At 45.4% G+C, this 71,676-nt stretch overlaps 1 protein-coding gene across 1 annotated transcript; it reads left to right on the top strand.

Annotated features, from left to right (window-relative positions):
- The first annotated feature begins 16,936 nt into the window (after nucleotides 1–16,936).
- On the top strand, nucleotides 16,937–22,924 carry EVX1 (even-skipped homeobox 1). Its single transcript, XM_028119268.2, has 4 exons — nucleotides 16,937–16,997; nucleotides 19,376–19,893; nucleotides 21,498–21,745; nucleotides 22,385–22,924. The coding sequence occupies exons 2-4, from the start codon at nucleotides 19,467–19,469 to the stop codon at nucleotides 22,922–22,924; spliced, it is 1,215 nt and encodes a 404-aa protein (XP_027975069.1). The 5' UTR covers nucleotides 16,937–16,997; nucleotides 19,376–19,466.
- Nucleotides 22,925–71,676: the final 48,752 nt, after the last annotated feature.

Genomic DNA, 71,676 nt, shown 5'->3' on the forward strand with positions numbered 1-71,676 from the left:
TGGCTCAGGTCGTGATCTCAGAATCCTGAGATCCAGCCCAGCTGGGCTCCCTGCTCAGTGGAGAGTTTCTCTCTCCTTCTGCCCCTCCCCCCTGCTCATGTACTCTCCCTCTCTCAAATAAATAAATCTTTGAAATAAATAAATAAAAAGCTTTATATTCTAAAGCTTTATTCTTAGTATTCTGAAGGGCTTAATGTTCTAAAAGCTTTGTATACATCATCTTGTTTAAATTGCCTAACATCTTATAAAATGAGTAGTGTTATTATCTCCATTTCAGAGGGCATGAACTTGAAGCACAGAAGAGTTAAATAACGTAACCAAAATCATAAGCTAGTATATGGCAGTCAGGATTGGAACCCGGGTAGTTTGTTCCAGAACACCTGCATTTTACAATGATATATTAATGCATATGAAAAGGAGGAGAGTGATATCAGGGGTCTGAGCAAAACTGAGTTATGTGTGTGATCCTGGAATATCCTGAGACTTTGCTTAAGGAAATATGATATTGTTTTTTGTGTAAATAAGAACCGTATCAGACATGTTGGTGGGAGTGGACCCACTCTGTTGCTGCTGGGTGCCATTTTTCTATATGAATATTTTAAAATGCCAGACAAGCCCTTCATTTCTGCGTGTTTGAAATGTGGCCATGCTTATTTCCCATAGTATGAATTGAGCTCATGTTTCTGAGACAACATTGAGACTAATTTAAACAATCCCAGAATCACAGCCCATGGTCCAAGTCACATTCCCCTCTTCTACTCTCTTTCACAGTGTCCCTCCTTCAGCCAAGAGTGCCTTTCCCACTCCAACTCCTGTCCCTGGAAATCCTGTTCAACTTTTTGATGGTATTTCCTCCACAGAGTATAACACCTTTCTGCCTTTCTGGATTAGATAGAAACAAAAACCCTGTTTTAAAGATCTCTCATGGCTGGCTGCATTGACAGAGAATATGTGCCACATCCACAAAGAACTTGAGAAGTGATGGATTAAAAACTGCAATGCTTTCAAGGGCCAAAAATAAAATTAAAAAAAAATACTGTACCTAATCTTTCTGTTTGAGTAGTATGAATAGACAAAGTGGAAGTAATATTCTCACTTCTTTCATTCGTTTGGTTTAAAGGATCTAAAAAACTATTTGCACACACGAAACAGGCAATTTGTAAGTTGAAAGGAATGTGAGTTTCTTGGATACTGTACAGGGATGAGAGGAGGTTGAAGGCAAAGTTAACATAGTAATGGGAAGATCAGATAGAAGTGGACAAATGATAACAATCTGGTAGTCTTGGGATGGGAAGGGGTATGATTTTTAAAAATCTTTATTGTTTTTGGTGTGTGGGAAATACAAAATTAATGCATGCTTATTTTTTTTTAAGATTTTATTTATTTATTTGACAGAGAGAGAGACAGCGAGAGAGGGAACACAAGCAGGGGGAGCGGGAAAGGGAGAAGCAGGTTTCCCCTCCAGCAGGGAGCCTGATGCAGGGCTCCATCCTAGGACCCTGGGATCCTGATGCTGAGCCACCCAGACGCCCCATTGCATGCTTATTTTAAAAGGAATCAAACTTTGAAGAAATATATAGTGTGGGAAGTTAATGCTCCACATTTCCTCCTCTCAGGTCACCCCAAAGACAAACAACAGTTAGGTATATATTTCTCCAGATGTATGTACATATAAAATATACATATATTTCTTGTATAATCATCCGTGAAATAAAAAGTCACTAATCATATCCCAGGGAATTGTAGACATTTACTTACAATTTGTTTCGACATTTTAACGAATATAGAATCTTACCATATCTACTGTCTTTTATAACTCACTTTTTTTCATTTAACGTAAGCTTAGATCTGTTTGCCTGTGAACACAAATCTTCTATATACAGTATTTCTTGATATGTGTATCATTATTCATTCAACCATTTTATTTAAATATTGATGAACAGTTGGGTTATTTCCACTTTTTCATTGTCACTAAAATGACATAGTAAATATTTTTGAATGCACTGTGTAGGAAAATTTTCAAAAAAGTGAGATTCTGGGGACAAACGAAATAACAACTGTAAATTCATAAATGTCAAAACTGCCTCCAAGGAGGTTTTATCTGGGTTTTTGATTTGTTTTTTACGTCTCACCAATAGCGTGAGGGTAACAGTGTCCTTGTATGTTGTCATCCGTCTTCAAAGTTCTTTTGGACAAATTGAATTATATAGAAAATGGGTTTCTTTATTTGAACTTGACAGCTCATCACTCCTTTGGGCTTGGCTGGAATAGACGACGGGGCTTTGAAAGGAACACCAACGTCAGGGAGCGCCAGTGTGTGTCAGAGCAGAGGGGCAGGTGGAACAAGCGCTCCCGGGGGTCGGGGGTGTCTGCAGGGCTTCCCCCAAATCACAGGGGCCAGGGTACAGCCGCCCAGAGCCCGAGGCTCTCGCAGCAGATGGAGAATCCATTTTTAAGCTCAGTCAGGAAAGGGCTAGAGGATCGAATTTCCTCCCAACAAATACGTACCGTTCGTTTCAGGACATTCACGGGCTGCAGCTCAAGCTCCCGGCCCCGCCGCCGCTGCCGCGCCCGGGACGCGAGTTGCCTGCCCGCCGCCCGGCGGCCCCGCGCGCTGGACTTTCTCCGCAGCCTTGGCGGTGAGCGCGGCCGGAACTGCCGGGGCCGCCGGGGCCGCCGGGGCCGCCGGGGCCGCACCTGCCCGCAGCGGTGTTTGCAAAGTGCATCCCCGCGCGTCTCGGGTTTGGCCGCACCCAGGAGGCTGGGGACCCCCAGCTGACGCCTGAGCGCCGCGACTGTTCGGTCCCTGCCTGCAACACACTCCTTTTCTGCCTGCGATCGGCAGGCCCACCTTTGCATGGAGAATAGGCCCCACCTGTGGGTAGAGGAAAATAGACCCAGGCTGAAGTAGACCGTTTCGAGTGCGCTGGGGAAACTGAGGCCGGGATAGGAGCGGTACGCTTTGGGGGTCAGACCAGCCAGCCCACCCTTGGCCAGAATTATCTGCGTTCTCCACGTAGGGGATACTGCATCCATCATTCCTCCCTGCCAGGTCCCCACCTAGTGCAACTCTTCCTTGGGTCTGTGGACTGCAGAAGACGGCAATGGGCCGAGTAGGCCATTTCTGGCCTAGAGTCATTGGCCAATACAGACTTTTATAACAATTCAAAACAGTTGTCAACACGTAGAAACATTTGAAAATGAAATACCTGGCAACACAGTCAGCTCTGTAGCTGAGAATGTGCCATCCCGTCTTCTCAATTTCCTAACATGGTCAAGGACATCTTTCTCATTGCTACTACCAGGCTGCTCCTATAGGCATTAGTGCGTATTCGGGCTGGAGTCACAGATTGCCATAATGGGGGCATGCTAGAAAACAAATCCTTTCGGCTTCCTCTGATACTGGATGTTGTGAATTGGCTAAGGTCTCCCAGTGTGTGGCAGAGTTGGGATTGGTACTTTATTCACGGAAAAGCAAAGTGACTTGTCCAAGGTCACCCAGACAGGCAATGGCAAGGGCATAGAGACCACTTTCCTGCCCGCTGGCCAATTTTCTTGGCTGCCTGGGGGCCTCAATACAGCACAGCCATTGGCCAAAGATGTTACACATGACTCTGACCTGGAATCTTGGGCTTTTGACCTAGTAGTTATTGGTCAGACCAGCCAAATTTCCCTTGCCTCCATCTACACCTATTGAATGGAGAGAATCCCTAAGGGCTGGCATGTGTCTTACTTTCAGCTTTTAGGTGCTGGGTTCTTGTGCAAGAAACTTTATAGATCTGTGGGCAGCTGTTCCTTATCCTTATGCACAGCCTGAAAATAGACCTGGCCAGTATTATAGCAATTATACTTGAATGTGCTAGTGTGATCCCATTGGAAACTGGTGCATCCAGCCATCAGGGAATTTCCCCAAACCTTCAAACTTGCCACCTGCAGGGTAGATGGAAACCAGAAAAGTAACGGCCATATCACATGGCCAGCCCTGTCATAATTCTGACTTTTCTCCTCCATTTTTCACTGGGGAGCCAGAAAGAATTGGCTAGACTCGCAGAGGGCCCACAGTGGTGGAGACTCCCTACTGTAAAACCAGTACAGGGAAACACGGTGGATGGAAAATGAGTTGTCAGAGACAATAAGTGGTGTGGAAAAGGAGAACTACTTCTGAAATGGCTTCTTATTTTACTTACGGGCATTTCCCACCCAAGGCTAAAGCATGTAAAACAGGCCAGAGATCCTAATGTTTCTCCATCAAGGAAATAAAAGTTTGAAGCATTTATGTTAAGTTAGCATATGGAATATCTATATATAACAGTATTAGCTCTTCAGACATAGCCTCTTACCTCCCCTAGCAGTAAGTGAACAGCTTACAAAAGCTGCATTTGTGGGGCGCCTGGGTGGCTCAGTCGTTAAGCGTCTGCCTTCGGCTCAGGTGATGATCTCAGGGTCCTGGGATCCAGCCCCGCATCGGGCTCCTTGCTCAGCGGGAAGCCTGCTTCTCCCTCTCCCACTCCCGCTGCTTGTGTTCCCTCTCTCGCTGTGTCTCTCTCTATCAAATAAATAAAATCTTAAAAAAAAAAAAGCTGCATTTGTGAGTGTGTGAGAGAGAGGGGCTCAGTTTGGATTTAAAAACAAGAAGGCTTAACAATACCCGTTCTATATGAAATTACCACCCCATTTTAATAAGGTCCAAGATGTTTAATAGCTCACTTAAAGTCTCACAGCAAATTGAGAACAGAATAGAAACAGAAGAGGTGGCTGTTTTTCTGAATTGGTCTTCTGAGAAAAGCTTGTTCATTTTCATTCTGTCTCTAGAGAAACTTCTCATTTGCCCTCTTCACAACCCTTCAACAATATCTCACCTAGATGTTATCACTGTGCAGGTAGAATAATTTTTTATTTTATTTATTTATTTATTTCACAGAGAGAGACACAGCGAGAGAGGGAACACAAGCAGGGGGAGCGGGAGAGGGAGAAGCAGGCTTCCCACCGAGCAGGGAGCCCGATGCGGGGCTCGATCCCAGGACCCTGGGACCATGACCTGAGCCAAAGGCAGACACTTAATGACTGAGCCACCCAGGTGCCCCTAAAATAATTTTTTTTAAGATTTTTTTATTTTTTTGAGGGAGAGAGAGGGAGAGCACAAGCAGGGGGGAGGGGCAGAGGGAGAGGGGAAGCAGACTCCCTGATAAGCAGGGAGCCCGATGCAGGGCTTGATCCCAGGTCCCCAGACACTTCACCGACTGAGCCACCCAGGTGCACCAAAATAATTTTTTTAAGTGGTATAATGTATACATAAGAATCATTAGTTCGTTGGTTGTGCTTTAGTAACTTTGGCCTGCCTGGAAAAACGTTTAGTAGAGATTGAAGTTCTATGAGGATGTTATAGAATTTGTCAGTGGAAAATACCACCCCCCACACACACACTTTATCACCACCCAGAAAAACTTACAAATTTACATTTCTTACAGGCCTCTCTTTCTTTCCCTCCTCTGTTGATCTTTTTAAAGAGTATTTATTTATTTATTTATTTGAGATAGAGCCAGAGAGAGAGCATGAGTGGGGTGGGGGTAGAGGGGCAGAGGGAGAGGGAGAAGCAGGCTCCCCACTAGGGCTTGATCCCAGGACCCCGGGATCATGATCTGAGCTGAAGGTAGACACTTAACCGACCTAGGCAGGCACCCCTCTTTGTTGATCTTTTTAATTTGGAAAACATGGATCCTACAATTCCCATTCTCTAGTAGGCCTTTGGTCCTTCTCATGTGGTGCTCCATGATGTCAGAGAGCCAGGCTTCTTCCACCTCGTTGCTCTGCCATACGTAGGTCCAGGATGTCAGGATACAAGCCCCAGGCAGCAGGACAGAGGAACAATAAAGAAGACTATGCAATGGGCTTATATATTTCTGGTTTTTTTATGGAAAGTGCCTGGAAGCTGCCATATGACATTTCTGCTGATATTTGGTCTGCTGAATTTAGTCGTAAGGCTACTCCTAGTAGCAAGAGAGGCAGAGGAATGTGGTCTTTCTTTTACTTTTTTAAAAGATTTTTATTTATTTGAGACAGAGACTGTGAGTGAGAGAGGGAGAGAAGGAGCAGGGAGGAGAGGCAGAGGGAGAGGGAGAAGGAGACCCCCCACTGAGCAGGGACCCTAATGTGGGACTCGATCCCAGGACTCCAAGACCATGAGCTAAAGACGGATGCTTAACCGACTCAGCCACCCAGGCGCCCTGAATGTTCTTTAGACGTGAATGCCATGTGGACAGCTGAAGTTCAGATGTTCTTTCATCATGAAAGGGAAGACAGCTGTTTCTGTCACAGTAACTCTGTTACCAAGTGACTAGCACAGTGTAGGGCACACAGTAGGATGGCAGTAAATATTATTTCCATTCAGTCAAACCAAAGTGTCCTTTGGGTGTTTCCGAGACCTTCACCAGGAAGATTAGTAACATCAGAATCTTCTGCTGGGCATAGGGACAAGAAACTGGGAGTAGAAGCTGGTGAGAAGGATTTGGGTAATTTTGCTTTCCAAATTTGCTGTACCTTTAAGCCAGCTCTTTGGAGAAAGGAGAAATCTTTGTAATATATTCCTTCCATCTCCCGAAGTTCCATGAAAAACTGCCCAACATGGCGTCCTCTTCTCATTGCTTATGCTATCCACGTCTCATAGATATGGAAGAAAACTTCCTCTCTTTCCTCAAAATAGAAAAGAGACTGGCAGGAATCATTCTCATTTGGCAATTTACAATATTTGTGGCATGAAGCCAGTGACGTTACTGTAAGGCACTGGGCAGGATGCTCCTCCGTGAAGCATGTGAAGGAGGGGAGAAGTCTTGGAGGTCTTCTCATCTCCTGCTCTCATTTCCTCACTCCTGTCTCCCACCTTCCCCTCACCCATTCCTATGATACTCGTAAAGTGTTGGTATGTCGCTGAGGACTGAGCAGGTGATGGTTTACCATGTGGCTCCTCCCAGAGGGCATACTCCTTAATGAGTAGTAGAAAACCTTTATGAGTTCAAAGATTAAAAGCTAAAATGACAGGCAAATCAGTCTCTATTTGAGGCAATAACTACGCGAAGAAGGTAAGGCAGCTATTATTCATATCCATTGTACACGGGAGTCAACAGGAGCTCCTGAAGGTTAAGTAACTCTTCCAAGCCCACTTGTGGTGGAGCTGACCCTGAAACCCTGAATATAGGTTGCAACCACTGGTATATTTGCTCCAGGCATAGGGTTCTCGCTTCACTCACCTTCCCTTCATTCCACAAACTCACAGAGCTCCCTTAGGCTCACATTTAGGGAAGTAACACACCACAGTAATAATAGCTAACATTTATTGAAGCTTAGTATGTGCTAGATACTCTTTTAAGTGCTTTATATGAACTAACTCATTTTGTTGTCCTATGGCCCCATTTTACAGATGAGGAAACTGAGGCTTACAGAAGTTGAGCAACTTATCCAACATCACACAGCTAGCAGAGTGAGTGGCAGAGCTGTAATTAGAACCCAAGCAATCTAACTTGAGTCCGTGCACTTAACTATTATGCTAAACTACCACTACATTTTTTACTATTGACGGATCATCTGGCTATGCCTTTAAAGTACCACAAAGGGAAAATTCCATTAGCACACTAGGCGTGTCTTGATTTTCTTCTATCTTAGATCCTAGTGGATGGAGTTCCAGAAAGGACACAGGATCCTGGAGGCCACTGCAAAGATGCAAGCCAGATAATTCTTTATTTCATTGTGTACCTATCATCTCCATGTTTGTGGAACTCCAACAAGTGCATGAGTGCTATGTAGTTATTTCTGGGAAATGTTAGTCACCATCTAGGGAGGGGGCACAAACACATTATGGGTTCCCTAGACACCATTCCCCCTCACTTTACATTCACTGCTGATGCTCACTGACCAAGGGTACAATATTGAGAAAGGCGAATAACAGACATAGTGGGTGAAGTAGGGGCATTGCCACTGTGGGCCAAGAGGGAATTTGCATTCATTGACTACTCACCATAGGCCAGGCACTGTGCTAGGCCTTTTCCTTTTTTTTTAAAAAAAGATTTTATTTATTTATTTGACAGAGAGAGAGAGCAAGCAGAGGGAGCGGCAGGCAGAGGGAGAGGGAGAAGCAGGCTCCTCAATAAGCAGGGAGCCCGATGCAGGGCTTGATCCCAGGACCCTGGGATCATGACCTGAGCTGAAGGCAGCCGCTTAATGGACTGAGCCACCCTGGCGCCTCATGTGCTAGGCCTTTTCCATGTCATATCTCATTAAATCTTCAGAACAGCTCCAAGAGGCAGGCAGCTGTATCTTAGATCTGACATCTTGCAGCTTTGGTCTGCGCAAGGTCACTGGCTAGTAAGTGCCAGAGTTGGGGTTCAAGCTCAGGTCTGTCTGGCTTCCAAGCACATGCTCTTACCTTGTCACCAACTGTCTTTGAAGTATAAGAAATCTTGGCTGGGCAAATTTGAGAGCACTCCTCCACCATCAGTTCTGTTCTCGTAGCAGCTGCAGATTATCCTGTGTCTTCCCAAAGGTCCCTGAGATCTGTTTCTCTGCCTCCTGGACTCAAAATCCAGGCCTCACCACTGCAGACCAGCTCCTGGCTGCTCCTTTCTGCTGGATCAGAAGATCCCAGAATCTACATCCATAGGGAAAGTGGGTTTATAGCTATTGGAAGTTAAACTGCATATTTACAAGCCTGGGTTTTCCTTTGGCTCTCGTTCACTGTCTGTGTGACCTCAGTTGCCTAACCTCCTTATGCCTCAGTTTCCTTGCCTATAAAGTGAGGAGCTCCATGCTCCCCTCTGAGGATTGTTGTGAGACATAAGTGAAAGTGTGCCTATCATGTTCTTACCTTAGAGCCCGATCACATGAGCTTTTCCTTTTTCCACTGCCTGTACTGGGAAAAAATGAGGGTTGTGATGAAAAGAAGGAATGGAAAGAAAACTCATCCATTTTTGGAGGTGATCTGGCTCTTCAGGTGCTGATAGGCCATATTTAAGATTAAAATCACGGTCTGACTGCTGCTGCTTGTGAAAATACAGACCCCTTCCTCAGGGTCGAAGACCAAGGCAGAGTTACATCCTGGATCTGGGTTCCTTTGGCCCTTTCCAGGCCTATTTTTAAAACAGTGACCTTTCTTTCCTCTTCTAATTCTTTCCAAGAACAGTAAGGCTGACTCTAGAATAATTAGGAAAACATTCCAAAGTTGACATATTGCCAGTAATGGAAGTTATGAAATGACTGTAAGTCCATTATAATAAAAAGTTGCATTAATAGCACATTATGTTTTGAATACTTATAAATTGTTGGTACTTTTCCCACAACTGTCAGTCTTTCCTTTATCAGTACTGGCAGGCTTTAAGGATGGGACAGGGAGTAAGAATGATTCATTCATTCTGTAGGATTCTCTACAAAAGTCACTCTTGCTCGTGAAAAGTCTGAGACTTTGATCCTTATTGTTGCTCTGTGAACTTGGTCAAGTCTTCTGAAATCTCCAAATGTTGGCTTCCTCAACTGGAAACTGGAAAGAACAACTCTGGCCTCTTCGACCTTATCAGGGACTGTAGGAGGAGCAAACCAATGCTGGACAGAGAAGTCCTTTGGAGCAGCCAAAACTAATGGAGACATGTCAAGGATTAAGATGATGATACATAAATGTGTGTCTGAAGTGAGATGAAAGAAAAAATAAGAAACAAAGACAAAGATGTCAAAAGGGGTAAGTGTTCCTTGCTTTGTCATTTGTTAGCTGAGTGATCTGGGGGAAGGCACTTAACCCCTCTGGGTCCTGGTTTTCTCATCTGTAAAATGGGGATTATATGAATAGCTGCTCTTCCTATTACATGGGACTGTTTTATCAAATGGACAGAGGTTGTGAAAATTTTACCTGCATAGGAAAACACCAACTGTTAATTATTATTAATACTACTGATAGTAATGCCTGATGAAGTTCTTATTAATAGTATTATTCTAGGGCTATGACCAGTTTAGTCACATTGGGAAATCAAGTCAATCCTTTGAGGTTACAGGTCATGACCTGCTAGCTTCCACAGGAGAGGGCTGAATCCAGGGAGTAGGAGCCTGGCCTCTGGCTTCACACTCCTGGGATTCAAATATCACCTCTGCCACTAATAGGCCGTGTGATCTTGAGTAAGCATTTAACCCATCCTTGACTTGGTTTCCCCATCTTACTTCAAGGAGCTATAAGGATTAAGTGATATAATGCATGTAAAGCATTCAGAATAGCACTCCATACACAGAAGATATTTATAGCTTCCTTTATTGGTTACTTTTGGTAGCACCTTGGCCTCATGCTGCCTAATTTATAACATTAGCTATAAATTTAACTTATTAAATAGCATCCCAGAATATATCTGATACTAGGAAAGTCTGACTGAATGCAAAAACATCTATATCTATAGCTACAAATCTCAGGCCTTTTTGGCTGCTTGCTTTTAACCAGCCACCAACAAATGCCTAAATCACGATCTTGAGATATCCGCAAAGAAAAATACTTGTATATCTCAAGTTGGTGCCAGGTCTCTTTCCCTGCCCATAGTCTTTGAGGGAGCCCATAGAAAATCTATTTCTGTGCCTCGATTTCCTCATTCCCAGTTACTCCCAAGGCCCTTCATTCCATTTTATCTGTTCTCTAGCAGGATGCATACCCAAACATGGAGGGCTGCTCTTCTCCACTCTGCAGCCAGCGAACCAATCACATCTCAGGGCCTCTGACTCCCTTTTGTGAGAGAAATATCTGAGTAGGGCAGGTTTTCCACTCTGCTCCAGCTGCTGCAGTCACAAAGCAGTTTCTAATCTGCCACCAAGTGAGGCATGTCCTTAGGCAGTGGATGAATGAGAAGATGAGTGAGGAGCTAAATTAGATAATGACATCATTAGGTAATAAGTTAGTGCACAAAGAGATACATGGAGGCGATAAAATGGAAAGAACAAGAGTGACTAAACAGAGGCATAACGTTCGGTACCAGAGGCAAGCAAACATTCCAGGCCTAGTGGAGAATCATGGGAACTCAGAAACCAGGGTGATGGAATCCATAGGGCAGCAGTGCTTAAACTGGAGTGTACACCAAAATCACTCGGAGGGCTTGTTGAAACAGACTGCTGGTTCCACCTCCAGAGTTTCTAATTCAGTAAGACTGCAGTGGGACCTGAGAATTTACATTTCTAACAAGTTCCCCGGTGGTACAGAGACCACACTTCAAGAAACACTGCCAAAGGGAACGGGGAAAGTTGCTATGTTGTTCATCAATGGGCCTCAGAACTAAGTGAGGCTCCAAAAAGAAGCGTTTGAGGACCGTGGAGACAGGGTTGTCCAAGAGGCTCCCCAATGCCTGGGCTTCGTGCCCACCACAAATAGGGTCGACGCGTGTGTTGGGGGCGTGATTAATCATACTGGCTGACCACGGGAATCTATAAGGCACCCCCACCCACACGACCCGCTTTCTACAAACCTCAACAGGTTGGGGGCGGGATTCCACGCCCCCTCCCAAAGGAGGAAGGATGGTAGCGTATTAAGAGAGCTCTTTGCTACCTCCAACTCTTCACCCCCGCATGGTTGATGACCTGTTCCTAGAGGCCTCGGCCGAACCGCCACCCACCCTTCCTGGGGTCCAGCTCAGAAGGCGGATGCTTAGGGAGAGGTTAGGCTGCCTGGGGGAGGAGGATGGAGGGTTTGGGCTGTTGCCCCTGGCAGAGCCGCGGGATCCGAGCCCGCGAGGATGCTGGGACGCACCGCAACTTCCGCCTCTGGAGGTCGGCAGTGGGGGGCGCACCAAGACAGCAATTCGGGAGCTGCGCTTTGTCACCGTCGCAGCAAGGGGAGGGAGGGGAGGAGGGCGCAGAAAGGGGCCGCGAGGACTGGACTGGGCGGTCGGCCGGCTTCAAGGCCGGAAAGGATTCTCAGGGGGCTCCAGGCCGCGCCTGGCACGGCCTTGTTGGGGAGCGGAAGGGACGGGGATTCGTCCGGAGCCAGCCTGGGCGGGTGACACCCTGTCCTCTGGGCCAACATCCCTCCCGCTCTCCCTTCACTACAACGAGCTCCTAATAGCCGGTACCCCACCCTCCGAAACTCACTCCCGGGGGCGCGTGCGCACCTCACTCAGGACCCTGCTTCTGAGCCGGGAACGCTGTCCCTCCACGCCGCGGCGCCCTCCGGCTCTTCCTGTTTTTAGCCACCTTTCCCCACCTTGTGCCCCGCTCCTCTGAGACTTACGGTAACAGCCCGAGCGGCTCCCGCCGACCCTCAGCTGCTGCTGGGGCCGCTGGCGCGGCCACCCATCAACCTGAGAAGGGTGGCCCCTGTCCGCGTCTTTCAGTCACACCCAAGGCACCTCAGTTGTCTGCGCTGTTAGGGAACGTAGTCCTCGGCCCTGGGCGCGCAGCGCTAACGGCAGAGAGAATCTGGCTTTTGCAGGACGACTTGGGTTAAAATCCTAGCTCGGCCATTCCCCAGCTGTGTGACCCTGGGCAAGTTCCTCGACCTTTCTAAGAGTCAGTTTCGCCGCTGCACAGCGCGAGGAACTGTACCCCATCGGGGCTCTGAGAAGCTCAGTAGGAGGAATGGAACCAGTCGGGTCAGGAGAGGGCTCTATAAAATTCAGTCCCCAGAAATCCTCACACAAGGGTTTTTCCATTTCGCGGGAGGGCGAGGCTTAGCCCGCCCAACCGGTTGGACCTCCTCGCCTGGGGGCGGTTCTCCTACCCCCACACCCGGAGACCGACTCCTCCGTTTGCAGGCCGGCGCCACCGCGTCTCCTGGACCCAGTGGTGAGAGAGGAAGGGGGTGCTGCCTGCTCCTTGGCCCGGGAACCAGGAGAGACAGACAGACGGTCAGTGAGCACACAGAAACACTCACAGAAAGAAGCCTGCACCCGGGAGGGAACATTTAAGGCCATTTAGGGCTAGTAGAGTCGTAGGAGAGAGATCCCATAGGAGAGAGAGGGTAATGACTCCACCCAGATTGGGGTCCCCGGTCTCCCGGTTGGGGTTGGACCACCCTGACCGGACCGCAGTAGACCGGTTCCCTCTTCCTGAGCAGGGGTGAGAGTGGGGAGCACCCTACTGGGGAAGGGGCAGGGTTTTCAGGCTCATCTGGCCTTTGGGCGGTCCAGGGCTTGAAAAGGGTTTGTGCCTGGACAAAATCTATTAAAAAACACAAAACTGAAAACCTGCTCACGCCCTGTCCCTCCCCATGGTGTACAGGACTCCGTGACAATAACTGGCCGACTCCCTGGATCGCCATCTCCCCTTATCCTTAGGCCAAACCAAGCTGTGCCTTTTACAGAAGCCCCAGCCTGGCCATTCTCTCTCCCAGCATGCACCTCCAGGGCCCAGGTTTTGAATGGAGGCAGGTGCAGAATCTGAAGAATATGCTCAGGCCAAGATGCAGGGTGATGAGGCCTGGCCATACCCTCAGGTTTTGTCTCTTGGGCCAATAAATCCTGGAGGACAGTTTGAGGAAGGCAGCTGCCTCCACAGGGAAAACACCCTAGTAAAGCCACACCCCCTATCAAAGGGATCTGGCAATTGTGTCTGGGGTTTAGGGGTTGGGATGGGGCTCTAGCAGGTAGAGGAATCTCTGAAATGGAAGGCTAACTTCAATGCCTCTGTGCATTTTTCTGAGGGAGAGGTTTGCCAGATATGTGAAGGAGCCATGACTCCCAAGAGGTTAAAGCAGGCAAGGATAACTCTGGTGAGTTTTGTCCCTTTCCATATAGATGCTCAGGGCCTCAGTGGATTGTTAGGGTCATAGAGGGACTGGACTTTGTCTCTTAGGGTCTCCAGAATCCCATGCTGTAGTTATCTTCCTGATATTCTGGAACTCACACTTGAGAACTCTTCCCCCGCTGCTCAGGCAGGACAGTTAGGCTCTCCTACCTCAACTCCCTAAGGATGGCGCCAGCCTCCCCGCAGGTCCCTGGATAATCCCCACCCAGCCTCTGATCCCTGTCTTAAAAGAGGGCAAGACCTGGAGGCCTTCTCCAGGATACATTTCCAAATGGTTTTGGACCGTTTTTTTCTTTACTCTTCTTCATGCTCAGAGTGAGTGGTCAGAGGTTAGTTGTAACCCCTAGCCCCACTTCTCCCAATCCTGGTGAATTCATCGGGAGTGAGGAAGAGGAGAAAAGGCCTTGGCAAAAACCAGAAGTGGAGTTTTTGAAAGGAAAGACTCAGAATGCAATGCTTGGCATTTTCTAGTAGCTCCAGTTGTTGTGAGTGTGGAACTGAAGGTGGAGGGATAAGGCTTCAGTCCTGACTCTGTCATTTATATGTGAGCCTTCTCTCTCGGTGCTTCAGAGTACTCAGCTGCAAAATAGGGATGATTTATACTATCTTCTTCAGGCCTGTTGTGAGGATGGAAAGAGCTAATATAGCTGAAATGCTTAGAACAGTGATTACTCTTATCATGTGGGGTGCCCAGATTTCCAGGTTGGGTTTCTCTTTGCCCTCCTGGGAAATCATGGATGAAGCAGGGTGAGAACAGTCCAGGAACGTGGGCCCTGAGCCTTTTGCTTCTGAAGGCAGGTGGGCAACCTCTCTGAGAGGCCCCAGGACCCACCTAGATCCCAAAAGGGGCAGGAGGTTTGTGGAGGATTGCCTTATGGAGAGTTAAGGCACTGTTGGGTGTTGAGGCATCCCTGCAGGCCAGGGAGGGCCAGAGCCTTGGAAGGGGCACTGGTCTAGTGTCTGACAAGACCACTGGTTACCCTATCAGTGTGAGAGAAAAGGCACTGTGGCCTGTTGAGGACTTCTAAAGGAGCGTTGTGTAGATTAAATGAGAAACGGGCTTGTAATGAAAGCAAATTTCAGGATAGTAATGGTGAAGGAAAAACCCATACCATCTCTGCTAGGGGGGGGAGAGGTATGCCTGGGCTTTGGTTGCTTAGATGTTGGGGAATTGCCCCTCCATGGGAAAATGGACCCTTCCAGTTGGTGGCTTGAGGCAGGAGCCAGCCCTGAGCTTGAGGAGGTCCTCAGGCCTCCAGTACTGACTGCCCTGGGTCCTCTAGCTCTGGGATGGGCAAGTGGTGGGTGTAGGAACAGGGGCTGCTCAGGCAGTTGTCTGAAGCTCAGGGTGGGCAAGCCACTGGGCTTGGGCCTATAGGAACTTGGGGTTGACAGGTGTAGATGCAAGAGACACTGCAGGGACTGGCTGGCTCCAAGAACCTAAGGAGCAGGGGTCAGAAAGCATCCAGTTTCCTGTCCCAGGCTCCTGACCCTTGGCTCTGGGAGGCACAGAGAGAAAGGGGCGCTTGTCCAAATCAGAGTTCCGCAAGCTTCAGGTTCTCCCTGCAGGTGAGCGTTCCAGGGACTCCCTCTACGGAGCGAGCGAGGGGTTGGGGGAAAGTGAATGAGACGTGGCACTGGGAAGTCGAACCCCTGGGCATCTGAGATCGAGTGGATCTTGGTCCTGGAGGGTCACACTCCACGGTGCATCTGTGCTTCAGATTCCCAGATGGGCGTTGGCAGCTGCCAGGGACAAGACAGGGACCAACCCCACAAGCGCCCTTACCCCCGTGATCCCCGCCTCGGAGACCCAGCCGCGCGGGAACTTCGATGTCCACGTCCGAGACACGGCTTGGAAGATAAACAAGGGCCCTAGATCAATATCCACAGCAGTTGGGCAACGCTTATTGTTTTAAAGGAAGCTCCCTTTGTTCTTGCGTTTTACCAAAGTGAGAGGCAAAAACAATTTTTTTCCTGATCAAAATTTTGCTAGCACCGAAGCAGCCAAACCAGCTTCTGGAAACCTCTGCCCCTTCCTTTCGGCCGGGACGAGTGCTCGCCGCTTGGAGGCCCCGCATCTGTCTGATATAGATACCCAGGGCCGCAGACCATCGCACCCAAGCGGGGTCCGAAGGCCATTGAGGCATTCCCCACCCCCTGCCGTAGCTCTCCGGAGCAGGGTTTTCTTGGGAAGCGTAGCGGCTCCAGCGGATCAACGCGTCTGGTGACCCAAGTCCGGCTTCCGATTCCATTTAACACAAGCCGCGCATCTTATCTCCGCGTCTCCTCCCCGGGGGTTCCCAGCCACCCCCGGCCCGGCCCAGCCCGGGCGGAAGCGGAGCCTCGAGCTTTTGAAGTACAGAGAATTTCAATCGGAGAGGAGCCGGCTGGACCTAAACCCGTCTTCCCAGCGGGGGAGGGGACAGCAGGCCCGTGGTGGTGGGGGAAGGGGGTCTTCCCTGCCGAGGGAGGTGAGAAGCAGTGCGAGCCCAGGCCGGACCCCACTTAGGCTGCTATCACCCCCTCTCCGCTTTTATGGGGTTTCCCTGGCCTCTGGGGGCCGCGGACTTCACTCCCTCTGCGAATTTACCTTCCTTCTGGAACAGTGTCTTCGGGAATAACCTTCATGATACACTGACAACCAAGCTATTAAAATAGCCCTTCCCCCTATAAAAAAAAAAAGGCTAAACAGAAATAGTGTTCTTATTCTGTACCCCCCCCAGCCCGTTTTCTTCTTCTTGTAAAAAATCCGACCTCTCTTCATCTGATGTTGACGAAAGGATGCTTTTGGAAGAAGTGACATTTGGCTAAAAATTTTTGGTTTTTTTCCCCGCAGGGTCAGAGGGTGCAATAGGCCCCCAGAGACGGGGGGGGGGGGGGGAGAACGGCCGGGGGGTACTGAGGCTGCTTTGAAAGGGCGGAGGCAGAAGCCGGGAGAGGGATGGGGCGGAGGGGGCGTCCCTGAAGCTTCAGAGCCGAAGCCCAGAGGAGGCAGCCCCCCTCCCGGAGAGGCTAAGCCCCCGCTAGAGCCTCCTTCCTCCCTGAGACGTTAGGGGAAGCCCCGCTTGGGTGGGCCGGACCCAGGAAGGAGACACAAGTGGTACCTCTTGATCTCTCAATCCTACTTGGCTTTCATCTGGCAGGGAAAACCCGGAGGAAAAGAGGATCAAACGCGGAGCACTCCCATTGAATGCAGAGCTGGGGGCGGGGCGGGGAGCCGGGAGTCCCTCCGCGAACCTCGCCCCAAAGAGGTGAGCGCAGCGGGGGCGGCTGTGAGAAGGCAGCAGGCTCACGGGGAGGAGGGGGAGGCAGAGGGTGGGCGAAACCCAGGCTCGGTGCCGGAAGGGCCCAACTGAGGCGGCTCGAACGCAGGCGCTGCGGCCTCGACTTTGACAGGAAGGGAAGAGCAAGCCAGGTGCTCCCTCAGGCTCCCGCGTCTGGCTGGGAAGGGCAAGGCGTGACAGAATCGTAGGACAACTCTGCAACGCAGCAAAAGGCTCTAGGATTTGATCCCCTGCACTCCCAGTCGCTCCTGTCACCTTTGTAATAGTCCCTAGGAGTTTTGAGCTAGCTGTGCTCAGCAGATGGTGGCTTTGGGAGTCCCAGGGAGTGGGGATGTTTATGCCCACGTTACCTTCCGGAACCTCCTGTCCCCCCACCCCCACCCCAGGCCAGGTTAATGAACGCCTTCTCATTGACTAGGGGAAGTAGAAAGCAGGAGTGAGAAGAATTTCTGTCTTGCTTGAACTCCTTGCTTCTTCCACCACCTCCACAAGCCCACAGATGGGAAAACTGAGGCAGGGGAAAGAGGGAGAAGAGTAGAGAAAGAGAAAGGAGAACAAAGTAAGAGACAGAAAAAGATAAAAAAAAAAAGATAGTGATACACTTCTCTTTAGAATTTCAGAAATTGGGGCTTTGTCTTGGGACCTGGAGAACAAGGGGTGGGGTGCAGGGGCAGCTCTGGCGGAGGGCAGGGAAAGGAGAGTTTTAGGGATAGCACCGTAGAGAAGGGGCCTGCCTTCTGCCCTTAGCAAAGTGGGGAGAGACCTAGCTGCCCAGCTTGGCCCCAACACACTTGTTCAGAGCTGGAAACGGGTCAGCTTTCTAATGGGTTCTATCATACCTTCCCTGGAAGAAGACCTGAGAAGGAGCTTGTGGCTGCTCCCAAAGACATCAAGCACTACAAACTCCCCAGCCGTGCCTTGGAGGCTCTCCCTCTGTCCTCAGAGATTTATGAACACCCCTAGTCATTTGCTATTTCAGGGCATTTTTGGTGACTTCTCTCTATTCACCCCCAGTGCCACTGAAGCCCGTGGGCAGGATCTGGGGGGAAACCCTGTGAGCCAAAGCTCTGTGAACCCCAATGCCATGTGCTGGGGCACTCTCAATCCCTGCCCCAATTTCTGGGTGAGAACAGCACCTTCTCCCAGCTGGGAGCCTCAGGTGCTGCCACTGTAGGGACCGCATTTCTCAGTGCCTCTTCACTCGCAAAACCTGTTTCCAGAAGAATTCGTTGACTCTGAACGAATACCTTAAAATATGGGCAAGAAAAGAAAAAAGGCCACTTTTAGAACCTCTCCCCACCCTACATACCTGAAGTGCAGGCGAGGCCCAAGCAAATGGGAAAACGATTTCTTCTACGAATAGCTACCTGGAGGTCAAGCCGAGCTGTGGAAAGCATAAGGCCACCTAGATGGGGAATGGAAATAAGGAAAAAAAAAATCAGCAAACATTTGAAGTCAGCAGCCAAGACAGGTCCTTAAAGAAAAAATATTAAGGCATTTATCTCCTGCCCCTTGGGGAAGAAAAATAGCAAAGTTCTCTTGGTTTCCAGGAGGAAGGAGGCATCTGGGTGTAGAGGATAGGAGGAAGAGAGAAGATACCCCAGGCTCAAGCTCTCCAGACAACTGGAGGGTGGGAGGAGGGAATATGTTTTTTGGTAGCTTGTAAAAAGACTTTGGAGCCTCTACGAGGTTAGCTCGCCAGGACAGGCAGTTGTAATAATGACGAGGGAAGCGAGGCTTGTGAGTCGGCCTTCACACTTTTAAAATGCAGTTATGGATTCTCTCATCAGTGTTAGATCAAGGCACCAAGTTAAGAAAACAAAAGCCAAAACAACAATAAAAAAAAAATCAGAAGCTTATTCAATTACCGAGTCCCGCAGCTCCTGCGGAACTCGCCCGCACGGTTAAGCTCTCTCTTTCTTTCTGCGGAATTCCATTTGCATGCCCTCTGCCTGGGTGTCTCCCTGTCTCAGTGTGTGTGTCTCTCTGTCTGTTTTCACACTCTCCTCCCCATTCGAGCGAGGCCCACACCTGGCGCATCACTGCCGAGCCATTAGCTGCGGGTCTCCTTTCATCTTCGCTGTGGCAGACGTTTCTATTTATCCACTTGCGCTCGCCCAGTGGCGTCACCAGAGGTACTGTAATGACGATTGCAGCAGGAGGATGACAGCTTAGAAAGAAGAGGGCAATGGGGCTTCCTCCCAGAGGCGGTGCGGCACAGAGGAGCGCTCGCATCACAAGGTGACCCCAGCTCCCCACCGCCACCACCGCCGTCACCGTCGACATCGCGCTCCGGCCGCTCGGCGCCCGCCCAGTCGCCTGGTCTCTCTTTCTCCCTCCCGCAGCCAAGATCTGTCGGACCGCTGGGTACCCGGGGAGACGGGGGGCTAGGAGTCACTTGGGGCTTCCTCCCTCCCCCCTCCGGCGAGCCCCGGGATGGAGAGCCGAAAGGACATGGTTATGTTTCTGGATGCGGGTCAGCTTGGTACTCTGGTTGGCAAGAGGGTCTCCAATTTGTCCGAAGCCGTGGGCAGCCCGCTGCCTGAGCCGCCCGAGAAGATGGTGCCCCGTGGTTGCCTGAGCCCGCGGGCCGGCCCTCCGGCCGCCCGGGAGCGCGGCGGGGGAGGCCTGGAGGAGGAGCCGGTCGACGGACTAGCAGGCAGCGCTGCGGGGCCGGGCGCCGAGCCGCGGGCAGCCGGGGCTGCGGTTCTCGGCCCCGGACCTCCGGCCCCCTCCGCCGACAGCCTCTCGGGTCAGGGGCAACCTAGCAGCTCGGACACCGAGTCGGATTTCTATGAAGAAATCGAGGTGAGCTGCACCCCGGACTGCGCCACGGGGAACGCCGAGTACCAGCACAGCAAAGGTAGCCACCGGGCCCCTTCTCTCCCCGGGCCTCCCACCGCGCCCACCTTGCACTTCAGCCCTGGAGGGGAGGAAGACACTCCTTTCCCCCAGGGCAGGGTGGCTGGGGGGAACCCACCTGAGCAACTCTCCCCTGATACCTGAGCCCTGGCGGGGGTCTCCTTCTGTGCTCTGGCATTGGCGGGACCCAGGGTGACAGCTGTGCTTTGCGGGAGGAGGGGGACGCAAGCCCTGGGCTTGAGGGGGATTCAAAGTGCACCCTAGCCCCCCAGAGTTTTGTGGCACTGCTTCAACTGCTCCGGGAAGACACCTTCCCCGGCCTGGGCGAGATCAAACGCGGGTCAGGGTAGTTTGTGGCTGGCGGGGTGTAAGGCACATCCAGGCGCGGAAGCCCGGAGTCCATAAAGGACCGTAAAATCCCGGCCGACTCGGGCTGCCTGGGTGCTGGGCCCTCCGACCAGTTTGCACGTCGGTCAGAGGTCCAAATTACCTTGTCACTTCCCGGGCTCGGTGGCGCCAGGTCGGAAATGGTCCCCATGATCTAATTGCCTTTGGTCTCCGGTTGCATTTGAAAAGGCAGAGCTCTGGCCCTCCCCCATTCCCCCTTTCCTTGCTAGTCCCACTTCTCCACCCAAAGGAAAAGGAGCTGCAGGGGGCAGGAGTCCCACCCTTCCTTGGGTTAGATCCAAAAGGAGGGGTGCTGTTACACTGCTTTAACTGGAGAACCCCTCCCTGACCAGGGGCTAGTTTGGGGGTGGGAGGGAGGTGGCCAGGCAGCCAGTCTCCCAGAGAGGGGTGGAAAGCTAGTAGGAGGGAGAGCCTACTGGCAAGACACTCCTCCACAAAGCTGTGGGTGTAGATGGGAAGACCCTGGTATGGAAGAAAAACCACCCCCTCACCTTGGCAGCCAACACCTGGTTGAGCACCCACATCTACTCATTACCATCTTGTCCATTCAACCCAGATTCTCTAATCACAGCATGCCCTCAGAACAAGCCGTACGCCCCTCAAATATACCAAGGTAATATGCTATTCATTCACACATTCCTATGCCATCCCTACAACGCATACAACCTAGTACACATTCTCACACCTACACTGGCAGCCTGGCACACGCAAAAGCAAGGACTCAGTTTGTGTGCAGCATCCTACAATGCGCTAAGACCCAGAGCTCACTACACTCCAGCACAAAGGTGCAGCTCCACTTGCCTGTCAGACATGCACATCCTTGTCCACTCCTGCCAATGGTGGGCAGAAAGCTCAGAGGGGCTGCATCCAGTTTGTGCCTCAGGGCAGGTGGCCGGGGTGGCTGAGGTTTCTGTACCCAGCAGGCCTTAAGACCGAGGTCTCCCAAAAAGCAGCCCCACCAGGCCGAAGGGCTGCTTTGTGCTCATCTGAATGGTGAGCCTCCATCTCTCTCTTCCTGTGTTCTCAAAGTCCCCTGTGCCCCAGCGGAGGCAGAAACTGAGGCTACTGAGAGGAGGGGGTCCCTTTCTGCCCCCTTTCTGCTCCACACATGCTCTGGGCCTACAGCCACGCATCAGCAGTGTTTTGTGTTTCTGTTGTGTGTTCTGTGTGTGCATGTGCTCTGGGCTCCCTATGCAGGGCCCAGCTCAGAGGCACTGGCCAGCAGTCCCAGCAGTGGCAGCGAGGCCCCCAAGAGCAACAGTAACGGCAGCTCACAGGGCACCCTGGCCTGCAGCGCCAGCGACCAGATGCGCCGCTACCGCACCGCCTTCACCCGGGAGCAGATTGCCCGGCTGGAGAAGGAGTTCTACAGGGAGAACTATGTGTCCAGGCCGCGGAGATGTGAGCTGGCCGCCGCCCTAAACCTGCCGGAAACCACCATCAAGGTATGAGCTCTGGCGACAGGGAGAAGAAGGGGTGCGCCCACTGAGCAGGAAGTAAATACCGACTGTCCACTCCCTAAATCCTGAACCAAGAATCAGGGCCTGGGGTCCCCCTGCCCACGTGGCTGCTAGGCTGGGGGTGTCCAGGCCTGGTGCAGGCACCAGGTGTGTGCAGATTTACCTTCCCAACAGTCCCTAGGCAGGAACTGCTGGCGCGCGGTTGACTCTGTCCCTTTTCTAGCCAAATAAACAGTGGGAATGGGGTGCCTTTGCCCCGAGAGAGAGAGGCTGGAAGGGGAGGTGTTTCTGGGGAACCGCTGCCTGCCGCCTTGGGACCAGCAGAGTCCTTAGTCTACCCCACTGCTTGAGCGCCCACCCAGGGGTCTGGCACCCCAGGGGTCCTGGCCGCGTGGCAGACGGAAGGAGGGACGCAGACTGAAGCCCCTCCCTGAACCTCTCCATAAGGGATTCCAGCTCCAGGTGGTGGCGGTGGGATCTGCCCCCCGCCCAGAGGGTCTCTGCCGCGGCTCTTCCCTGCGCTACCGGCATCGTCCGCTGCAGTGGGGCAGGACTTCTGGCCTCTGCGCACCCGGCCGGGTGCAGCCGCCGAACCTGCTCCTCCCCCCCCCCCCCCCCCGCCAGGTGTGGTTCCAGAACCGGCGCATGAAGGACAAACGGCAGCGGCTGGCCATGACGTGGCCGCACCCGGCCGACCCCGCCTTCTACACGTACATGATGAGCCACGCGGCGGCCGCGGGCGGCCTGCCCTACCCCTTCCCGTCGCACCTGCCCCTGCCCTACTACTCGCCGGTGGGCCTGGGCGCCGCGTCCGCCGCGTCCGCCGCCGCCTCGCCCTTCAGCGGCCCGCTGCGCCCGCTCGACACCTTCCGCGTGCTCTCGCAGCCCTACCCGCGGCCCGAACTGCTGTGCGCCTTCCGCCACCCGCCGCTCTACCCCGGCCCCGCTCACGGACTGGGCGCGGCGGCCGGCGGCCCCTGCTCCTGCCTCGCCTGCCACAGCGGCCCGGCCAACGGGCTGGCGCCCCGCGCCGCCGCCGCCTCGGACTTCACCTGTGCCTCCACCTCCCGCTCGGACTCCTTCCTCTCCTTCGCGCCCTCGGTGCTCAGCAAGGCCTCCTCCGTCGCGCTGGACCAGAGGGAGGAGGTGCCCCTCACCAGATAAGGGGCCGCCCGCGGGCTGCCGGCTCCAGGACGCCCGTGGGGGGGCCCCTCCCGCGGGGACTCAGCCAGCGCCCCTCCCCGCCCCCAGGGCACCGAGGGGAAAGAAGAGGGCCGAAAAGGACCGGAGGGACTCGGCCTCACGGATCTGGACGCCCGGGAAGAGGCCATGGCTGGCGCGTTTGGGGATCAGGAGTGGGGATGGGGACGCGGAGGCTGAGAGACCTTCCTCAGGGGCGGCCTCTCTCTGCCGTTTTTCACCGGACCCATTGCCCCTGACCCGGGTCGAGGCCCTGGCTCCAAAGCCAAACAAATTTAGTAGCAACACCAACCGATATCCAGCCCCTCAGTCCCTCCTCCCACCCCCCACCTCACACCCCTGCCTCAATCGGGACCCCCCCCACTCCCATCCCCAAGGCCAAGCCCAAGCACTGAAAGGAAATTGCTGTCTCTCTGAACAAAATGCTGTGTATGCAGAGCAGATAGAGATTAATCTTTGCCAGCTTTTCCAAGGCATGGCAAGGGGCTTGGTGGATGGCAATGCACCAGCCATCTAAGGGGAGAGAGTGAGAGAGGTGATTTACTGTGGCAGAGGACCCTGGCCCTCCCATGGAACCTAGGGGCTCTCTTGCCTTCCTGGAGCCTCAGTTACACATTTTCTGGTTCTGGCATCTACCAGCACCTGATCTCTTTACTCTCTCCTAGCTTCCTGATATCTCTCAACTTGCAACTCCGTCTCTACTATTTCCATCCCACCCCCACTTTTTGTTTAACATTGGCAGAGAGGCTGCAGAAGCCTCAGGGTCTCTTGGCAGCTTCTACCAAGTCTCTCTTCTCCCTGGGCCCAATACACACCCTGATTAACAAGTGATGTGTGTGAAGAGGGTTTCTGAATGTTGAATGTATAATAATGATCACCATGCCGTGGGCCACAGAGCCCAGAGTTGAGCTGTTAACAAGGCGCCCAGGGAAGAGCTTAGGGAGCAGGGACCTCGTCTCCCTCCCTCAGTAACTGCCAGCAAATTAGAGGCTATTTCAAGCCTTTGCCTGTTCACCTTCTCTTCACCAAGAGCCTTCTGGCTTTCCCTTTGCAGTTAGCATTTTACATCCTTCTTCCTCTCATTTTTCTCCCAAGCTACCACTGGGGCTTGGCTTTCAGATACTAGCAGGAGCCTTTGGCCCCTTTTGAGGACCTTGTCTTTCCCCTTCACCGGGGTTTGTTTGGGAGCCACTCCCAAGCTCTCACTCTCACACTCATTCTTGCAGCCAGTTTTTGAGGGATAGGAGAACGTGTACTCCTCCATAACAAGCTTCACCCTGACTGGGAGGGAGTGGTTCTTCCTGTAGGGAATGAATTTGGTTTGGTTTTCCTTTGAAGCCTAAAGAATTTGCTGTTACAGTTTGTTAACCATACTGCAATAAAAGCTGGACATAATTCTCACTTAAACATTTTAATGTTTTGGGAAGCAGGCAGTGCGTTGACTCTTTTTGAATTGCTAGTTCAGTCACCATCCTAAGCTTGGGTAGAGAAGGAACCAAAAGATGGACCCACAGATGGTCTCCCAATCTTGTGTTGGGCATTAGCAGGCTCCAAATGCAAATTGCACAGAAGTGGAGAAGGCAGGCTCTGAGCTGCCCTGAGGTGCGTGTTCTCTTAATTCTGTGCACAATAGAGGCCTTCCTCCACAAACTGGCCCACCTGGGGCTTACCCCTGCAATGGTTTCTTCTCCAGTTGCTCCAACACTTTGAGGAAAGGGGACCATGGATCTCCATGGTCTCCGTGGATCTTGTTTCCACCCAGCCCCAGGTGGAGGTGAATGAGGCAGTAGGGGTGGAGCTCCAGAACCACAGAGAGCTAGGTTTGCAGGTCAAGCAGTCTGCACTGTAGGGTCTAGGGAGAGGAGGGAGGAGGATTCTTGGGTTGGGATGGGGGGTGGTGATGTCTGAATCATCCCCCACCTGAAAGTCATCTCCAAGAATGGAATTCTGGCCCGGTTGGGGCAAGGGGACAGATGGTGCTCAAGCAGCCATCTCGCCCTCATCCTCTGTCCCCAAAGGAGAGCCGCTGTGGCTGCCTCTGAGTCCTGCACAGGCAGGGGAGAGATGGGTGTCATCGGCCGGCTGGGAGCTCAGAACTGCGTGGACTTCAAGGGTCCTCTGTCACTGTGTATCAGTGGGCAGATGGGGAATCCTTAATTAGCTCCCATCCCTTTTGGGGTTCCAGAGAAACTCTCCTGCACACAGTGGCCCCTGCCCTCCCAAGGAAAGCCCGGAGCTTAGGTTTCCAGCATCTTCCCCTCCACTCCTCCATTCCCCGCACCCCCCCCCCCCAGCCTTTCGTAGCTACCTCTGCAGCTGGGAGGCTTCCAGTGCCAAACCCAGGCAAATTTTGCGGTTACTTCGCGGCAGGCTGAGATTGCTTGCGACAGGTAAATGGGCTGCGGGTTGCCGTAATGCCAGGCGTATTTTCAGTTAATAGGGAGGGAAAATGAGGTGTCTGCAGCGATATTGGAAAGTACAAGATCGATGATCCGGCCTCGTGTCCAATCAGCAGCCTTTAATTGACTGTATTTTCTGGGTAATTGAGCCTCTCTTCCTCCAAATTGAAGTGGAAGATACAACAATACATCTTGCCAGGAGGAATTACTCATTACTTCATAATGAAATTTCCCTTTTGCCAAGGTTTGCGGTTTGGCGCTAGGAACCACTTCTCACTTTCCCTTCTCCACCCCTGCACCTAAAAACAGGTTTTGCCCGCCTGCACCCAGCAACTGCACCTGGCCTAATACCTACATTTTGGCGGATGTGGGGGAGGGGGAGAGATGACAGCGAAGAAGGCACTGCCACTCCACAGCCTCAGTCTCCTTATCTGTAAAAGAAGGCTAAACCAAGCAACAGGGCTGACATGGTATTATTATTCTTTCAACATTCTAAGAGGCTCTACTTCACTTTGCCCCATTTTGGTCCCATTTTGCAGGTGGGAAAACAGAGGCTCTGGGTTTCACACAACTATTAGGGTCCCCTGCAGCTCTGAGCTTCAAGTTGCGGCTTCCCTTCCCTTCGCCTAGGCCCCTTTGGGGCCCTGAGTCCAACGGTCACCCCTTGCGAAGTCTGACACCTCACTCCCGACTCACACTTTCCCTGGGCTCCTCAACCCCATTGCGACCCGGCGGGCCCCGGGAGAGCGAACCCGCGCTCAGCCGCGGTCCGCCGGGCCTGGCAAGACCAGCCGCCCCGCAGCCGGAGTGCACGCTCAGCGCCGGCCGTCGCCGGCTTGTTAGCGTGTGATTGATTGCCTTATTAAAGCGTGTTCTTGTAAGTGTGACCAAACTGATTGCATTGCATATGTTTGGGATAATGCTCATTTTAAACAACAGGATAAAGAGGATGAGCTCCGCAGAGCCTCCGAAGACAAAATGATTCCGGCCAGCAGCTCCCTAACTCTGGCATTAAATTGCCCAGTTACATAGCAAATCACTTGGTTCCTCCACCTTTGTCCCCGGTCCCCCCCCCCCGCCCTGGTCTGCAATATGATCGCATCCCCCACTATGGTCTGCCCCACGAATGGTTTGTCTAGTGACAATATTGGCTCTGCCTTCTCAGCCGCTAACCGTGCACCCTCACACCTCAGACGTCGAGTCCTCCTGCGCCCTCTCAGGCAGAGGGAGAAGTGATTCAGAATGCACCCTCTCACCCTAGGCTTCCCAAAGGGCCATGGCTCTGACGGATCTACGCCAATGGGAGCTTAGGTCCCCCGCAGCAAGTCGCGTGTCTCCCCACCCCCACCCAGCCTTTTGGCGAAAGTTTAAAAGATTCTTTTGTTCCCCAGGCTTCTCCCGCTCGGTTGCCTCCATTATTCCCCAATTGAGGAAACACCCGCCGCCATATGTCGATGGAAGGGCGTGGGTGTCGCGGCGGTGGGTTATTGAGGATGGCGTCCTCAAAGTGGGAAGAGCTTTTCCTTCTTAGCATCTTCTGCATGCACCATCACCCCAGAGTGAGAGAGGGAGTAGGAGTCAATGAGTAGGAGGAGGAAAAGGAGGCGGGGCAAAAAAGGGGGGGATTTCTTCTAATTTCTCCACCCCCAACCAATCTTTGTAGCCAGGTTCTTTCTTTGCCTATTCCCTAAACAAAGAAACCCTCAGCCTTCCTCCACCCATTTCAGTCGACTTGCACGGGAGCCAAACTGCTGGCAGATTGAACTTCCTAGGGGACACCTTTGGGATACGCTGGAATTCTGATTTGTTCCAGATGATGATGGTCATCAGAACAAGTCAGAAACGATGCCACTCTTTGGGGTGTCATTTGTAAGTCCAGTCGTCCGGATTCGTTTGCAAGACCCAGCTAAACGGGTCTGGATAAGTAACTTGGTCCAAAGGGCAAATTTCTTCCATCACTTAGCTTCTGCCTGACTTTGCCAGGGCAGGCACATCAGACTGTATTAGGGGAAAGCCCAGGTGCAGTTCACCATGTGTGCCAGCTTGTGGAACCCCGAAATGTTGACCCTGGGTGAAAAAAAAAAGCCAACCACAAAACGTAAGCTACCTTCTACAAAGCAAACAGAAACAAAGTCCTTTCGAAAATCTCCTTCTCAGCATGTAAGTATGTGATATTCTGAGCAGGAGCAGGAGAGAAAGATTGCCACTTAAAAATAACATGAAAGCATTAAGTAATTATTTAAAACAAGGCTGTTTAGAAAAATATTTGTATTTATTGCAGCTGCTCAATTGGCCTCGTTAAAGTCGGCAAGCATTTAAATTGTGTTACAATCTCATTTAAATCCCGCTCCGTTCCAGCAGGCTGAAGAGCTTGAATAGACCAATCACTTCATAATGATGATGAATGAGAAATTAATTCAGATACAAGCAAGACAATTTAGGCCTTCATCTGTTTAAATAGCCTTCCAATATTATTCGCGATCGCGGGTCACAGATTGAATCAATTGTCCAATCTTGTGAAAGTCATATCCTTGCATCTTCATCGAGATTATTTATAGCGCAGTGAGGGTTGCTGAAAGGTATACGCTGTTAACAGGGACAATTACTTAAAGAGAAGCGTTTATAAAATGGAAAACAAATGCCGGGGTTAGTAACAAATGGGATCAAAAGCAGCCCATTCCAATCTGGCTTCTCGAGGGAAGGGAGCGGGCGCGGCCCCCGCAGGATGCGGGGCGCTCGGGGCTCGGCGTCTGGCTTCCCCGCGGTCCCGGTGAGGCCGAGTCCGGTCGATCCAGCCTGCGCCCTGGCTGCCGCCCTGGCTGCCAAACGGACCCGGGCCGGCCTAGCCCTCGCCCGCTTCAGGTCCGGCGGGAAACCGCAGCATGGCCCTCGGGGCCCCCGCCCTGGGTGCGGTTCCCGCCCTCCCCGGCCTAGGCGGCTACGGGGTGCGGCCCGGGTCAGGCACCCCGAGTCCCTGCGCCCCGCCGACCCCCAGGGCGTTCTGCTTTGTGCTGGGGGCTCGGCCTCGCCGAGATCAGAGCCGGTCGGCCTTCGTCGCAGACGTCCGCCGGCCTTGCGGTGCTCGCGGGGCAGGGGTAGCTGGGGTCTTCTGGACTCTGGAAGCTCAGCCTCCTGAGCCGACCGCGGGGGAAGGGCCCCCATTTCCGCAAGGCCCCTCATGCTCGAGGTCCCGAGACGGGAAGTGCACTTGGGGTCACTTCACTTCCTTCCGGGCCTGGGCCCCTCCCCGAGCCGGCTTCTCTGGGTGCCCTCGGGCCTTTGAGCAGCGTCTACGTTCTTCAAAGAAGAGCCCTTTCCTTCCCGCACTGAAGTGCCCCCTCCCCGTGTCCGGATATAACCCCTCCTGGTGGGGCCAGTCCCCCTTCGTCGTCCCCCTCCGACAGGCGTCCCGGCGCCTCGTGAGAGCCCAGGGCAGCCGAGGCGGCCGTCACGACTTCGAGGCGACATGAGCCTCCCCGAGGTGTCTACCTCCCCTTCCTCAGCAGAGTTAGGTAAAGACCCAGAACAAGGTGAGCGGGGAGGTGAGTTGGTGCTTCCGGAGTCGGTACAGGCGCGCTTGGGTGTAACTGTGTGCACCGTCTACACGGGCCCTGTCTGCGGGTCCAGGGAAGAGAGAACCTTTCTAGGCGGCGCTCTTTGGGGATGCAAGTGAGGTGGGTCGGAACAGAGAAGCAGGAAAGATCATTCGATGTACCGAGCCTGGAGTAAGAGAGGAGAGAGAGAGAGGCTCCCAGCGAACACAGAGCGGAGTCCATGCGGTACAGCACACGCGCCACTCCCATCCGCGTCGAGGTGGTTTTTTTCTTCCTCTGTATTTCTGTGTTTTGAAACAAAAGCCCAACTAATGGATTCCTGGCGCTCTGAGGACCCACTCCCGGGAGCGACTTTGATGTATTGCTGTCCAATTAGTGCCTTTAATTGGTGTCCTCGGGGACAGGCCGGCCCGGAGCTGGGACGCAGCCTCTTCTCGCCTCTCCTGCACACTGGAAAGGTAAAATTTATAACGCACTGTAGCGATCCCCTGGGAGAGCGAGCGAACGAGGGAGGCAGGGAAGGAAGGGAGAGGTACAGCTCCGTCTTGCAGCCCCCGGACCCTGCAGGCGCGGGGGGTCATGGATAAGGGTCCAGATCGCCCGCTTTCTACTATTTCCTGACTCCCTCTCGGGCCTGGCAGGAGGGCTCCGGCGGCTGAGTCGCTGAGGATTATGAATTTGCTTGCAGAAAGGCCAAGGGAGCGCGCATTGTCTGTAGAAGCCCACCCCATGTGGTCTCTCATCTCGTTAATAATGGCTGTTTGTTAACAAGGATGCGGAGGTTAAATAATCCGGGTGGAAGATTAAACACGCCTCATCAAGGCACTGGGAGCCGAGTTGCACAGAGACCTGCACCAGAGCCGCTGGGCTTGTTGGAGCCAGAGGAAGGTGGGAATAATAGCCTGCAAGTAGCCCTGAGGTAGAGGAGAAGGGAAGGTCTAGGCCCCCTTTCCAGGATGTTTCCACATAAAGTCAGCCCAGGCCCACACCCTTGCTGTGCTGAATAGAAAATCCATAGAGGAGCCAGCCCTAATGAAGTGTGGATGTCAAACCCTGCCAGTAGTCTGCTGGAGGTCAGAAATGGAGGCCTGGGTCTGAATCCAGGGCCCCCCTTTGAGACTATCTGCTGCTTCCCAGGCCTGACAAAGTCATACCCCTGGGAAGTTAGGGGCATTTGTACCCACATGTGAATAGCACTGGATTGGAAGACAGATGATGGGGCTTCTAGCTTGGGCTCTGTTTCTAAATAGCTGTGTAATCTGTATTACATTATTTTCCTAGCTTCATTTTCCTACTATATAGGATAGGGAGGAGATAGGGCTTGATAGAGATGATGTATAATATTTCTGTTTTCTTTCTGCTGGCTCTCACTAGAGTTAGGGAACTGAGCACCTTGTCAGATACCATCTCCATCCAGCCTGGGGGATTCAGGCAAGGAGGGTTATATTCAGCGAATATTTGAGGGCCTACTGCATGCCACCGTGCAGTATGTATTTTTAAACTGTGAGAGCAGGATATGGATTTGTATATTCATGTGTATGTCATTCCCAAATATGATATATATTTTTTAAAGATTTTATTTATTTATTTGACAGGGAGAGCGCGAGAGAGAGATAGCGAGAGGGAACACAAGCAGGGGGAGTGGGAGAGGGAGAAGCAGGCTTCCCGCTGAGCAGGGAGCCTGATGCGATGCCGCGCTCGATCCCAAGACCCTGAGATCATGACCGGAGCCGAAGGCAGACACTGAACGACTGAGCCACCCAGGTGCCCCCAAATATGATATTTTGTAAAGGAAAACAAGGAAGAAAGAATAGAAAGAATGTGTGTGTATGTGTAGGGTCGAGAAACTGTAGAGTGAAGGGAAAATGAGTCAGTGAAAGAAGTACAGATCTTGCTGAGATGGCAAAAAGTCAGGGAGGATAAATATGGAAGTAGTTCCTTGATAGAGAGAAGGTCCTCTCCTGGACTCCTTGGTGATTTGACAGTGAACAGAAGGTGAAGGGTTCCCGAATTTGAGTAGGAGACCTATGACTTATGCATCTAATATTCCCAATTTTCTACTTGTATGTTGTTTCATTAGAGTTCCACTCTTTAGCTAATTCCCAAAACACGTCAGGTTTTGAATCCACCAAACAGGAGACTCAGGTGCTAGGCTGGAACTCTTCATGTTTCTGGCCGATGGGTATCTGGGCTCAAGGAAGGAGTGGGGTGAATGTTCCACCGAGACTTTTCTTCAGATCAGCAGTAACTGTGGCTCCTACATTTCTCTGCCTTTTCTTGTAAAGCCCAGAGACCAGATTTGTGGGGCTAGGCAGTAAGGTCAAAGAGCTAATGTTTATTGAATACTTGTCGCATGCCATTCACTGTTCCATGCTTTCCATGTGTTATTATCCACGCATTAGATAAGGGGGGCTAGTGTAGGAGGCAGGATGGATTTGTGTGTCTATTTGTAAAGACTTCAACTCCACTCTGCCTTCCAAAAATACAATCTCCATTTTCTCTGGTGGACAGTCAATGAGCAGTTTAGCCCATTGAAATGAACCAATAAATAATCTACTAAGAACCTACTATATGGCCAATACCAGACTTAGGTTTATACAATATCTTTGTTGTCCTCCAATTTGGTGCTGATGTGGCTTTGATTGTGTTAGTACAACTAATTTGTACTTTGCTTGAGAAGAACTCATTAGCGATGCCAACTGTGGCTAGAGTGATTTTATGGTAGGAAACACACTTGCTTCTACAGGGACCCTGGCAAAAGAGAACTCATCTGTTACTTGATTTAGAGCCTGTACATCTTTAGCAACAGCAGTTTTATATTATACAAAATATAAAATATAAGCATTTTGACATCTACTTATTAAAACATTAACCATTCAAACAACCCAAAAAGCATGGATTCTGGGAACCAGAGTTACTGGGTTTGAATTCCCAACCTGCCACTTCCAAGCTTATACCACTGAAAGTTTCTTAATCTCTCTGAGACACAGTTCCTTCATCTGCAAAATAGAGATGACAATAAGTCTGTAGTAGATAGCTATCGCTGCTACCCCAGAGGTTAGGAGCTTAAATCAATAAGCATCGTCTCAATATCTGTGAGTGGGAATCTTTTTACAATTTCAACTGGGTGTCTCTGGCTCAAAGTCAGTCAACTGAGGCTGTGGTCTCATCTGAAGCCTCAAGTGGAGTGGGTATGTGGGGTGGATCGGCTTCCAACTTCACTCATGTGGTTGTCGGAAGGATTTAGTTTCTTGCTGGTGGGTTGTTTGACTGAAGGCCTCAGTCCTTCACTGACTGTTGGTTGGGAGCTTATTTCAGTTTCTTGTAGTGTGGACTTCTCCATAGGGTAGCTCACAACATGGTAGCAGGCTTTTCTCAGAATGAATAAACCAGGCAGCACATGCACACTGGAAAGACTTGAGAGAGAAAGAGAGAGAGAGAGAGAGAGTGAGAGCAAACCAAGACACCGCAGTCTTTTTGTTACCTAATCTTGTAACATTCCTTCATTTTTGCCATATTAGATGAGTTTGAGGCAAGTTACTAACCCAGCCCGCACTCAAAGGGTGGGGATTATACAAGGCATCAAAACCAGGAGTCAGGGATCACGGCGGGCTATCTAAGAGGCTACTTCCCACAGACCCTATCTCATAGGGTTGTTGTGAGGATTATATGACTTTATATATATGAAGAGCTTAGGACAGCACCTGGGTTTGTTTTTTGTTGTTGTTGCTTTTTTAAGCAAATCTACACCCAATATGGGGCTTGAACTCACAACCCTGAGATCAAGAGTCTACATGCTCTACCAACTGAGCCAGTCAGGTTCAGGACAGCACCTCTTTGCTCTGATCATTCTTCTGATACAGCTAGCACTCATTTCTTCATCTAGAATCTCCTATTTCAATGTCTCTCTTTTTTTCTCGTAAAGCTGTGTAAAAGACTGTAGGAAGGGCAGGGCAGCGTAACTGCCACAAGGAAAAGGGGAAGAGGGAGCAGAATAGAGAGAAAACAGAATGGAAGATTTGGAAAAAGTCCAGGGGAAGGTACCTAGAGATAAGAGGTAAACTAGGAGATTCTTTTTTTTTGAAGATTTTATTTATTTATTTGAGGTAGAGCGAGATCAAGCGAGAGAGCACGGGGGGAAGGAGGGACAGAGGGAGCGGGGGAAGCAGGCTCCCCACTGAGCAGGGAGCCCAGGGACCATGACCCAAGCTGAAGGCAGACGCTCAACTGACTGAGCCACCCAGGTGCCCCTAGGAGATTTCTTTTTAGCTAACTTGTTCCTTACTTTTAAAAGATATTCTTTTCTGCATCAAGTGAATACTATTTGTACTCTTCTATTTGTAATCATACTCACTGACGTTTGTATAGTGGGCTCACACTTTTCGATTAAAAAGTTCCACATATGTTGTCATTCTTAATTTTTACCACAGCTATGTGAGACAAAAATTGTTCTTATCACCATTTTAGAAATGAGGAAAAAAGCCTGGTGTGATGGTTAATTTTATATGTCAACTTGACTGGGCCACAAGGTGCCCAGCTATTTGGTTAAACATTATTCTGGGTGTATCCGCAAATCGCCCTTCCCGGTGTGGGAGGGCTTCATCCAATCTGTTGAAGGCCTGCTAGAATGAAAGACTGATAAGGAAGAATTCTTTCTCTCTGCCTGTCTTCAAGGTGGGACATCAGTCTTCTCCTGCTTTCAGATTTGGACTGGGACTGGAGCTTAAAGCTTTGGCCTTCAACCCCCCAATAATTATGTGGAAAAAAAAATGTAATTGGTTCCGTTTTTCTGGAGAATCTTGATGGATATACCCAGAAAGGTCACACAGCAAGTAAATGGGGGGAATCCAGGACTCAAATTCAGATGGTCTTACTCCAGCCCTTGGTTCTCTGTGCTCTGCTCTGCTGTCTCAGCTGCCTAAGTTTGTTTCATCATGAAGTTATGGCTTCAGCTGAAGCCCTGGAAGAGGATATGGCATGAATGTGGTGGGGAAGGTGGGGAAGCAGTATGCCAGATACCAACCCTGCCTGACCTAGTTAGTGAAATCAGCTTGGCTAAAAGTGGACTCAAAAATGGGCAACAAAGAGGTCAGGTTGCAGCATCCACAGGGGCTCAGGCCTGATTCTCTAAGCTGTCAGTACTGGGCTGCTCAGGCAGGTAGACCCCGGGAGCAAGAGACAGCGGTTGAAGATGCCTCAGTCCTCAGCAGTCTGAGGTGAAATATAAAAGCTGTGGGCCTGGGCGCCTGGGTGGCTCATTCGGTTAAGCGTCTGCCTTCGGCTCAGGTCATGATCCCGGGGTCCTGGGATCGAGTCCTGCATCGGGCTCCCTGCTCCTTGGGGGCCTGCTTCTCCCTCTGCCTCTCTCTCTCTCTCTCTCTCTCTCTGTCTCTCATGAGTAAATAAATAAAATCTAAAAAAAAAATACAATAAAATAAAAGCTGTGGGACTGGTAAGAGAAATTGGTGCAAGGAGAGCAAGACAAATAAGGCTCCCAGACGTGTTCGGTAGCTGGGGTTCAGGTTAGGGCTGTGGTCCTGGATGGGAAGACTGAAGTACCAAGAAGGGAATCCTGGCTGAGACTTGATTCCCATGTCTTGTCAGATCCTTTTCTTTAGTAAAAGAAGGCCTGTTTTCAGTGAGGCAAATGGCCACCGGTAATAAAGGCTGTATTTCCCAGCCAGCTAGATGTGGCCATGTGATTAAGTTCTGGTCAATGAGATATAAGTAGTATGACTTAAAAGGAAGTGTCTACTAAAAGAGGTGTGTGCACGCCCTTCTTCACCCCTTCTTCTTTCCTCTGGCTGGAACCTGACATAATGGATGGAATTCAAAAAGCTGTCTTGGACCATGAGAAGGCAGCCATGTGTTGTGCAAGGCAGAACAAGACAGAAGGAGCATGGTTCTCTAGTACAGCAGAATCTCCCGGGACCACCTGCCTCTGGACTCCTTTTACAGGAGAAAGCAGTAATTTTCTATCTTCACTGAGTCACTCTTATCTTGGATTTTCTGTCCCATGAAAAGGAACGTAATCCTCACTAATACAGTATCTAAGATTAAGTAGGGTAAAAGTGAATGTAAGCCACTCTTGCATGCTGATCCAAAGACAGGACTTGGAAGGAAGCAAACTGTTGGCACCCAGATTTACATCTCTTTGGTAATGAAGATGAGGAGGTGATGCGTACAGTATAGAGCCCAGAAGGTAGACTTACAAGAAAGGGAGTATAGCATGGGGAGAACATAGATTCTGGGGGGAGAGATTGGTTTAAATTCTCATTTTGTTGGCTTATGGACTCAATGATATAGCAAGTTGTTTAAGTGCTTCAAACTGCAGTTTCCTCATCCTGGGATGGTGGTTATGATTAAATGAGATAATAAGCCCTTTAATCCCTTTTCCTTTTCTTTGTTCGTTTTCTAATCTTCTACCCCTAATTCTAACTTCCATTTACCCCCTGGACTGGGAGTATGATCTAATCTCAAGTATCACCTTCTCTGGGATGAAGGAAAGTAGAGGCCCCTTATGTAAGTTTGGCCTGTTGGGATTTGCCACAGAGCTGGGGTAGACTGGTGGTCATGGTGGCTTTAGCCGTGGAAGGTTTTGAAGTTGGCTGCACATTAGAATCACCTGCGGACTTTTCTGAATCTGAATCTTGGAAGTGGTAGTCTGGACACAGAGTTATCAAAGCTCCCCTGGGTGATCCTAACACACAGCAAAATTTGGGACCACTGGGGAAGGGAAAGCATAAGGATACGCTAGCACGTATTATGTACTCAGTAAATGCTATTAATTGTAATCGAGCTGAGATTGGGATTAGTAAGAAAAGAACTGGGTCTCTTTATTATAGATGATCCACTCAGATTATCTATTGACTAACCCAACTTTTAGTAGTTTGGATATACCAACTACATAAACTGGAGGCACCCTACCATTTAGAACCATTTAGAACCAGCAATGACCCTTAAGATCATTTGGCCAACGACTTCGCTTTATAGGTCTTTCAGTTTTCTCTAGGCAAAATGGATCTTGTATGGCTACTGTGGATTTAGAGCAGACACGGGATGTTGCATAGGAAATACACCACCTAGGTTCTCATTTTATTTTGATGCCAAGGGGGGTGTGATTGCACATTCCTTGGGAGCTTCACTTGGGCAATGCTAACACGTCCAGATCCAAAGGTCAAAATTGCATTTCTTAATGATGCTCTAGGAACTTCATTGAAAGTTGACATTCCAGTTGTTCATCTCTGGGGTCAGCAATTGAAATTAGTGAAAGGCAGGGTGCTGAGAAAAACAGGGAAATGGGGCACAATCTCACCTAGATGTTGCCCCACTAAACTACCGGGAAAGAAGTGCAAAGGAGGAGTTATAAGCTCTGCTTGCAGGCTCCAGAAGTTAAGCCTGCATGTTGACTTCAGTGTGCCTTGGAGGTGGGGGAGAAGCTTTGGAGAGCTCTGCTAGTTTCTGTTATCTAGAGGACCAGAACTGACCAGGTGGCTTTGGGAATCATGGTTGTTTAAGATCAAAGATAAGGTTTGGGGGTACTAGTGACTGTGGAAGAAATTTGTAAAAACAGTCTTCCACTTCTAAAGAGATTTTCTAGCATTCTAGGAAACGGCTCTTAGCACTGCTTGAACAGGGTCTGCTTCTGAACTACCATGATCTCCCTGTAAAGGAGTCAATAATTCTACTTTCTGCAGGGAAAGGTTATTTTTTTTTTTTTAAGAAATAGATTTGGTTCAATATATTCATAGTAGTTCTTGAAGTACCAGAGACGTCTTGGTAAGGATGTCTTTTCTCTGTTGCTATAGCCAGAGGCTTGCATTTGCTAGGACATCTGGATCAGATCAGAGGAGACAGAAAAGAAAGGCAGAGTAGAGTATAACTGCAAATCTCAGCACATCACTCAGGTCATAAAGCAGGCTGGTGGAAACAGGAAATGCCACTTGGGTCTGGAGACCCACACTTGATTTGAGCTCATGGTATAAAGTGTGCATGCTCTGCTCTTGAAGGTACTTAGAGGAAAGCCACTGATCATACTCTTAGAGTATACTGACCACTCTACCCCAGGTCAGATACTCTTGGTAAGCTAGAATTACCATTTGGGCCTGGTGAAAATCTCACTCTTATTTTATCCACAACACGGTTTTAGTAAGATGTGACAAAAGGTCCTTTGCTAGTTTCATTGTGTTTCCCCATCTGTGGAGGCATCAGGCTTGTGGACAACACAGTGGGAGCACCATGGATACCTAAATGACTTCATGTGACTATTGAGGGTGGACATTTAATGGACTATTCTGTCTGTATGTCACAAGATTGCCTCTCGTTTTAAAGAATGGAGTGAGAGTTTACAAAGACTCAGAAGAAGCAGAGGGGAGTTCTGGGTTTTATTTGTGTCAGAGGCTGGTGTCCTCGACTATTTGTGGGGAGGTCTCTGTCAGACTGTTAATTTCTTGAACTCTGCATTTCTTTTTTCTTTTTGGAGGTAAAACTGGGATTTAACATCATGTAAATTTCAAGTATACAAACTTTGTATTTCTTATGACCTTCCTACAGTGAACTGAGGTTCAGATCCACTTCCCATGACCCCTCTATCCACAGTACTACCAGGAATACTCTTCATATTGGAGTCTTCACCTTATTAGGATGGGATCCATGAAAACTTTTTTAAAGGTTATTAGAAATCTTTGAAGAGGCAGTTTCTGCTGAAGGATAACAGAATTGTCCTGCAAAATTAACTGAATGCCATTTTAACATAGTATATGCATTTCTGGATGTGTGGTATCTTTAGGTTTGCCTAGGGGTGGGATGGTGCTTTGCATCAGTGATGACTTTGATCAGTAATCAACTGTGGACCCCTTAATTTTTATCCTTATCTGTGAAGTTAAGTCCCAGTGACATAAAGATTTAGTTTAGTCCTTTTGTTACAATGTAATTTTTAGACATGTTGTCCAAGAGATTTCCTTGACTTATTAAGTGTTCCAATGCTTTGTTGATGGACAATCTGTTGGTTAAAGAAAGTTGCCTCAGCTATTGGCTAATATACATGGTTTAGAACAAATTCTGTGCATTATTCCTTCCTCCCTTCAAAGTCAATTATTCCAATTTCAGGGCAAGGCAACACATTGTTGGGAGAAGGGGTATGTGAAATAGACTCATTTGGGGTTTGCTTTAGGCACTCTGCCTAAATATGTACTTATTTATTTATTATTTGAGAGAGAGAGTGCATGCGCCCGGTGGGTGGTGGGGGGGAAGGGAAGGGAGAGAGAGAATCCCACGCTGAGTGTGGAGCCGGATGCAGTGGGCTAGATCTGATGACCCTGATATCATGACCTGAGCTGAAACCAAGAATCAGACGCTTAACCACTGAGCCACCCAGGCGCCCCAGGCACTCTGCCTTTAATCCTATTTTTCAGGCAATGTCTCATTTCCCACGACCTTGAATCATGAAAAAACAGTGAATGGCACAGGGACCTAACAGTGTGGTGTGGATCGGGGTGGGGATAATTGATTTCCAAAATTTTGCTTATCAGTTGCTCGATACAGTAAAGTAGGTCAGTGTATATGTTGATTTTGTAAAAGGTGAAAAATTAAGCTTCTTCAGCTGGTTTATCTCAGAGGAAAATGTTTTATCTCAGGAGCTAAAAATGAGCCAAATTAAAGTGAATATTCATGTAAGATTGTTAAGTGGCTTTCAAAGGGTTAAAAAAATTTTTTTTTAAGATTTTATTTTTACTTAAGTAATCTCTACACTGAATGTGGGGGTCAAACCTCAAACCCAGAACCTGGAGATCCAGAGTCGCACACTCTACTGACTGAGTCAGCCAGGCACCCCTCAAAGAGTTAAATCTTAAAAAAGCACCTTCTTATTTCAAGGATTTTATAAGCTCTAGTTGTAAATATATGAAGCATTGATATAAGTTGACTTAATGTTATATACTTGGTGGGGACATGAAAAAGCTCTATTAAGAGGAAATGTGTATTTTTTTATATATAAGTTCTACACCCAAGGTGGGACTTGAACTCATGACCCCAAGATCAAGAGTTGCAGGCTGTACCAACTGAGCCAGGCAGGGGCTCCAGGAATTGTGTATTTTCAGTTATGCTTTCCGAATGATTTGCATTATAATTTTGGGAATATGTTTTTAATGTAAATAATTTTGACCTGACACATACTGAAAATCCAACTTTAGACTTCCAGGATTCATGTCAAGGAGTAGTCTCTACACCCGGCCTCTGTGCATTTGATCTTCCTATTTCTTTAAAGAAGCTCCTTGTCTGTGAAGTTAACTCCCAGTCCTTCCTATCTCTTCAAAGGAGCTGGTCAAGCAAACAACCAACCTATATGAATTTCAATTCCCATTGAATACAACACTCAGTGATCTCTGTTTATTGTAAATTCTGTGGAACCTGCAACATTGGTTTTTGCTATTGTTTGAGAGTACTTTCAACTCTTCAAGTGGGAGAGCAGTATGAATACTTTCTAGAACAGCTCAAATGGAAGTAGATCCAGATTCCTAAGAAATAAATTTGCTTACTCAGCAACAAAAAGGGTAACCTGATGTAGCGGAAAAGGTGTAGCCTTTGAAACCAGGAAAGCCTGAGTTCAAATCCCCCTTTACCACACTACTAGCTGTGTGTGAAAATTAACCTCCTCAACCTCAGGGTCCTCTTTGAGGAAGAATACCTACCTAGTTCCTGTGTAATAAGGCATGTAAAACTGATAACACGCTACTCCCTTCCTGCCCCCCCCCCCTTAAAGACAGTAATTAGTAACATCTTTCTAACAATTCCTGTACCTGCAGATAAGGTAGGAAGCTTTGAAGTGCAGACTGTATCAACAGGGATAATCTTCCCTGGAGGAGATGTATACCAAGAATGGAGTGAGAATTGCAAACTATATCACTACACAGATTAAGTTGAAAATCTCGTTTGGACCATTTTGAGTTTTGGAAATATCAAGGTGATGTGAGGGACAGTAGCTGGTGCAAAGACTTTAGAAGCCTTGGTTGGCTCTGCACAGTGAGCTGTTTGATGAGAAATACACAGAAAAGCCAAGCCACTGGCCACAGGCCAGTGTCCAGGGAGCTCAACAAACAGGCCGGGGCCACTGTCTGGATATGGGAGGCCTTCCTCTCTTCCCTTTTCTCAAAGATCCTGAGATAATTTTCAGAGTATCAGGTTGGGGGTTTGGGCCATGGAGTGAATTCCAATCTCACTATTCTGTTCCCCTCCCTCTCCTAGGTCTATCCCTGGCCTGGAAAGACTCTTCTTCTTATCCCCCTCCCTCCACACAAAACTAGATCTGTGTTTTCCAAACTCTTCAATGTTTCTCACAATAAAGACATATCACGACCCAGTACACACACACACACACACACACACACACACCCACACACACCCACACACTGAAACAAAAGTTTGCTAAAACAATGTTTATATTTACTCATATACTCTGATGGTTTCTTTTCCATTCCATTTTAATTCCATTCCATTCCAAAACAGGCTGGTAACCCACTGAATTTCTTGACTCATTAGAGGGTCTTGACCCACAGTGTGAAAAGCACTAGCTTCCGATGACTTCTCCTCAGTGATACTGGCATGTTAGAGATTTGTACACTAGAGAGCAACCAGGCTCACCTTCCCTATCTATTACTGCCTCCAACCTTACCCCAAATCCTGTCCAGGCTGTCACAGGACCAGAGAGACTGGCCTGAACTTGATTAGGCATTTGGGGGCCATTCATATACTTTCCATAGTTTTGAGAGCCCCAGAAGTTTCCAGACTGGATTTCTCATTCCATTCTTAGTGTACAGCTGATTTGGATCATAAAGCTATGGACACATGACCAGAAGGGACTTTCTTAAGGCCTGAATTTTTATAGAGGAGGAAACTGAGGCCAGGAAGGGTAAGTTAATGACCTTAAGTCAGAAAAAGGAGAGGGGTGCCTAGTTGGTTCAGTCAATAGAGCGTATGACTCTTGATCTCGGGGTGGTAATTTCAAGACCCATGTTGGGCATGGAGCCTACTTAATTTAAAAGAATAGGAGAGAAAGCATTGATCATATTTGGATTAAAGTTAGATGCTAGTCCTCTGTCTTAATCTTTCATAGCAAGTCCTAAAACTTACATTGGTGGGCTATCTCAGATCCTTTAGGCTGCTGAATAATTGGTCTGGCTAGATATGGAAGTCTAGGCCTAAAGGGAGTATATTTTCTATTTTTTGATATTTGCAATATAGTGCTTCAAAGCTCTCATTTAGTTTTTGTTTCTTATTTTTTTCATCCTTAGTATTTTGCTTCCTGGGCTTGCTGCTAGATATTAAATACTCAACATATAGATTATTTTTTCTTAAATATGTATTATAGAACAGTGCCTAGGGGTGCCTGCCTGGCTGAGTCAGTGGAGCATGTGACTCTTGATGTTGGGGTTGTGAGTTCAAGCCCCACATTGGATATAGAGATTACTTAAAAATAAAAATAAAAAAAAATTTTAAATATTTTATTTTCATCTATTTATTTGAGAGAGAGATAGCGACAGAGATAGTAAGAGAGAGCACAAGCAGGGAGGAGAGGGAGAAGCAGGCTTGATCCCACCTGTGGGGCTTGATCCCAGGATCCTGGGATCATGACCTGAGCCAATGGCAGACGCCTAACTGACTGAGCCACCCAGGTACCCCTAAAAATTAAAAAATCTTTTTAAAAAATATTTATTTATTTGACAGAGAGAGAGAGAGAGAGACAGTGAGAGCAGGAGTACAAGCAGGAGGAGTGGGAGAGGGAGAAGCAGGCTTCCCACCGAGCAGGGAGCCGGATGCAGGGCTCGATCCCAGGACTCTGGGATCATGACCTGAGCTGAAGGCAGATGCTTAACGACTGAGCCACCCAGTTGCCCCTAAAAATTAAAAAATCTTAAAAAGAGGAACAGTGCCTAGAACATGAACGTCTTTAATATTTGATGAGTGAATGACTAAATAAACATCATACTTGTAAAAAAATTATTTTTAAAATGAGATGTAAAAAAAATTGACAATTGGAGGTGGGATCGTTGGTAAATGGCCACATTTAAATTTTATAAATATGAATTCTGAATTACTTTGACTAGCAGAAAGAGGGTGAAGTTTGGAGTCAATGATTAGAAGGTAGAGCTTCATTTTCACATTTTGTGGTTTAATTTTGGCCAAGCCAAAGATTTTCTGACTCTGCTTTCTTTTTCATAAAACAGGGGTTACCTACCAACAGATCCTACCCTCTGTTGAACTTCTTTGTTAGGGAATTTACTTACATTAGAGATTTACTTGTATAGATGCATTCTTCTTTGAAAACACAAATACAATCTGGTAGGGCCAACCAAGTTTTTTAATCAAGAGAAATATCTTCCCACTTAAACTTGAAACAGGTCTGATGCTGTGGGTTACTGGAGAAAAGTAGAGGGGTCTCTTAACTGGGCTGCACTGTATTGACTGGTGTTGAGAGTGAAGACTCAGGAGGACACTGTGAGAAGGTCTGAACACACAAGTGTCTGTGCAGATAAAAACACGAGGAAAACATTAAGGAGGGCTTGCTTGGGCACTATCAGGGGAAGAAACAGGTCACCTGATAGTAGTAACAATCCAGCCCTTAGTAGAGGACAAAGTCAGAGATTCCTGTGGCAAAAGAAAAGTTGAGGGGAGAAAGACCACAAAAGAAAAAAATAATTCGAAGAAGTAGTTTTCTGTGAAAATCAGATAGATGCCTGTGTGTAGTATGTTACAGGGGATTGCCACCTGCCCCTCCACGTGGTAGGGGTGGGAGAGGGCGCAGAGGACAAAGAATGTAGTAGTTTGCTTAGATACTTGGAAATATATTCCAGAGTAGAGCTTCTCAAACTTGAATGGGCTTCCAAACCACTTGGGGAGCTTGTTAAAATGCAGATTCCAAAACTAACCTCCAAAGTTCTCATCCAGATCATGGGTGGGGCCTAGAAAAATGTTTTTTGTGCTTTTTTAAAAAATTTTAATTGTGGTGAAAAAAATCAGCTAATGTAAAATTTACCCTCTTAACCACTTTTAAGCGTATAGTTCAGCAGTGTTAACTATATCCACATCATTGTGTAACAGATCTCTAGAACTGTTTTCATCTTGCCAAACTGAAACTCCATGGGATCACATACTATTCCGACTGAGCCAGCCAGGTGTCCCGATTCCCTTTATCTTTTGAGAAAAATTGGACTAAATATAGTAGATGCGGTGTCCTGACATCAGTCACATTGTTTCATTTATACACATGGAGTCAGTTATTTATTTATTTATTTATTTATTTATTTACTTATTTACTTATTTATTTTTATTTAAAGTCAGTTAGTTAACATATAGTGTATTATTAATTTCAGAGGTAGAGTTCGGTGATTCATCAGTCTTGTATAACAACCAGTGCTCTTTACATTACATGCCCTCCTTAAGGTCCATCACCCAGTTACCCCATCCTCTACCGCCTCCCCATACATGGTGTCATTTAGGCACATAAACTCAGAGTTATTTTTGAACTGTCTGTCCTCTTCCACTCAAGACTTCACATCCTTCTTTATTCCACCCCAACTTAAAATTTCTTTGAGGGGCGCCTGGGTGGCTCAGTTGGTTAAGCAACTGCCTTCGGCTCAGGTCATGATCCTGGAGTCCAGGGATCGAGTCCCGCATCGGGCTCCCTCCTCGGCAGGGAGTCTCTTTCTCCCTCTGACCCTCTTCCCTCTCTTGCTCTCTATCTCTCATTCTCTCTCTCTCAAATAAATAAATAAAATCTTAAAAAAAAAATTTCTTTGACAAGCCTATGATTACAGAATTAACAAATACTGAACATCTTCTACCCTAAAAGTATCTTTTGGGCAGATGCACAGGTGACTCAAGAGGAAATCAGATATAGATCTTCAAGATGGTAGCTGTTGGGGGGCAAGTCTTCATGGAGTTTCTGCACATCTGTATCAGCGTTTGTCCTGGACTATCTTTTGAAGGCTCTTTGTTTGGTAAACAGCCTGGGAGGAGAGAGATAATACCTTATTCCTCGGCAGAGGGTAGGATAATACAGATAATATCTCTCTCCTGGGCAAAATCTTCCTCTGAGGCAGGTTTGCTAGCAGTCTTCTTATAAGTTTGGGGGTTTCCTAAGCTCAGGAAACCTCAGCTGTGATACAGACCCACTGTGTGCAGCATCCTCCTGAACCCCTCTGCATTGCCTCCATGGGACTTGGACAACCTGGGAACCTGATGCTGCCTGCTATACCTTGAGTAATAAAGTCCTTGGTCTCTGACCCAGGAGTGTCATGTCTTCTGCCAGCATCTATGAAACAGTAGCAGGCTAACTGGTTTGTTTGTGAGCAGGAGAAAGTCTCAGACCCTTGCTACTTCTTGACTATAGCCTGGTAGAGGCAGTAAGGCAGTGTAGAGAACCATGATAGTAGGGAAAAACTGGCAAGGGCTGTACAAGAGGTCCAGACAGAATAATTTGGCTATTTACAAGGAAAAGGGAATTTAAATTCAGTTAATGAGGGCAGGAAATGAGTCAGCAAGTCATCAAGAATAAGGTAGTTTTAAAGTTGGGGATTGAAGGATGTAGAATTCGAACAGGCTGAAATACCAGAATGGAGGGAAAAATGTCTTCTGAAAGAAGGGAACATCATGAACACAAAACTGATGTAGGAATGGGGCAGGGGTGAGAGTGGGGTGTTTAGGGAAAAGATTTCAGTGACAAGTAATTAGGATTTATAGAGGACAAAATTTTGTTTTGTTTTTTAAGATTTTATTTATTTGACAGAAAGATACACAGTGAGAGAGGGAACACAAGCAGGGGTAAGTGGGAGAGGGAGAAGCAGGCTTCCCGCCAAGCAGGGAATACCCCCATCGATGTGGGGCTCGATCCCAGGACCCTGGGACCATGACCTGAGCTGAAGACAGACGCTTAATGACTGAGCCACCCAAGTGCCCCAGGACAAAGTTTTAATATCCTTTATGACAGGATATGACAGGCCTGTCATGTCCAGGCCTTTGGATCTTGTTTTTGAATCATTTCTATACTTTTCTTTTTAAATAACTGCCTTAAAATTTTAATGTTAATTAAATCAGTAAAATTTATTTCTTTGCATATAGTTTTATGAATATTCACACATGTATAGATTCGTGTAATCACCACCAATCAGGAAGAACTCATCACCCCCTGAAACTCCCTTAGCTATCCCTTTATCGTCACACTAACTCCCACTGGCAACCACTGATCTGTTCTCTTGGTTTCTTCTGTCAATTCTGTCAGTCTTTTCTTCATGTATTTTGAAGCTTTGTTAAGTGTATACACATTTAAAATCATATTTTCTAGTGAATTGACACTTTTGTCATTATATAATGTCCTTGTTATCTCTGGTAATTTTCTCTGCTCTGAAATCTACTTTTTCCTGATATTAATATTGCCAGTTCAGCTTTCTCTTGGTTAGTGTTTTCGTTTTGTTTCTTTTTACTTTCAATTTACCTATATCATTATATTTAAAGTAAGTTTCTGATATATTGTGCATAGTTTGGTAATATTTTTTAAAAAATCTATTTTGATAATCTCTGTCTTTAATTGGCATGTTTAGAAATTTATATTTAATGTAGTCATTGATATGCTTGGATTTATGTTTACCCTATTTTATGTATTTTCTGTTTTTTTCCCCTTTTCACTCCTTTATTTTTTCTTTCCTATTTCTTTTGGGTTATTGAAAAAATTTTTAATATTGCATTTTATTTATCTAGTTTGTTTTTTACTATATCACTATACCTCTTTGTATAGTTATTTTAGTGGTTACTCTAGTGATTATAACATACACAATTCTTCACAATCAACTTTTACATTTTATCAATATTTTATCACTTCAATGTTTTATCACTTTAAGCAGAATGTAGAAACTTTACCAGATAGTTTCTCCCCTTTATGTTTTCTTTGTTTTATGTATTACACCTATGTAAATTGAAAAACTCATCATAAATACTTATATAATATTTATAATTTGTATTTATGTTTAAATACAAGTTACATTTATAATCTATAATTTTTGCTTTTGGTCATCAAACATTGTAAAGAACTCAAGGAAGAATCATCTCTTGTAGTTATGCAGATAATTAAAATTTCCATTGCTTTGTCTTCAATTATGATGCTTTGAATTTCCTTTTAATGCCATTTCCCTTATGTGTGAATAATTTACTTTAGCAATTCTAGCTGGTCTGCCAGCAACAAATTCTCTTAATTTTCTTTCATCTTAGAATGTATTTTACCTTCATTCCTGAAGGACATTTTTGCTGAATATAGAATTCTTGATTGATTCTTTTTTTTTCCAGCATTTTCAAAAAATGTTCCACTTGTGTCTTGCCTTCATAGTTTCTGATGAGAAATCTGCAGTCATTTGAATTTTTATTCCCCTGTAGGTAGTGTGCCATTTTTCTCTGGCTATTTTCAAGATATTTTCTTTGTCTTTAATTTTCTGCAGTTTGATTATGTTGGATTGGATATGAGTATGGATTTCGTTGATTTTATCCTATTTGGTGTTCACTGTACTTCTTGAATCTGTAGGTTTATGTCTTTCACTAATTTTGGGACATTTTCAGCCATTATTTCTTCAAATATTTTTTCTTCGCTGTACTCTTTTCCTCTCCTTCTGGAACTCTGATGACATGAATGTTAGACCTCTTGGTATTGTTCCACAAGTTCCTAAAGCTCTGTTATCTTTTCCAATCTTTTTTCTTTCTGTTGTTTATATTGGATCTTTCTCAATCTATTTTCCAGTTCACTGACTTTCTTATGCTATCAAGTTCTTGTGAGTTTTTAATTTTGATTATTATATTTTTAAGTTCTAAAATTTCCATTTGGTTCATCTTTATATTTTCTATGTTCTTGCTGAGATTTTCTATCTTTCCTTTTGGTTCAAAGTGTTTACCCTTATTTCTTTGAGCACCTATACCAGAGTTACTTTAAAGTCTTTTTCAATAATTCCAACATCTGTTTTATCTTGAGGTTGATATTGCCTTTTCTTATGTGAATTGAGATTTTCCTAGTTCTTCAGATTTTAAGTAATTTTGGATTGTATCTTGGATTTTTTTTTTTTTTTTTTTTGTATCAGTCAATCAGTCCAGTTGTACTTAGGTTCCAAGTTCTGACTAGTCTTACGTGAGTTGTGGTTTCAATGTCAGTACCATTCTCAGAGCCTTTGTAAGGTGATTTAGATCTGTCTCACATGTGTGCCACCCAGTGGTCAGTCTGGCACCTGGGCAGTGGTCTATCTACTTTGTTCAGTTTTCAAAGTTTTTCATAAGCTGTTTAAGATCAGATCCACACAGACACAGGGTAGAGGTGAGCTCAGGAGTTCTAAAAAGCTTTATGGTATCACTTTCCCAAGCTCCACTCTCTCTGCAATTTGTCTGGAACTTTCTGTTTCCCTGAAGCTCACCTTTTTAGTCCCCTGACCAGAAGGCTGGGATTCTATTTATCCTGCTTTGTCATATACTTCTTATGACTGTGCCAGTGTCTGGAGCCAAGCAGCAAGAGCAGAGAGAGAAATAAAGTATTGGGAGTTCACATCACCCCTTTTAGACCTTAGTTTCTTGGATCAGAGAGAATCTCCTTTAGATTTTTAGATACCTAAAGCCTTCTGCTGTTGCCACAGTGGCTGACACAGCTGCCACCACTATGGATTCACTCTGGTGGCTGGGGCATGAGAAAATGGAGAAAAGAAGCAAAAAAAAAAAAAAAAAGAAAGAAAGAAAAAAGAAAAATGAGGCAATTTCTTCATTTTCTCTGAAATTTATGAGTCCCCTTTTATGTTTCTCAAGCCATACTAGAGTGCTTCTCCTGGAGCTGTCTTTGTCAGTGGCCTGGTACCCACTCTGGGTTTTGGCTGTCTTGAATACAGGCTGAGGAATACCAGAGGAAAAATAGGAGGCTTATCATCTGTTCAGTGGTATTTTGAATTATGTTCTTTTCCTCCTCTTTGCCTACTACTATTTGCTTTACAGAATCCTGAAATTATGACTAAGTTTTATGGCTGCATTCCATGGGAGAAACAGAGTAGAGTGTGCTCACCCTTGCTTGTCCTGAATTGGGACCTCTCTCCTGCTACTCTAGAAACGTGGGAGGAATTTTACTTCTACTACTGATGATAAAAGGGGGGAAATAGCCTAAGTGAATTTCAAGTTCTCATCCAGCTCTGATGAGAACCAATATCACTTCTGTGCATTAATGTTCATTATAGCATGGATTTCCCTTCCTCTCTAAGACGTTGTTCATGAGGAAGACCTGATAAAGAAGGAATTGCTACCTGAGATCAAATATTAAGCATGTCCTAGCTAGCTCAATAAATATTTCTGCAATGGTAAGTGAAGGAAAGTCTTTGGCACAGACCTGCCATTTTCTTAAAAGTAAAACACCTATGGCCTTGGGTTCTTTTCTGTTCTTATTGTACATGATTCAATTTCTCCTTCCATTCTAGCCTTGGTTAATGTCATGTACCTCTGAGGACCATGCTGTCCTTTAGTGTTTCTGGATTTTTTTGTGTGAAAATGGGGGCCCTAAGTAGAAATAAATTGTGTTTGTGCCATATAGAAGCTGACCTAGAATATTGGAATCAGAATGGAAATATTACATTCTAATGTCTAACAGAGTATGTTTGCTAAACAGGCTGCTCTAACCCAGTATTTTTTCTGCTGGGAAAATACCAGACCCTCTTTCCTAACATCCTTGTGGATGCCATTTAAAAATATCTTTGCAGCAGGATCTATTCACTGAGGCAGATTTTCCTGGTCCAAAGCAACAGAATTATTTCACATACTTGCTCTCTTTCTCAGGGAAATACAATGGCATGTTCCCTTCCCACACTATTTTAGAGGGCCCTGGTCCATGAAAAAGCCTGTAAAAATCATTCTTGTTTAGAACAAATAATGGTAACCTGGACTTTCTCCATGTCATCTGTAAACTATATTGTTGTTAGGGTCTATTCTTTTGACTGACATTTTGACATTGTCAACCATGAGCCAGCAAGCACGAGGATATGTGAGGTGATACTGAGGAGGAGGAGGAGCAGGAGGAGGAAAAGGAGGGAGAAAGAAGAAGAAAGGAAAAAAGACAGAGAGAGATGCTATTTTCCAGATCCTTCAAGAGCACATGGTCTAGTATAAATATTTCTATTTCAGTGTGATAAATGCCAAAGTACGAGTAAGGGTTAAGGATGTGGAGAAAAGGGATTTCAACAAATATCTACTAAATACTTTGCATATGCCAAACACTATGCTAGGTGGTGGGAATACAATGATTTGGCCTAGGGCAGAGGGTCTAAGAAGGCTTCCCAGAAACAATCATGTCTGAGTTGAGTTCTGAAGGATGAGTAAGCTTTAACCAGCAAAGGAGAAGGAGGCACATATTCAAACACTTTGCTGTATGAGTGAGATTGATGTGTTTGAGGAACTGAAAGAAGACCAGTGTGGTTGAGTCACAGAGAATTAGTGGGAAAGAGACATAGAATGTATCTATGGAAGTGGGTTGTGTAGATCCAGGTAGGGATTTGGGGCTTAGTCCTGGGAAGCCATTTAAAAAGGGGAGAGAGCCCTCTGCCGGCTGCTGCCCCTGCTTGTGCTCTCTCTCTCTCTCTCTCTCTCTGTCAAATAAAATAATAAAATCTTGAAAAAAAAATGAGGTGAGATGGGATGCCTGGGTGGCTCAGTTGCTTAAGCATCTGCCTTTGGCTCAGGTCATGATCCCAGCTGGGATCAAGTCCCACATCGGGCTCCCTGCTCAGTGGGGAGCCTGCTTCTCCCTCTGCCTCTGCCCCTCCCCCCACTTGGGCACGAGCTCTCTCTCTGTCAAATAAATAAATAAAATCTTTTAAAAAAATAAAAAATAACAAAAATAAAAAGGGGAGAGAGGCTGACATAGGATGAATTTGCATTTGAAGAGAATACTCTGGCTACAACATGGAGAACAGATTAGAATATGTTAGAAGTAAATGTGGTGAGGGGCACCTGTGTGGCTCAGTAGGTTGAGCATCTGACTTTGGCTCAGGTCGTGGTCTCTGGGTCCTTGAATCTGGCCCCCTGTCTGGCTCTGCATCCTGCCTGGCCTGGCGCTCAGTGGGGAATCTGCTTCTCCTTCTTCCTCTGCCCCTCCACCCACTTGTGTGCACTCTCTCTCTCAAATAAATAAATAAAATCTTAAAAAAAAAAAAGGAAAAGAAAGAAATGTGGTGAGACCAGATAGATGATTTTGGTGAGAGAAGTGTTTAAGGGTTGGGAAAACTTCTTAAAGAGTTGGCATTTTTGTCTGGGTTTGAAAGATAAGTAGGCATTTCCCAGTAATATAGAGAGGAAGGGGATTCTAGGTATTAGGAGAAACGTTGCAAAGGTCTGTGAGGCAGGGTGTGTGTGTGTGTGTGTGTGTGTGTGTGTGTGTGTGTGTAGGAGAACTTGAGAAGTTGGAAAAGTATATTGGGTCTAGATTGTGAGGAGACTTTGGCCTTTTGTAGAAGATAACTTGAGATTTTCTATGCTTTTAATCTTGTAGCGAGATCATCAGATTGTATTTAAAACATTCACTGTCAGCAGTGTAAAGAATAGACAGAAATCAGTTGGGAATTATTCTAGTTGTCCAGGAGGTGAGAAAGGCAGTAGCAAAGGAGCTGAGGGAATAGATTCCAGATATATTTAGGAGATCGAATGTTCAGAATTTCTTAATAGTGTGTGTGTGGTGGGTGACAAAAGGGAGGCATTCAGGATGATTTTGTGTTTTTTTGTTTGTTTTTTATTTTAAAGATCTTATTGTATATATATGTTATATATAATAGATTTATATATTTTTATATTATATATATATAATAGAGATTTTTATTTTTAAGTAATCTCAACATCCAACATGGAGCTTGGACCCACAACTTAAGAGATCAAGAATCTCATCCTCCACTGACTGAGCCAGCCAGGCATCCCCAGGGTGAATTTGAGGCTCTAACTTGGGTAGGTGGTGAAGCCATTAACCACAACTGAGACTATACAGGAAGGGGAACAATTTGCACTGATGGTTAGAGGAAGGGGGAGGGTGAAGAAAAGAATGACAGATCTGGTTTGGGAAATGTTCAATTTAAGGTGCTTAAGAGATGTACGGTAAAGATGTCCACCTGACCAAGGATAACCAAGACTACCATTTAATGAAGTTCTACCATGGGGCAGGCACTGGGCTGAGGAATTTCCATAGATTTCCTCATTTAACCCTAGCAACAACTCTAGGAGGTCAGTGTTATTGGTTCCAATTTATATATAAGGAAATTGAGGTGCTGAGAGTTTTGGAACGATCATGTACTTGGTTGACGACTTCATTATTTAGTCCTTTAAAATCCTTCGGCAAATCCCTCATCGACCATTCCACTTCTGGACTATAGACTTTCTACCAAGAAGTCCTTTACTTTCCCCATCCCTCTGCCTTCTCCTCATTTGCCACATGTAATCATAGAAAGAACGCTGCCGATTTGGAATGAATTGCATGTTTAATCTCAGCTCTCCCACCAAATAGCTATATGGTTCTCATTTGTAAAATGGAGACAATTTAATGCCTGATTCTTTACTTCTCAAATAAGCAGAAATGTTCGAACATTCATTTTGTTAAAAAATATAGGTGTAATAATTTTGAATGAGCAAAAATATGCTGTTGGCTAGAATGTGAAATTTGCATGATTTTAAAAGAGCAATCTGTAAGAATGCAAGAACTACAAAGAAATTTCATGGCTCTTCTGGACTGTTTTGAACAGCTTCCTAAGATCTTCATGATCAAAGTTCAGCCTCCACAGGCAGGGACACTTAATAGAGAAGGCTGAGAATTGCCATGCCTTCTATTAATATCTGGAAGGGTAGTAGTGAGGACCAAGTAATCAATGACATACTTTAATTAAGGAAATACTTTTTTTAAAAAAAGATTTTATTCATTTATTTGACAGAGAGAGACACAGTGAGAGAGGGAACATAAACAGGGGAAGTGGGAGAGGGAAAAGCGGGCTTCCTGCACAGCAGGGAGCCTGATGGAGGGCTTGATCTCAGGACTCGGAGATCATGACCTGAGCGGAAGGCAGTCACTTAACCGACTGAGCCACCCAGGCACCCCAAGGAAAGTACTTTGTTATGAAAATCTGGACAAATACGACCTCCCTTCGTTTCAGTTTTTGCTTTGCTCACATTTTTTATGCCTGTCCTTCACCCCAGCAGCTGATTTATAGACTAATCTTTTACCTGGACCAGTCCTTGCCAGCACTGGCACTGTCATTGCGTGGTGAATACTGTGGGTAAATGCATGTTCTGATGTGTTCTGTTTTTAAAGGCCAACGTGACCTTCTCCTTGTCTTTCTGACTGACTATGACTCACACAGCCCAGCTGAACCCTGGGTCTTTGGGAATCCCAGGCAGGATGGAGTACTATGTTCTTTCCCTGACCATTCACACTTTCCCGGTATTGACTGGTTCAGAACTGGGGTTGAAAATGGGAAGACTAGGCTCCATTGCTATGGTTACCATATCCATGGATACTGATTATCAGGAATCCTCCTTCCTCATGGACCCGGATCCCACCTCTTCCAGAAGTTACCTGCTACTGAATAAAAATGAGTGTTGGGGCACCTCTCTGGCTCAGTTAGTAGAGCATGTGACTTTTGATTTGGGGTTGTAAGTTTGAGCCCCATGTTGGGTGCAGAAGTTACTTAAAAATGAAATCTTAAGGGGCACCTAGGTGGCTCAGGCTGTTGAGCGTCTGCCTTTGGTTCAAGTCATGATCCTAGAGTCCCAGGATCAAGTCCCACATTGGGCTCCTTGCTCAGCAGGCAGTCTGCTTCTCCCTCTGCCCTTCACTCTGCTTGTGTTTTCTCTCTCTTGCTCTCTCTCTCAAATAAATAAAACCTTTAAAAAATAAAATAAAATCTTAAAAAAATAAATGAGTGTTGAACTTTTCCCTCACTTCCTTGAAACTTCTCTTGAATTTCACCCTACCTGTATCAACAAACTCACCTACGTATTTCTAAACATTGAGTAAGAATTTTTACCTTTGAATCCAGTTCAAATTTAGGTTACAAACCGAAATCTGTTCTGTGTTGTACAGTGTAATATTAATATACTTAAACTTAAAAAGTCATAAAAGTGGTACAAGCTCATCAAAGGAGACAATGAAATATTTTGGTGGTCTCCTTTTCAGATTTAAACATTTTTCATCTTTATTGTTCTTTAAAAATATATGTTTTGGGGGGTGCCTGGGTGGTTCAGTCATTAAGTGTCTGCCTTTGGCTTAGGTCATGATCCCAGAGTCCTGAGATCAAGCCCTGCATTGGGCTCCCTGCTCAGGGGGAAGGCTGCTTCTCCCTCTCCCACCCCCTTTGCTTGTGTTCCCTCTCTCGCTGTCTCTCTCTCTGTCAAATAAATAAAAATCTTAAAAAAAATATATATCTTTTGGGGTGCCTGGGTGGCTCAGTCGGTTAAGCATCTGTCTTTGACTCAGGTCATGATCCCAGGGTCCTGGGATCGAGCCTAGCATCAGGCTTCCTGCTAAGTGGGGAGTCTGCTTCTCCCTCTGCCTGCCGCTCCCCATGTTTGTGCTCTCTCTCTCTCTCAAATAAATAAGTAAAATCTTAAAAAATATATATATATGTATATATATATCTTTTGGCACATGCATAAGTACGTTTTAAACTGAAGTTAATTATGGGTAGACTTCAGGGAACACCTGATCTCTCTGAAATTGTATGTGAAATTGTTTGCACATATGGGCATATGCATTTTTTTTCCTGTGGAGAGAGCATACTTTCTATCAGACACTCAAAAGGATCCATGACTCCAAACATCTTAAAAATCACAGTAAATTTGCACTATATTTTTTCCACTACTCTAGAAAAGCACTTTTCCTAGAGATGTGGGTGATGTCGGTATATTACTGGGACCGTCCCAGGGCTCAGCATTTTCATTTTTCTGTTTGCATTGAATTTGACTGTCCTTGTAAAGGGTTAGTTCAGTATGTCTCCTATTGCACGTAGGCAGTTGAAAGCTTTTGGGCAACTACACAGTATTTTAATTTCCATGATTCTGTTAGATGTATGCAGTGGGAGGAACCAAAGGGGTCATTGCTCAAGGTGACAAAACATAGGGCATATAGACAATCAGCAATTCCTGATCCCACAAGGGAAGGTCTGACCTGGGGCTGGGATTAGAGTTAGTCCTCAATATCACTCTTCAAAGCTGACTTAATGTAGTTACTAAAAATAGCAAACATGTACTGAGTACTTACCATAGGCTAGATACTGTTCTAAATGCTCGCATGCATTATTCCACTTAATCCTCCCCATAGCTTATGAAATAAGAAAGGTTATTATCTCAATTTTAACAGGTGAAGCTTGAAGAGTTTAAGTTAGAGGTGAAGGCAGATAGCATTCAGGCAGTTTGGTGCTGGGATTGGGAAACCTCATTGCTATATTTGGTTACCTCTGTTGGCAGTAATGGCACGAGCCCCTAATATTTGTATACTCTTATTTTACCTGCTGCATGCTTGCAAGTTCGTTATTTCATCTGTTTCTCCACATAATCTTGCTTTTGTTATTGAGTGTTTTTGTTGGAAGATAGGCATAATTATCGTTTCTCTTTGACAAACTAGGAAAGTGATGCTCAAAAAGAATCCCTGTGGTTTTCTAAAGCACCCAGCAGCAGAAAATGAGAAGCCTGGAATTTGCACCCAGGTCATGTGACTCCAGTCCAGCAAGCTTGCCTCTGAATCAGAGTTTATTATAGACCATCTTGGTCTGTATTTTGGAGAGCGTTTCCCAAATATTTGGAAACGTTTTTGAATGGTTATTTGATTTCTGTAGGCACTTGGTGGTGTCCAATAATAACAAATAAACTAGATGCTAGATTTGGTTGGATTATCTCCTCCCTCACAAGGGCAAGAAGCACGAACATAAGTGAAAAGAAAGAAGAAAGTTTATTTGCTTGCTCTTCATTTGTGATATCCTAAAAAGACCTCTAGAAATTAACTAGACGAAAGAACCTAATTTTCTAAAGATTTATCTCTATTCTGAGCATTGAGCTTATTATGCCGTTAAAGGACCCTTTCACTTCTGTGCTTAAAACGTTTTCCTTTTGTGTCAATGACATTTATCTTTCATCACTGAAGGTAAGTGTCTCATTGGAGAAAGACATGAGCAAGATGTGTGGAATCTCACAGATTACAAAAGAGAAACGTGACAAATATTTTATATTAGAAAACTACTAAGAAATAACATTCTTGAATATGCAGATAAGGTTGCTTTATTAACAGACATTCACCTTTTAAAATAAAAATGTGCTTATAACAGACCCAGTGAGAGTTTTGTAGTTATCCTTACTATTAGAGGGTTTGATTTACATCGATATGATTGATGATGAAGCTGCTGAGCAATAGATTTTCAAGATGCGGTACTTCCCACATAGCACATTACATTGATTTTCTCATTTCTAGATATTACGGCTTAAATGTTTCTCAAATGCTGTGCAGAATAGTGAAGATTTCAGGAGACAGGGATTTTATCCAGTATGGTAGAAGTGCCCTGCAATTGGGCTTCCAATGGGCTAACACATTTCTGAAAGAAACAATTAGTGTCGAGTAATTAGTTACAGAAGGTGTGAAAAGGGATCCCCAAATACCAAGATAAAAATGCTTGACAATTAAGTGCAAATTATTTAACAAAGATGCCACGTGGTAATATGGTATTTTTGTAATCAACATTTTGATGTTTCATACCATGTGGCATTTCTAATGTACTACTAGGCACACTTCCATATATGTGTGTGTGTGAATATACATATACAGATACACATACCATTTATTGCACTTTTAAAAAGTTAACTGATATTTTATATTATAAAAGGAATATGCTCATGGAAAAAAAATTAAAACTATATAAAAGTCAGAAGCATATATGGGGAAAAACAGAAGTCTATCTCCCTAGTTCTCAGTCCTCATTTCTACCACCAGAGAAGAATGAGAGTGAAATTTCCTGCCATAAATGTTTACTGTCATATGTACATATGTCCTTGAAAAAACTCTGTCTACAAATATGATTGTAATACTGTTTAGCAATTTGTTTTGTTTAGCAAACAATGTCTTAAACTTCATCTTTCTACATTTGTACATATAGATATAGATCACTTTCATTCTTTTTGATGGTTGCATTACACACCATTGTAAGAATGTACCCATATTTATTAACCAATTCCCTATTGGTGGACATTTTGGTCACTTCTAGTTTTTTTTTTTTCTTCTTTTCACTGACCCCATGAATAAGAATGCTCATTATACCAATTATCTATCCACACATGTGCAGGGATAGTGTTTAATGGCTGAATAACTTCCTAGAAATGGAATCTGTGGGTAAAGGACATGTACATTTTTGATGAACTAGTTTTATATATTTAAGAAAATCTGTGCAGAAAGTGAAAAGTACAAATTCCCTTCTCAAACTCTGACCCCCCCCCATAACCACAGTTAAGAGTTTCTTAGTATCCTCATAACTTTAATATATATTTCATATATGTGCATTTAAAAACACTAATGGGGTGATTCAGTATAGAGTATGTTCACTCTACATTTGCTAGGTAATGGAAATTGCCCTTCAAAATGATTACATTTATTATATTCCCATCAGAAGTATGTAAGAGTGCCTCCGCACCCCCACTGATAGCCAGCCTGGATATTGTCACACTTTTCATGTTTTGCCAATCTCATAGATGAAAATGGCATTTAAAAAATGATTTAAACTTGCCTTTCTTCATGTGTGAATAAAGTGGAACCACATTTGATTGACTTTTTTAGTGGTTTCTGTCCTTTCTTAGCATTCATAATCACACACAAGTATCTCTACTATTACTTGAAGCAAGATGTCTACTCTGTTCTTTGATAAGATGCTATGTTTCCTCTTGATATCCCCCAGTCCCAAAGATTAGACCTTTGGAGTACATATACATGTGCATCCCCCTTTCTCTGTCTCCTTCCTCTCCGGGATGAGATCTTTGAAATCCTGTACTTGGTACTTCTCTCCCTACTTCTCTTCTGCACTTATCTCCTAGGTTAGGCTGAGATGGTTAGTAATTGTACTTCTAAACTATGTTTCTTCAGATGAGATGCATGGGTGATATATTCTTTGTGTCCTTTTATGTATGCAAATATCTTCCTTTCACCTCTATAAGTGAGTGATTACTAGAAAGACTTTAGCGTTCATAGGTTGCAGCTTCCCTTTTCTCAAAACACCTGTGATGTTAGTTCAGCTCTCGTCTGGAGGAGAAGATCAGTGTCAGTAGAGCTCTTTTTTGAGTTACTTATTCTGTCTAGAAGCTGTGAAGCTTCTCTTTTTGTACTTAAGAGTTCAGGGATTTTACCATGATATTCCTAGGGGTGTGTCCTCTATCACCGAACTTGCTAGAAACTTGATATGTCTTTTTAAGCTGCAGATGAAGGAACATTTCTTCCATTTGTTCGTCATCATCACTTCGTCTGTCTCTCTTTAGAACTTCTAGTCTTCACATAATAGATAACCCCTAAGACTCTCAGCCTTTTCCCTCATATTTTCTGCCTCTTGAATTTTTGTTCTATTCCTTGATATTATTTCTTCTTTTTGCCTCTAATTCACACCCCCACAGTGACCAATCATCCTCTTCTAGAGTTCATCTAAGTTTTTAAATTTTTTTAAAATGAGTTTTATTTCCAGCAAATCATTTTGTGCTACAATTGAATCTTCTTATGTGCTCTTATTAATTTTTAGATAGAATTAAATAAGAGATCATCTAGATAGACCCATACTTTTATTGAGACCCAGAGGGGGTTCCTAGATTTTCTTATGGTTGCAGAGTAGATAAAATCTTGGCCGCCTAACCTCTGATCCACTTTCTTCCCCTCTCTACTGGGCTATTCACGAGAAACAGTTTTGGTGATGTCCAAGTAAATCCTGCTCTGAAGAGGATCAGAAGGCAAGACATTTATTTATGTGTTCACTTTGGCAGCACATATACAGATAGTAAGGCATTTGTTTCTACTGGTATTTCTAAGAGCGTGTAGGATAATATTTTAAAGCTCATGGACATATAATGGGAATAGTCACATGGATTTGTGGCATGAGAATAACTCTGGAAAGCCTCCACCAGGAAGTTTCTGATTTCCTTCAGATATTCTTTACTAAATGTTACCAAGTTTCATTTTTGGTATGATATGATTCATAGGCTGTGAGTCAGAATTGTCTTTGTTCCCTCTAGTAATGACTTGAACCGTATCACATGGCAGTTAAGTGAAAAAGATAGAAGTTTACAGGGCAATTACTCTCAAAATCTCCTCGCTCAAAACTAGTTTGTGTGGCTTTTCTGCCAGCCTACTACTGATAATTGTGTATGAAAGTTATATAAGGCAGAGTGGATTTAGGCGTGGTAAAGATTGTTGAGTGATATGGAGTCAGTGGTTATTCCAGTGGAGAAGAATAAACGTGCTTGTTTTGGGTCCTTTTCCAAAAATACACCTGTCTCCTGGATTATTATTAATCTATTAATAATTAATTATTATTAATCTATTTTGTCTTATAGCATCCTGGGTGCTAAAATCATTTGAGGTGTTCCACCAATGTAGGGAGGAAGATTTAAGATATTTCTCTTACTGCTTCATCACTGGAGAACGAAAGCATAAAAAGATACCATATAGTGTCTTCGGAGCCAAGAAAGAAAGCAAACCACTTGCTTTAAGGGCCACTGTGTCCTCTCTTTCATTTTGAAACTCTTAAGGCAAGAGGTAGAATATGCAGTTCTTATATAACCTCTACACCCAAGTTACCACAGGCCCCCTCTTACTTGAATCCACTGTTATTTTCAACTCTTTCTCTCTTTGCTGTTTTTATGGCATCAGAAGTTGATGAATCCGCCCTCCCCCAACCCCAGGCTCTTTTGACCAACATGATACACACTCCTTTGATTTTTCTCTTAACTCTCTGATCATGCTTTCTCTCTCTTTCACTGGTTCTCCTTTCTCCTCTCATCATTTAAGACCCAGTTCTAGATGATTACTCACTCATCTATTTATTCAGCAAATATTTATTGAGCACCTGTTATGTGCCAGGCAGGTGCTAAGAAGTGGTCATGAAACGGTGAACAAGAAGGTGGTATCCACCTCCACAGAGCTCATATTTTAAAGGGGAGATAGACAATAAGAAAACAGGCAAAATAAGTGAAATTATAGATTGTGATAAGTACAATTAAGGAAATAAACAAAGTTTGGTAAAAGAGAACAATGGGGCTTGAGTCCACGAGAACTGCCTGAAATAGTGTAGTCTGAGAAGACTTCTCTGAGGAGAGAGCAGCATGAGAAGGAGTTGCTGGGTGAGATGTGGGAGGGGGATTCATCTCCAAATGGAACTAATAGTCATGGTGACCATGAAATAGTGAGTTAGGAGGAGAGGGGCCATGAGAAGTATAGTTAGAGGGATAGGAGAGGGGCCGTGAGAAGTGTAGTTAGAGGGATAGGCAGGACCCTGATAGTGCAGGGCATTGTAGCCTAAGTAAGGAGTCCAGACTTAATCTAAGCAAATAGGAAATCTTTGATAGCGTTAAGTAGGGGAATAATAAAATCAGAGTTAAATTTTTAAAAGAATGCTTTGGCTGATGTGTAGAGAATGGACTGCAGGGAAACAAGTCCGGAAGCAAGGAACTAGTTAGGGAGGCATGGCAGATACTGTTGATTGGTTACATAAAAGTTACTTCTGGTCTCTTTGCTCCTTTCACCACACTGTCTGAAAGCCTAGTTTTTACTTTCCCAATTCCCTTGCATTTGGAGGTGGCCATGTGACCCAGATCTGAGCTTTGTGTCATAAAAACAAGTCTGCTGGAAGGCTTCCAGGAAAGATACTGTGTTTCTTGATAAAAGGAACAGATATGAGGGTTTGCTGGGATGGCATCCCCCCCATTGCCATGTACCCTTGCTTTCTGCCTTTGATCTAATGATATCTGGGGTTGTTTTGCAGCCATTTTGTGACCATGAGGGAAAGGCCAAGAAAGTTACAGAGACACAGATGTGGAACCACTGAAAAAACCCTGGAGCCACCTTGTCCAGACTTTTTGATTTGGAAACAACTAAAAGCCTTTATTATTTAAGCCCCCTTATAGTTAGCTGAATTGCCACCTGCCGCTGAAAGCATTTCTAACTAATGCAGAGGATCTTGTAGGCTATAGATGAGAGGTAGTGATTTGGACCAGGGTGATAGTGCTAAGTACCAACTTTATGCAGATTATTTCATGTTCAACTCTGATCTCTTCCTTCTCTTTTTCTCTCTCTTTTGATTGGTAGCTACATTTGCTTGTGTTTTATCTCGCCATGTCTAAATCCTCCTACAGGTTTTTAGTTTCCAGTTGATCCTTTCTCTATCCAATCTTCCCATAATTGTCGGTACAATATCAAGGTTGCCGTCCCACACCCCCAGTCAAGGGCTGATAGTAGGTCCTGATAGTCACTCTGAACAAACCTAATGTGGTTCAGCCTTGTATTCAAGGCATGCTACCAGATGAACGAACTCTACTTGTACCTCATAGACTTCTTGCTCCCTAAACACACTCTCTGCTTCGACTTCTGGTTACAACTTTATTTTCATTTGTTTAAAGAGCACCTACATGCCTTTTATGTCAAACACTTTGTTGAACACCATACTTTCACATAGGCTCCCTAATTTAATCTTTACAACTAACCCATGAGATAGGTTTTATCATCCTCATTTCACTGGTGTAAAAACTAAGAGTTATGGGGGTTGTCTTGTTTAAGGTCAAAATGTTGGTGAGAAGCAGAACCAAGATTTCAACCCAAGTTTGAAGTTTTCTGATTGCTAAGCCCAGTATCTTTTCTTGAGTTTTTATCCTGCAGTCTCAATTATCTCAATCTAGAACACTCTCTCTTTGGTGTTCTGTCAGTACACATCAACTCTACCTCCTGCCCCTTTCAAGAATTTTCTTGAAATTTGTCTCATGCAGGAGTCTTTGTCATGATTCTTCAAGGCTTTGTATATAGTTGGGGAGCAGAATTTTTAAAAATTTTTTAAAAGGTTTATTTATTTATTTTTAGAGAGGCAGGGGCTCGATCTCATGACCCATGAGATCATGACTTGAGTCGAAAGAAAGAGTCAGACACTTAACCAGTTGAGCCACCCAGGTAACCCCCCCCTTTTTTTTTAATTTTAAAGTAGACTCCATGCCCAACATGAGGCTTGAACTCATGACCCTGAGACTAAGAGACCCCTGCTCTACTGTCTGAGCCAGTCAGGCACCCCAGAATTGTTTTCTTTTTCTTTTTTTTATAATGGTAACATTATAATTGTTTAATTAATCTCTGGTATTTTAATTTCTCTATGGCCTGTTTCTCCAATCAGATTTCAGACTTTCCAAGGGCATGAGCAAGCAACATATTCTTCTTAATTTTTTGGTATGAGCTTTGCATGCATAGGGAAATGTAGTAGGTGATTAATTGATGGTTTTCTAATAAATGGGCAAATAAAACAATGAGAATCTTGCATTAAATCTATGTATCTGGCTCCAGATAATTCTCCATATCCTTTGATTTTATTCTTACTTACATTCATAAACCTAAGTACTAATAAACACCAGTTTCTTGTTTTTTACACAAAAATTCCAACATGTTCCCTATTATGGTAAGTATCGTATTTGATAACCTTTCTAATTAGCATTACATTTTAAATGCCTTTAAAATGTCCCATTACATATTTGTCCAATAGTCCATGACAGTTCAGATATGTAATTGCTATTATGGATTACCTGGTGACCATCATTAAGTAATTAGAGAGACTTAAACATGTGTAATGCTAATTAGGAAAGTTATCAACTATGGGCAGTTAAGATAATAGGGAACATGATGATTTTGTTTTGGAGCTGCAGTGAAAACATGGCTACAGGGATATGGATGAATCTTTTGTGAATTTAGTGCTAGAGGAAGCAAGTAGACATTTTGCGATGGTGAATTCAGCTCAGCAGAGAATGACTGGCGAATTGTGCCCCATTTTGTCACTCCGTCAATAACTGATGGGGACTGTGAAAACACTTCTCCCTGGACCGTATTTGGGGAGCAAAAGGGGTCAAGCTCTGAGCACACTATAGCTGGAAAGGGCCCTTTATCTGCCCCCTTGAAGCATCCCCAAATTAATACCACTCTATTTCTAGCCTTGCTTTTGTAGTGCTACCATCTCACCGTTAGGCCCCCACTCACCATGTTTGACTAAGTGGTGTGTTGTCTTTTTGTCCTCCCTGAAAAAAGTGATGACTACCTTATTAAAAAATCACCCAGGATTACCCCACATTCTCACGAAGGCCTCTTGACCCTGACCATTGTTTCAAGCAGTTCCTGGAATGTTGGGAAATTGTTACAGCATAAGAGCAAGGTAACTTTTCTGAAGGCACTTGGCATGGTTTGGGAACATTTCATTTTTTAAAGAAATAGTATTTCACTATTCCCCAGTGGTAAGAAGTAGGTTTGGTGGGAGTGATGAGGGTTGGAACTGGTTGTTTCAATGATATAGCAAAATTTTGCAGGCACTTGTGCATTTTTCTCAGGAGGACTAGAACTTGCATCAGATTCTGCCCTCTCTGCCCTCGAGTCTTTTGGTAAATTGTGAGACAGATGCCCATTACATGCCAGGCACCAAGGAGCAGTGTCACATAGAGTCTTAGAAGGCTCTGTTGTTAATAGTATTAAAAGACCGAATAGCTAGAGTCCAGCGGTGAAGCAAACATTCCCATTTCGCAGAGCTCTCCTTCATCATTATATGGCAAAGAGCTATGGGAACTTCAGGCTCAGCTCAAGGTCATCACTGTCTGTCAGGGGACAGCTTGCTGCCTGGAGGCCCCTCTGGGGTCTTGGGAGAAAAGAGAAGAAGGTGGAATTTTTACTCCTCAAACACAGAATGTTCCAGAATCACTTTGCCACCTTATGACTCAAGCAGTGATGACTCCTTTTTATAGACACAATTTTTAGGTAGGTTTGAAGTACATCTTACAGGAACAAGAGTAGCTGATTTCTGAAATGATTGTAGGGCTAAGGTCATACCAGTAGTGCACATGGACCCTTACCTGTGCTTTCATTGCCCTTTCCCCTCTCCACCTAGTCATAACTGGGGACGCAGAGTGTGTGTTCAGACACTTGAACTTGTCATTTGATTTTATCCAATCTTGCCCATGATTGCAATGATATCAGGGCCTGGAAAATTTCTTGACCTCTCCATACATGGAAGTCAGAGTGAGATAAGCAAAGTAAGTATGATAAATTTGGCAGATATTTTCTCTTCCAGATGAAATTAAAGCATCTTCATACATTCCATCCTTTCCCCATATTGAGCATCTGTTTAAGTGTGACTGGGCAAGTTTGCCCTCTTCTATTCAGGTTGGAAGCTATTTCCTGGTTCATTCATTCTTTTTTTTTTTTTTAAAGATTTTATTTATTTGACAGAGAGAGATAGAACACAAATAGGGGGAGCAGCAGAGGGAGAGGGAGAAACAGGCTCCCTGCTGAGCAGGGAGCCCAACGTAGGGCTCGATCCCAGGACCCTGAGATCATGACCTGAGCCGAAGGCAGATGCTTAACCGACTGAGCCACCCAGGCAGCCCTTGGTTCATTCTTTCGTTTTCTTCATTTGGCAGACATTCGTGCCACTGTGTGTGGGGTGCTGGACCGTGTGCTGTGAAAGAAGCAGGGAAGGCCAGTGTCCTTCCAATGCCCTGGGGCCATCGGGGAAGGAAAGCTTATCATGAGAAATTTAATAAGTAAGCGTTGAATAGCAGTTCAGGGCAGTGTTAAGGGAGGCCTCGCAGGCTGTTTATGATCACAGTATTCCCCTGCAGGAGGTGGGGCTTGAACTGAGTCTTGGAGGATGGCAGAGGGGAGGCAAGGAAGACATTTCAAGTGGGGGGATTGGTGTAAGTAAAGGGTGGGAGTTAAGGAATGCTGTGTGTGCGTGCATGTGTGTGCGCACATGCGTGTGCACATAAGAGTGCATGTGTTTAAAGTAGAGCAAGAGGATAAAACTAGAAAGGTAGACTAGGAATAGATCCTGGAAGACCTGGCATTTTAAGGGCACTCGAAGCTTGATCCAGTAGGTAAGGGGAATTATTAGAAAGGTTAGTGAGAGGGCGCCTGGGTGGCTCAGTTGGTTAAGCGACTGCCTTCGGCTCAGGTCATGATCCTGGAGTCCCGGGATCGAGTCCCACATCGGGCTCCCTGCTCAGCAGGGAGTCTGCTTCTCCCTCTGACCCTCTTCCCTCTCGTGCTCTCTATCTCTCAGTCTCTCTCAAATAAATAAATAAAATCTTTAAAAAAAAAAAAAAAAAAGAAAGGTTAGTGAGAGGTTGGAGGAAAAAATGTGACATTTGTGAAGCACCTATGATGTGCCAGGCTCTGTGTCGGGTTCTTTACTTATGTAAACAGTTTAACTTAAAATGACCTCTCTAGGAAGCATCCCTATTTTTCAATTGGGAAAACCAATTTAAAAATATTTTTTATTACGGACATTAAGTGCCTCCTGATAGGAGTACAAAAATCACCTGTGAAATGTTCTTACCAAAAATAGAATTTGTATGTGATCAAGCCTCTAAACATTTCTAATAGTTTACAGGACACGCAGAGAACAGAGGAGCATGTTGGTTGATACAGAGGAATGCAAACAGCAGAATCTAGAATGTGAGAAATGGCAGGATTAAAAAAAGTTTATATTAAGAAAATTTCAAAAGAAGAAAAAAAATAGTATAATGAACCCTCTATGTATTTATCATTCAGCTTCAGCAATTATCAGTTATGGCTAATCTTGGTTCATCTATACCCTCACTTTCCACCCGCCACTAATTATCTTGAAGGAAACCCCAGTTGTCATATTACTTCATAAATATTTCAGTGTATGTCTTTCAAAAACAAGGACTCTAAAAAAAAAAACAAACAAACCATGTGATACTATCATCATACCTAAATTAATAACAATTCCTTACTATCACCAAATAGTCATTATTCACATTTTCTTGATTGTCTCATAAATGAAAAAAAATAATTTCTTTCATTTCATTCAGAAACCAAGTCAGATCTATATGTTGGAATTGGTTGCTAAGTGTCGTAAGTCCCTTTTAATTGAGAAAGTCCCCAGGCTTCTCCTTTTCTTCCTTGGAATTATTTGTTGAAGAAACCGGGTTTTGTCCCTGGAGTTTTCCACATTCCGAATTTTGCTACTACATCCCGTTGTTCCGTGTAACATGTTCCTCTGTCCCTTGATGTCCTATGAATTGGTGCCCACAGCCTGCTCAATCAGATTTCGAAGTCCATTTTTTTTTTTTAAATTTTGGCAAGGATCCTTACAAGTGATGGTGTGTATTTTCTAACTCAAGCAAGTCTACCGCCAGTAAGTCAAGAAGCCCCGGGGTTTTCACCAAGGTCTCTCTGGTTCCCAAACTGTGCTCTGGCCATCTCTCCCATTTCCCACTAAGATGAATCTGGCAGCGAAGAATGGGAAGAATCTACAGGGCTGGAGGCCGGGAACAGGGAGACAAATTCATCTCAACATTTTTGTATAATCACTCCACTGGGCAGGAAGACAGCGGGCGGCTGCTGTAATGATCCAGGAATGCAGTGATGCAGAGTGTGACCGCAGGGACCCTGGTCTCCCTGGGGAGCAAGGTGCAAGCCACGGGATCCGGGAACATTTTGGTTCCTGCAGTTATGTTCTAAGGAGTCCCAGGCACCTGGTTATGCAGAAACCTTCAGGTTTCTGTGATTTTTGAATGCCCTGCTCAACTCTTGGTGTTAATGGAGGGATTACCCAGATTGTTAAATAATTTTGATGACTTAAAAAATATTGTCATTTCTTTGTTCTGCTGCTTTTTCCAAAAGGCGGTTGAGATGAAAAATGTTTCCTTTTTAAATTGCATACTTCTTTGTTGAATCACTATATTGTACACCTGAAACTAATACAACACTGTATGTTAACTAACTGGAATTAAAAAAGATAGTGATAAAAAATTTTAAAAAATAAGTTGCAAAAGCCTTTTTTCAGATAACAGCATCGCATGTTCATTAAGATACACATGCACACACACACACACACACAAACACACACAACCCCTCCATCTCAGGAATGTGTAATCCCACATGACAGCCCTCGTAGTGGTGGAAAGAAGGAATTACCCAGAGCTTATATTTAGTACTAACTCGTTCTGTGTTTGAGTTTGTTTGGCAGGTATTCTATCTGTAATAAAACAAAAAAACAAAAAAACAATAAACCAAACCAAAAATACAGATGTGATTAAAAGTAATTATAATAAAATGACATCATAGTAGACACTCTTTTACAAATTCCCTTTTCACTTAATAATTTATTTGGGGAAATGGAATAGTTACTATACAGGCATAATTATATAGTTATAATAATTATAATATAAATGATTATTTATAAGAATATAAAATAGAGACTACATATTCATATATTGATAATAATATAAAATAATTATAATTATATAAAATACTATTGTATTATTATATAATTATCATACAATTTCTAAGCAATGCCTATATATAGTCAAGTCGTCATTGCTTAGAAATTGTAATCATGGAGGTAAAAAAATAAAAAGTCCTTCTTATTCATTGATCAACGGTAGGCTTATAAAGTTCGTTAGGATGAATAATTGGCATGCTGTTTCATTCCGGGAACCCAGAAGCACGGTCTTAGATCCTGCTGTTAAGTTGTCCTGCCTCTAGCCGCTGCCTAGATTTGGGGCCCGACGAACCACAGTCCAGGAAGCCCTGCAGCGTGTAGACCTTTTCGGGAAGCTTATTTCTCTTATGGGCAGAGTGCTGGGCAGTGGTTCTCTTTCTCTTTTTTCATCTTTTGCTTCTATAGACTAGGAGATAGGATCTTCTTTCTGAATAACTCAAAACTAATTTTCCCATTCAATATGTCAAGGGGAGACTTTGTGACAAACATACTTGTCTATTCATCAAAGTACCTGAGTGCCTGGGATGTGAAATGAGTTTGGGCACTGAGGTTCAAGCAAAAATAAAAAGCAGAGTGCCTGTCCGAAAGTTCCAAAATAGTATTTTCCTCAATAACCCAGGGCTGACATGAAACTCTCTTTACTTTGACAGTCTTTCTGGTGACTCTAAGTCCATGTCCCCTCTCTGAACTGACAGGCTGTGGGATGGGTTTGGAGGGAATGCTGAAGCCAGAGACCAAATATTGGGTTTCTGCATTCATCTGCGGTTGCCTCAAATGTGGTGCGCAGGCCACAATGCAATTAAACTCGCACACCGCCAAGTTCAGCCTCTGAATGTGCATCTCCCTAGGCCTGACTTGCATATTAAAGACATCCACTAAACTAAAAATTTTGATGTCTAATCTGTTTGTCATATGCAACGATCCCAAGTATACCTTCTTTTTTAGTAATTATTTTGAAGACCAGACATCAGAGATAGGAAGCTTAGAATATAATTATCCACAACTGTACTAATCATTAGCAAAACAAAAGCCATCCTGGAAACTGAGTTTATGCAAGCATATTTCTGCCAGCTTGGATTTTACATTAACACATTATCTGCAATAGCTTTCTCAAATGGAGTACCATTTACACATATCTGCCAAGCCTCATCAAAACAAACAAGCTCCTATAATAAGAGTTAGCATATAAAGGAGGGTGGACAGAGCAACAATCTTTTCCCCAGGGCTCGCTTTTATCAAACAACCCTGCTCAAAGAATAGAGGCCAGTGTTTTATGTTTCAAGTGTACCATATGGCATGATATGAGTGCACTTTAATGACTTATTAGCATATTCTTCCAACTAGGCTTTCCTGGTTAAACCAGCTTGACAAAAATCTGAATTTTAAAATATTTGCATGAAATCTCCTGGAATAAACAACGCTTGGTGATTTGTTTGCTTACGCTAGTAGATGAAAGAGAAGCCTATTGATCCTCCATGACAGCGCTCATGAAAAACATCAAGTTGGCCACCTCCAGTCGAGCCCTTAGGAACAGGAGATTTTTGGAATGTCCGCAGAGTTATTTAGACATTTTGTCTCCCATGACATGGAGATTCCCCACTTTGCCTAGATTCTGTGCCTTAAATAATGCTTACTCTGTCCTCTGTGACCTTGATCTTCCCTTTGTGGAGAATGAGATGGCCTGGCTGAAGTCGAATGCCTGCCTGCATCATTAAAAAGCCTTTTAGCATTTGGGGGAAGACAAGTCACAGTCAGGGCTTGAGGCTTCTCACTGTGCCTTGGTTAGGGAATGATGTGAACCTAAGTGTGAGTCGTATCTCTGTTGGGACTGCTCGAATGGTCTCTGAAAATGGGGTTATGTGAGGAGGAAGGTGAACAGAATGGAGCTGTCCACTCTACCTCGACAGAGGAAGCTAGCTTCTCTGCTTGTATGGCACGTGCTGTGGCATTTTTTTCTTCTCAGATTTGTCTAAGAGTAAAAGTCTCCTTTTCTCTCTTTCCCAAGTTAGTTCTTGGTGCAATGTGTGGATCAGGATGCTCTCGATGGAGGTTGCCAATGACCACACATGATAAAGGTGACCCCACAATAAGGCTACCTTGTCATCTCTAGTACAACCACAATAACATGTGAATATTGATTTCACTCTATGAAACCTTTCTACTTTACAGCAGACACTAACACAAACCCCTTCACCCTAGTTATTTCCCAGATAGAGGCAGACGTGTGGCACTATTATGGCCGATGAGACATAAATGGAAGTCAGCTGAATACAGTTTCTCAGAAAGTTTTAGCTTTTTTGGTAAAAAGAGATAAACCTAGCTGGCCTGTGCCTTGCTTTTACTTCTACCTTCTTTTGTGGACTGTATATGAAATTGCCGGAGGTGCTGCAACTGTCTTGCAATCATGAGATGACAGGCAACAGGAAAGAAGCCAACACACTAAACATATGAAACAAATTGATTAGAAAACAGAGGCCAGAGTGACTGAGTGACTTGCTCAAATCAAGCAAACGAGTCTTCTGATTTCAAGTACTATATTTTTTCCCTATATTTTGTTAATAAGTCAAAGGCAATACTTGTTACTCTTTGTGCACTTTTATTAAAAGCCAGACCCTCAGCTAATCTTTTAACACATATTACTTTATTTAAGCTTTGCAAAAACCCCGTGAAGAGCTATGGACTGAACTGTGTTCCCTGAAATTCATATGTTGGAACTCTACTCCCTAATATGATGGTATTTGGAGGTAGGGTACTTAAGGCTAAATGAGGGCATAGGGTGGGGCCCAAATCCAAAAGGACTAGTGTCTTTATAAGAAGAGGCACCAGAGAATTTTCTTTCTCTCTCACATGTGAGCACACAGAGAGGAGGCCGCCATTACAAGCCAGGAAGAGAGTATTCACTAGAAACAGACTCAACTGGCACTTTGATCTTGCACTTCCCAGCCTCCCAAGTCATGAAAATAAATTTCTGTGTAAGCCACCCACTTTGTGGGGCGCCTGGGTGGCTCAGTCGGTTAAGAGTCTGCCTTCGGCTCAGGTCACGATCCCAGGGTCCTGGGATCGAGCCCCGCATCGGCCTCCCTGCTCAGGGGGGAGTCTGCTTCTCTCTCTCCCTCTGCCTGCCGCACCCCCTTCTTGTGCTCTCTCCCTCTGTGTGTCAAATAAATAAAATCTTAAAAAAGAAAAAGCCATCCAGTTTGTGATATTTTGTTATAGCAGCTGGAACAGACTAAGGCGAGTAGGCACTATTATTTTACCCCTTTTGCAGATGAGGAAATGGAATCTCAGAACGATTAAGTATCTTCAAGGCCACAGACCTGGTAAAAGGCGCTTTTCTTTAAGAGACAGTGTCCTGTGACCAGTATACGGTCAGTCCTATTAATGAGTTTATACTAGATGATTCCAATTTCTAAAGGTAAAACGATAATATTTCAGAACAGGGGTTGGCAAACTTTTTCTGTAAAGAGCTAGATGGTAGTAAGTAGTTTAGGCTTTGTGGACCATTTGGTCTCTGTTGGAACCACGCAGCTCCATTGCTGTAGGTGAAAGCAGCATAGACACTACTTGAATGAATGGGTATGACTGTGTTCAGATAAAGCTTTATTTACAAAATCAGGTGGTGGACTGGATTTGGTCAGGGGCCGGGCCATTGTTTGCCAATCATTGCTTAAGAACAGTATTAAAATGACAATGCTTTCTGAATTAGATATGCTGGGTTTGAATTCTGCTGTGTGACTTTAGGTAATTCCTATAATCTGGGCCCCAAGTTAAAATGGTACTATCTGCCCTGCCAGGGTTGTTGTCAGGATCATGAAAGACACTAGATGTGGAAGGGTTCTTTTTTTTTTTAAGATTTTATTTATTTATTTGACAGAGAGAGAGGGAACACAAGCAGGGGGAGTGGGGGAGGGAGAAGCAGGCTTCCCGCAGAGCAGGGAGCCCGATGTGGGGCTTGATCCCAGGACCCTGGGACCATGACCTGAGCCGAAGGCAGACACTTAATGACTGAGCCACCCAGGCACCCCTACATGTGGAAGGGTTCTGAAGAAGAGCAAGTGCTTATGCCGATACAATTTGATACCAGTATAATGTGATACCTGTCAGAATGCTTCTGGAAACTCCACCCCAGACCAAACATCTTGAGTTTAAAGACTGGAGTCAGCTGAGGCTGATTGGGTGCCTTCCAGGGAGGGCCCTCCTCCCCTTACCAGAGGTCTTTGGGTGCCCATCAGGCCACAACCTGCCACTAGATTTGAGGTGAAGTGGGCCCTTGGGCAGATTCCAGGCTCCCTGCGTGGAGAGTTCTCTTTGGCTTTGACTCTGAGTTGTTTATTTGAACTAGGGATGGGTAAGGAAGAGTGCCACAGGGGGCATAATACACCTGGTGAGGCAGATGGGCCTGCCAGCATCTCAGCAGGACACATGTTTACACATGAGAATGGACTCTGCCTTCTTGCCCATGCCTTGAGAAACCAGGCTGAGGGCCAAAACGAAAAACCAGATCAACTCTGTCCCTTTCTTCCATTCCTATTGCTTTTGCTTTCTGAAAGTATTATTTATTTCTTAATGTGAGATAGTATATACAATGTCTGACCTCTGAGAAATTTTGTGGTCTCTGAGAATTTAGGAAGCCAACTTCTTAAAAAAAATGGAGAAGAAAAGGGCAGAAGGAAATTCTTAAAAATCATGTTTTAGGCGTCCAGAAAGGGCTTCTTTTAAGTGTTGTTGAAACTTTTTAGCATCCCCTTCAAAGGCCTTTGGATTTGGGCCCCAACTACACTTTCAAGCTTCCTCTCCAACCACATTCCTTACCTGCCCAATCAATGGTCATACCCCGGTGTCATGGGCATGCCCTTGCTTCAGTTCTGCATGCTGGAATGCTCTCCCATTTTCACCTTCCCTCCTTGTACATATATACTCTTCCATCCTGTCAACTCTCCACTTGGACAGCTCTCTGCCTTTGAGGAAGTCTCAAAATTGAAGCCTTCTTAAGGACTTCCCTGCTTCCCACCAGGAGCAATAGAATCACTCCCTTCTTCTGCTCTAGCTCTTCAATGCTTCCTGTGGATCTTCAGTTTAACCCTGAGGTTGTATCATTTTATTTATCTTTGTATTCCTGAGTTTCTTTTTCTTTCTTTCTTTCTTTCTTTCTTTCTTTCTTTCTTTCTTTCTTTCTTTCTTTCTTTCTTTCACTGATGGTATTTACTTATTTATTTATTTGTTTTTTAAGATTTTATTTATTT

The sequence above is a fragment of the Eumetopias jubatus genome, unplaced genomic scaffold (assembly GCF_037043125.1).
Source record: "Eumetopias jubatus isolate StellerSeaLion01/CBP00866 unplaced genomic scaffold, mEumJub1_p1.0 scaffold_14, whole genome shotgun sequence".
Taxonomy (NCBI): Eukaryota; Metazoa; Chordata; class Mammalia; order Carnivora; family Otariidae; genus Eumetopias; species Eumetopias jubatus.

Excerpts from the sequence above, each read along its gene's own strand:
- EVX1 (XM_028119268.2), top strand. The coding sequence starts at position 19,467 with ATGGAGAGCCGAAAGGACATGGTTATGTTTCTGGATGCGGGTCAGCTT. Across the intron at positions 19,894-21,497 it reads CGAGTACCAGCACAGCAAAG|GGCCCAGCTCAGAGGCACTG; the intron begins GTAGCCACCGGG and ends CTCCCTATGCAG. Across the intron at positions 21,746-22,384 it reads TGCCGGAAACCACCATCAAG|GTGTGGTTCCAGAACCGGCG; the intron begins GTATGAGCTCTG and ends CCCCCCCGCCAG.